The sequence below is a fragment of the Lottia gigantea genome (assembly GCF_000327385.1).
Source record: "Lottia gigantea unplaced genomic scaffold LOTGIsca_49, whole genome shotgun sequence".
Taxonomy (NCBI): Eukaryota; Metazoa; Mollusca; class Gastropoda; family Lottiidae; genus Lottia; species Lottia gigantea.
In genome coordinates, this window is record NW_008709687.1 from 1,341,616 (window position 1) to 1,402,563 (window position 60,948).

Here is a 60,948-nt window from a genome sequence, read left to right on the forward strand (position 1 = left end):
TTTTTCGAATCTACAGTCTGATGTTGTTTCTATAACTTTTAGTATAATGAACTGATGGCGAAAGGAATCGTAAATCAAGATTTGTAGATTAAAGTTTCTAACGTGAGACATCTTGTAGGTTTCAAATTAAGTAGAATTTTCTTAAACGACTGCTTGCAACTGGCTGCATCTTGGAGAATCGAACCAAGTGGTAGATTAAAATGACCTTAATACATTGGCGACTTCAATTGCAGCTCGCAGCTGTCACTAGATGATCATGTTCTACCTTTAACAACAATTAGATCTGGTTGTCGAACTGAACGGTCGAAATCTGCGACTATCCAGATGATGACAGTTGCTAGCAGTCGGTTAGTTTGTTAATATGAGCGTACATTGTAAATTGATGTTTTGGAGTCATACAAGTACGATAGTGATGATGTTGATGGGTGTGTAGTACAATGTTACATTTGTTGTGATTCAAGCACTATTCATAAGACCGTCGATCGAACTGAAACTCATCCTATTTACCAAAACTACCCCAGAGTAGCAACATGTTTCAGGTTCTGTTTTAATGTTTTAATATCAAATTGTCCAAAAGGGATGTCAGAATGTCAACAGAGTTCGCAAGGCAAGTGACCTTGATTCGTTTTTTTGCAAGGCTACTGCTATTCGTAGCAAGGTCAGAGAGCACCGATTGCCCCCTGAAAGAATTCTGACAACCGACCAATTCCATTACTGCAGGTAAACACCATATATCATTGCTTCTCTAGATATATTACAATCAAGTCTGGCGACGAGCCGTTTACATCGCCTCTTCTAGGATCGACATTGGTATTGGCGTTCGGACGACGGCTGTCTGAATTGGGCTTGAAATATTCTTATACTCTTTATAATCCCGTATAGGTTACTAGTTTTGTATCTATTAATAGGTGAGCCTACCGTTTGAAGTATTTGGTAGCGGAAACCGTAGATTAGTAGGTGTGTTCATCCAGGATCTAGTTCTCGACCAATTATATTCCTTGTAACTAATTATGGCGCGAAAATGATCCCGTAATTTTGTGCCGGTCTAGATCTACAAAATTATTGTTAATTGTTGTTGTTTATGGTCGTTAGTCACACCACTGTACATGCGGTGTAACTAAATAACGCAAATGTATTCATATAGACGTACAAAAGCGCAAACTAAGTCAAAACTGCTCCTAGTCTGCTTCACATTGGCCATCGTCATTGGATATAAGACACTGGTTGTTTCTTTTTGGGGGAAGTAGACAGTGTATCCAGTCCTTTTAATCACGAGTTCATTATTGACTCTAAATTCCCTAATGTATCACAAGATATCCGATCTAATGTCTACAGCAATACAACCAATAAGTCTTGGGAAACTCCGATTATTTCGTTATGGCTTAAAGGGATTGTAAAGAGGTTTTCTAAAAATCTTCTGTCTATTGGGGACACTGATAGCATCAATTCCAATTTTCATTCTGACCTTAGATATTGTTAACAACAATCCTTTTTTCAACAAGACGTCTGTAGTTCTTGCAATTCATCTTAAACCAAATGTTTGATGACGTCATTAATCGCAAAACATATTGCAGGAACCTGAAATTTATTGAAATTAAGAATGGGACAAAATGATGTTAACAGTGTCTCCAATACAGATACTAAATTTAGAAAACCTGTAACAATCCCTTTAATGTTACTTGAAATAGCTGTTCAGTGAAATGCCACCTTTGACCAAGGATTTATTCGAAGCAGGCCAATGAAGCAGCCTAATGAAGCAGGCCAATGAAGCAGGCCAGTGAAGCAGACCAGTGTAGCAGGCCAATGAAGCAGACCAATGAAGCAGGCCAGTGAAGCAGCCTAACGAAGCAGACCAGTGAAACAGACCAATGAAGCAGGCCAGTGAAGCAGGCTAAACCACTCGATGTAATATATATCATTCAATGTAGAGTATAAATAGAACATAAAATTGTCATAGATTATATGGAATGTTTTCACGTGTTATGTTTATATCATATATTATAATTAATATAGTTTTATATAGTGTTCAATTAATTATTGTGTTCGTTTCTTGTCCTTATCGGTACATTTAGGTTTAAGGCCACCCAAAAAGTAACTGATGGTCTGCTAAATGGTTGCAAATGGGGAGTAATATTGCCAGTAATTGGAGCTCTGGACTATTGATGTGATATATAAGCGAAGCAAAGAATGGGCCGTATTGCAGTCGGATAAAACGTTTTAATCTTACATGACGTTATTTGCTTGGTTATGTCGAAGAATTTGTGGTCGTTGGTTCTAATCTTAGTCGGCGTTTGAGAGACTGATGGCCTTGAACTCATCATTTCCTCGTTATTGAAGTCGACTAATCTGTAAATGAGTGCGGATAATCTAGGAAAGGCAATGCCAAGAGGTTTGATCAAGGAATGGCTGATAAACGCGAACCTAAATATTGCTTCTTCCTTTTTTTCTTTTTAAAGTGAGCTCACTTGATGTAGGTTTTCAATTCTTGAAAGAATCCTGGCAAATAACCCACAGAAATAATTGATTTCATTACACTTATTAAAGATCTAGTGAAAATTAGAAAAAAAATAATTGAGAAACCTACTAACGGCAGGGTCTATTTACTACGAACTCAATTTTGATGGCTTCTTAATTGATTTCGAGGACTGCAATTTACTTCAATAATATTCTATACCACCAGTAGCTAATGTGACTTTCCGCAGGTGATAGTGATAAATTGTAGTATAAATTTAACAATTGTAGCTATGTGGACTCTCTGAAAGGGGTATCTAGTAAACCAACTTAACTTCCGATTAGTAGCCCGTTACTTCTGTCCAGAATCAGCACCATCTGTAGCTAACAGAGTCAACAAGGCTCAATAAACGAAATACACCCTTTTGCACAAAGCGAGTTACATGTGGTTTTTGCAACACCGAAACTATTACAATACATTGCTACCGTGTTTCACTTAAGTATGCGAAATTTGTATTTGGGACTGAGATAATGAGTATTCATGGTATCATAAGTAGACAATCGGCCCTAAATATATTGCTATATAATATAGCAACGTGGTATCTCAACAGAACAAGGGAGATAACAGTAAAATGAACTTTATATTAATACATCAGACTACAAAAAGTAATAATGGTGATATCAGAATATCTGGGTGATATAATAACAATGATATGCTTCGGTTAATAAAATGTGTGTTATCACATGCATAATCTAGTTCGCTTGTCCAATATATGTTATTAAAATGATAAACAGCACGTTTTAACTAATGTATCATCAGAAAATCTAAAGAATAATATGCTCGAATAATCAGTTCAATGTATGCTATCAAACATGCTACATATCATTTAAAACATACTTATAAACAATATCAGGGCATTGTTAATATACTTAGTTCGTTAATAACACTATGTTACAGAAAATACTATAACAGAAATAGCTAATGATCTCCACAGACTAATCAAAAGTACGGAGTTAGCTAATAACACTGCTTGATATATTACAGCCAACACGTTAAATAACTCTTTGCTAGTTGATTAGAATGCACATCCAGTGGCGATACCATTTGGACCATGCCCTCGTGTCATAAAAAATGAAAAATGTATTCTACTTTCACTTTAAAAATCTTGTTAACTGTATTATCCGTTTCACACATTAGAACATTTTCCAAGGGGAGACTCTGACCCTCTTCGTGACTTATTCCCTCTATAATACGTAAAGGGACAGCAACACCAAAACCCCCACCCCGTCAATAGAATCCTCGCTACGCCACTGTGCACATCTCGACGTTTGGTTTCGTATGTTTGCTTTGGGTTATAAGATTAAAAGGTTTGTTAATAACACTGTGTTATGTATATTGTTGCTATAAACAATTTGACCTTACTGATCAATTTCTACGATGCCTGTAACGTTCTAGTTTCACGTTCACACAGCGCTATAGTCTCCTAACCAACGCCTTGAAACAGTTCCTCACCAAACGTGGTCAGATAATAAGTCCAATACACTATATTAAACGAGATAAATATAAACGGGAAGACTAGACGGGAGATATTATCCATCAACTGGGCACATTCTATTCCCGATACCCGCTTTCTCTGTTTGATCTCTTCGTGAGCGAACCTGATACCTCCTTCCAACATCACCATTGTCTGCAATGTAAGATAAATTACAAAAAATGCCGAGTTGACCAAACAAGTTTCATTCATCTTCACCCTGTTAAGCTATTACGAACTTCGTCTAATGCCTTGATATCATTAGGCATATATCATTTTAGCATATAGTGTATAGCTTCATTGGTAATGATGGGTTTCACTATACAGAAGAATGCCTAAAGGGTGTACGGTGGTTTTTCTGATTTCAGGCAAAGTTACCCATAGATAAGGCCACGTATTCTCGAAACTATCCTAGAGCTGGGATAACCTAAACAAATTGTTAGAAGTTAAGACCCTCGGATATCCGAGGAGCGATAAGATCGTTTCGATGATCATTTTATCAGGATACTACTAAATTATTTAACATTTACCTCTTTCATCAATGCCCCATTATCAACAGGCATCGCTGCAGAGTCTTTCCTTTGTGCCGTCTTGACTTCATCTGGATAGCTGCGTCTACTGATGAAGTTGACAATGGCGAACTCCAGAAGAGCTGCGAAGACGAACAACAGACACGTGGACATCCATATATCTATAGCTTTAGTATAGGAAACACGTGGTAGTGACGCATTGACTCCTGAACTCTGGGTCGTCATGGTCAACACGGTTAAAACACCCAATGAAATTCGTCCGGGAACGGAGGTGACGGTGAGCCAGAATGATATCCAGGAAATGACGACAATGAGTATACTGGGGATGTACATCTGTATGATATAGTAACCTATATTCCTCTCCAGATGAAACAACGCCTCTAGACAGCTGTGGTTACCTACAAAGTTAAAAAAAAAGTATTTTAATGAACAGGCATGGATTTTTGAAAGAAAAACTCATGGTATGTGTTTACTTGCATTACATAACGTTTGAGCTTTACTGCACATCCGACAAATCTGACTCTGGCAAGTTCCTCAGACGTGAAATGCGGATGTGATGGCCCAACCCAGTTCCCCAGCCGTGATAACGAATGTGATAGTCCGACCCAGTTTTCAGACGTGAAAACGGATGTGATAGCCCTATCCATTTCGCCAGGCGTGATATCGGATGTAATAGCCCAACACAGTTCCTCAGACGTGGTAACGGATGTGCTATAGTCGTAGTGATCACATCCGTATTATTATATTTCATAAAATGTTTAGATGTTACTGGAAAAAATGAATGGTATGTTCCAGTGTGGCGGCAAAAGTAACAGCGAACTTTGTGGACTAATTTGGGTATCTAAAGGGAAGTAACTTGTTTCTAAGATTTTAAAATTAAAGGGATTATAAAGCGATTTTCTAATATCAAAGGAACACAAAACATTTGAGGGAAATTGTAATGATGTAAAAATGAGCCATATTGATCCAAATACATCAAAAGATGTTAGAAAACCTTTTTAAGTCTTATTTTCTTAAGTTCTTGAGCAATTAATTAGAATCATAGAGCAACATGGTTTGGTACCTTACCTAATCTAGGATGTGACTTAGCACACTCGCCTACATTGCTGCTGACCACCTCGAACTGTGGAAGTATGATATGATCATTGACAGCTACTGGTGTATCGTTCATAGCCCAGGCCAATATCACGTTATCTTGATCAAATCCAACTGAAAATATAAGTATTAAACACTTATATGAGTTCTAATTATTAAGGTTCACTTACATTATAGCGATTATCAGTTGCGTATGGTTGCAAATAATGAATGTGGTCATGTACTCAGTTGCATGAGAGTTGCGTTCGAAAATTATGACCGCTATTCTTATTCGCAACCTTACGTAAATGTTGATGCTATATATGGTGCGGGGGCATTTTTAATCAAAAAACAAAATTGGATGTAACTTCTAGATTATAATCCTAATCACTTTGACAAAGGTGCAAATCTGGATGTTTTCCTTCCTATGGGACCCTCCACAACCGATTCATAGAAGCCACTTGCAGAGCAAAATGTCACAATTGTAGTAGTAAATATTAGCATTGAACTTACAACTTTCCATCTGAAGAGCGCAGATCTGTTTATCGAAAGGATATTTTCGTAGATTCATGGGACATGACATTGTCAGGGATAATCTGAAATAAACGGAAACAAAAGATATTTTCGTATGGGCTCCAAATACAAAAGTTCGACTAAGTGAAGGCATGTTGATGTACCGCTTTGAATATCGCGAGGCACTAGGAATATGTATCGCGTCTATCACTAATAGAGCTTTACCTGCTAAAGAGAAACACGGTAGTTTCAGACGTTGGTTTAGGATGGTTTTCAGATTCATGCTGATAACGACTACAGCGACTCTCGAAAATGTCCAACCAAGAGTAAAATGATCTTCAGATTGTACAAAGGGTTCACCTACCGAGCATAAAATGTTAGTCTACCATCAGGGTACAATCGTACAACTTTATTTGGTGTCATAATTTTGTGAAACGCCGCCATCTTCTCATTAGGGAAGTATAAATCCGGAAGCCATATTTTCTCCATGTTGCGATTGTCTATCTCGAAAAAGTCTACATCATCAAAATTATAATATAGATCTCGTTGTGTCCAGGAGAGTTCCATCAGAATACTGACCGTATAATCCTGAAAATAAATGTACGTTGCGCTGCGTCTGAAATATATTTGCATATCACCAAAACCAACAAATATCAATTTTTGTTCCCATTTGTAAACTATTCGACTTATCAGATGTGTTGGGATCAAAATGTACAAATTGTAACGAATACCAGTAACTTGATAACAAACGTTTTAAAGCGGAGCCGATTCATTATTTTCTTCAGTACTGATTTGCGTTGCGAGTTATGTCTAGGTAGCAAAAGCTGTCGGGGAGTGGCACTACATCCAGAATGAGTCCCAGATTAACTGACCGAATACTGGATGCATTTTAGAAGTCATTCTATAACAAATTATCAGAACTTTTTTTTTCTATAATTCCAAACATTGATATTGGAATGTATTGACTTACTAGTCTGAGTTTATTTACTGAGTAAAACTTGAATTGACAATTTGTTCTTTCGATTACATTCGAAATGAAAATAAATCGGAGTTTTAAGTCGAACATGTCTGCATCTTCATTGGCTATTGAAACTGGTGATGTAGAATGTATATTATTGTGTTTTTCTATAAAACCTATCTTCATTAGCGTAAAAGCACACAAAATAAAGAGAGCGTAACATATTTCATTTCATTTCTGTTCATTTCTGTTAATGCTCTTTTATTGCCAGGGTCGTAGCCGGACTTGATTGTTCGGAGGGACAAGTAATATATCCAGCAATGGAGTGATGCAAGGGGTCGCTCGTTAGGATTTTTCAAGAATAATCGGGGGCTCATTTGAGTAACAGGACTAAAGACAGAACAATAGGACGTAAAACTCCTAAAATTCCTAATCTTACCATGGCTGCTTCACTGACGGAATCAAAACTATCCACGTATATCTGACATTCTATCGTTGTAGCTAAATCTAAAATTAGAAACATAATCTACTTTCGTTTTTAAAAATAATATTCACTTAGTTATCAGTTGATGGTGTAATATCGTGTAAGTGGCAACTAAGTGCCAATCTCCGTCCTGACAGCAGTACAGATAACATATAATCGGTTAAGTGTATTAAAGATGCAGTCCTGCGCTAGTTTATAGGGTATAGGGTATATCATGCAATATCTACATCATGGCATAGCAGAGCAGAGTTGAAGGGGATACATCCAGAGGCGGAGAAAGGTTTACGTCCGAGAGGGGGCGGGAAATATAAGATGTTCCGAATCTCTAACCTATGAGATTTTTGCCCGAAAAACTTGCTTTCGGGGCTACTGGCTCTGCCACCCTATACATACTGACATGTCGAAAAAAGCAAATAGACTTCGCATTACTAACTAAACCAGTTGCCAGAACAATGTGAAAACATGACGCTTAAACATAAAGTTAAAGATATGTTGGACCTTACCTTCGTCAAAATTCGGAGGAACTCTACTGTCTTTACCATCAAGTTTTCTTAAAACATTGTTTAACATATCCGATCTGAAATAAGATATAAAAAATGATACTTCAAGACTTATAATTTGGAATCTGTTTTTATAGGGTTTTTTATGACTGGTTAATGGACGAAGAGCAAATTAATGGAGGCCGCCATGTTATTGTTAAGCAGCCCGCTCTACGTCACATTCGGTATCGCGATTAACTAATGAAAAATAATTTCAAATACAAATTGAAAATTTGAGCGGTTGAATATCTTTTTTTTAACTATAATAAGGTGTCTAAAAAAATCACACAACAATTTCTTGTTCTTTAATAAACGGTGAAATATAAGAGTAAAAGTGGCCGCTACTTGCTTCCATACACGTTCTATCACACTAATAACTTCAAAGGCTAAGGATAATTCAATTTCGTTATTAAATTATATCTAAGCCATTTTGAAAGAAGAAGTGAATTGAATAGTCGGTATCAGATACAAGACCACCATTGATCTGTGTTATACCAAAACTTTATAGCCGCTTCGGGTCAATTTTGTAATTTACATCAAACGATTGCTGTTTAGGGAATGGTCGATTAGCTCCAGACGAGTTAAATGAAGATTACGTTAACTTAATTATGAAGCTTTAGGCAATTAGCATTATGATGCCCGAGTTAAATTAAAAAGGCGACTTGTAGCTTAAACTTATGTTAATTCTAGAAGAACCAGCCAACTAGAAGCATAAAATACAGGCGTATTGGAGCTTAAACTTTCGTTAACTTAATTATGAAGCTTTAGGCAACTGGTATCACAGAGTTTGAGTTAAATTAAAAAAGCGACTTGGAGCTTAAACTGAAGTTAATTTGGTTAAGAGCAATAGGCAACAAGCAGCATGATGCCTGTGATTGGAGCTTAAAGTGAGGTTATATTGGTTTTGAAGCTTACAGCAGCTAGCAGAATAAAGCCTAGCCTTTGTGTTAATTTCGACTTTTAAGCGATTTACAGCTTAAAATTTTGATAACATTGTTTCCAAAGCTTAAAGTAAAAAATATTTAAGAGCTTAAGGCAAGCTGAAAACTGGTTTGTTCCAACCATTATCTTAAGTACAGAATCTGGTTAATTCATAATTTGAACATAGACGAATATCTACAAGTTTCTGGAATATACTAGTAGGTCAATGAGGAACAATATAGAAATATAATCTGATTATACAATCTATTACTGGCCTTGTGGTTCATAAAACAATACCCAATACAGTTATTATACTGCTGTTTATGAGATTCTTATAATTGATTCCTAGAGCTTGCTGTCATAAAAATTCCTAGGAAAGTTTCACTGTAGCGTTCAGCTTATTGGAACGGTTTAAGTGTAACTAGATATATTTCTAGATTGATAAGTTGATTTTCTCCCTAAGTTTAGAAAGTATATATATATATATATATATATATATATCAAGGGGAATGTAGTTTTACGTCATATTTTTTTTGCCTCCATTAAGTTTCTTGGCTTTAATCGGCATTCTGGTTTTTTTCGTAGGTCGAAAAATCTTTTTGCCCAAATTAATGAAAACTTTATACAAAAATCTAGAGTAATGTGTCCCTTGACTTAACTGTCCGTTCGTTGATTTTTTAACGCCAAAAATATTAAAAATGTTAGCGAGACTTTTTAGTCCATTCTGATTTTTGATAGGTTTAAGAAAACTACTGCACTGATGAACGCCTAATTGTAGAGAAATACGTCTCGTGCCGTTTCAGGTTTCAATTAATAGTTTCGAGTCTTTATGAGGTCAAACACCAAAACTAGTTTAACCTCCTTAATAAAAAGAAAGTAAACTCCGTTCTTAATTTACCCTTTTAAAACTAATTTAGTTTCGTCAAGTAGATACATATGATGTAAATAAAATATTGTCATAATATTGTCAGGTGTTTTTGATAATGAAAGTTTTGCCTGCTGCCCCTTTAACATTGACATTCGTAAGAGAGATCGGTCAAGATAAATATTGGTTATTATGGTTATTGAAATAGTTTTATGGCTACTTTTAATCGATTTATATACTATACGCCATAAAGTTGGAGTAGGAAATAGGTTGTACTCTAAATTGAGAGTTGAGATATCAGTTTAAGCTTTATAATAATCAATAGCATTTTGACAAAATCTTTCACTTATCATTCGATAAATTATCCCTTCTGATCGTGGAAAACTAAGTCGTGTCAGGCACAGACAGTCGTATTAGGCTAATGCCACCGTCCTCGAAAAATGTTCCTCGCTGCACACTAAATGACGTATCCCATTTTCATTAGCCCATTGGGAGCATAAAAATAGGACATAAAACTCTATTCATTTCATGCTATCTCAAGTATAGTTCTTTAAATCTTTGAACACCCATGTTATATGTTTTGGGTGGGTTTTACAACTGAGGCGGATGGAGTGAAAACCCACTTTAATGATAATAAAATACAAATAAAAGACGCATTTATAAAAAAAAAGTGAAAAATGAAGCGTTTAACATTAGTTTGCCTATTCAATTACACTTCTCCATTCATCCTATTTAAGGAGAATGATGAGAGATATCGATTTTGTATAGACTCAGAAGTTTTAAAGTACTGGATAATGAAATGTGCTAGTCATATAGTCGTCCTCAGTCCGTTTTTATACTTATACACATTGTACAAATAGTTATAACCATACTTGATTGATGAAACGGATTTTGGCAGTTATTTGACAATTTCATTAAAGTACACACAATATTTGCTATGTATTGTCTTCGAACAACTAAAGATACATTCTCAACTTCACAGCAAAAGAACGAGCTTTTCCGCACTATGGGGGGAGGCGGGGTCATGAATTTGTATATAGTTAAAACAAATTAAGTCGAGCACTGTCTTGCCTAAGAAACTGTCCTCAAAACGAACAAAGCTTCAATAAGATACAGAGATCAAAGTACCTACGTACGGGTGTGACGCCAGGCATGGCATGCTTACTCTTCTAGACACCTGATATCATTTTTCATAATGAAATACTTTCTCTCTTATGATTGGTATACTTCCTCGTGTGAAAATTTCATTAGCTGTTACCAAAGTTTTGCCAATATGTTGTTTGGATTTCGGGTTTCTTTTTTGTGGTTCAGATTGGTAGTACTTGGTTTATTTTTACACAATCATGACGAACACTGAGATAGAAACTATTCGTAAACAAAGCTCGACATTGATTTATTCTCTTAAAGTCTGTTTGTAAACCAAGTGAAATAATTTGTTTACATGGTCGTCTCTGATTGACATACTAATATAATACCGCGATTTATGATGTGGAATTTATCTATCATGATTGATAAGACTAGCACGGAGTTGTAAATCCCGAGTTATTGATTCAATCAAACTCGGCCATCAACAATATCGCTGTTATTTTTATTCCATCAATGCGCTATCGTAAAACAATCGAGTGCATACAAATTCTATTTTCTTTAAGGTAGTTCTCAGAGTTTGTCAGTTTGTTTTAGCCTTCGTATGCTTGTCGTATCATTTCCTCTTCCTTGCCCGACTTCTAACATCTCTGTAATTCCACAAAATCTTAGCAATAAGAAACGATTTTTCTTGCCTGCTAACATCTTCAAGATGGTCAAGAGATTACGAACTTTGTCGTATACCTTGACTACAATAACTACTGTTCTTGCATCACGTAATTCAGCGAAAACAGCCAATAGGAGCTCTCCACAGACAGAAATTCTTTCTAAATCTGAACAAAGATGAAAGATGTGATTGGTGAATGGGAACAATAAGTTCAGCTCAAGATTGGGCCCATGAAAACAGACAGCACCATTTACATGTAATGTGTTACACGGAAAGATTTGCCAGAACAGCAGAGTAAAATCTAACGTAGGGAATCAAACATGACAACCCTTAGCCTTTATCAATTTTAATTGCGACAATTTCAGGGTTTATATCTAGAAAAGTATAGACAAAAGAAAGAAGTAATTTCAATTTTTTTGGACATAAAGCAATAGGCGAACCCAACATTTCCAAAGTTCATTTTCCCATTCGACCGACTATCGATTGTAACCTCCCTACCCCTAACCCCACCCTCAACTAATGTTTCCATGAAGCGCGACTGATAACGAAACCAGAAGAGAGAGCTATATTCTATATCAGTGTTTCCTAACCTATTTCAGCCTTCACATCCCTGGTTCAACCACATAGACCCGCAAATATTTGTTTATCCACATTTCCAGCATGTGATGATGTGAGGTGCTCTCATGACTCAATATAAAATCTTCTCCTACACCAGTTGGCCACACCCCTGACACTCTAGTCTCACACCCCAGGGGGTGAAAACACTCCAGGTTGGGAACCAGGGTGCTAGATAGTAATCTATGAAACAGAAATAGTCTTGTCAAATTCCACCATAAATAATATTTTATTTCACTAGCTTCTACATCTCATATCGATTGAATCAAATTATATTACATCTGTATTTCTAGTTCTAGCTTTATCTGTATAGACAAAAATCTCGGGTGTTCTTTTATATTTCTTTTTTCTTACTTTGTGATCAATCTATTCGTATTCGTCTATGAAATTTTTAATTCCACCTATCTGTTTATTATTAGATATTTATGTTATATGTCTGCATGTTCGTTATCTCAAAGGTGACGTGCCTAATGATAAAAATAATGATACAGACGAAAGGAAGAAACAACCTTCTTTTACACGGATAACGAATCTGAGACACAAAGAAATAAAATTTTATGTTTTCGTGAATATCGGCGGCGCAAGCCATTGCAAACACGGTGTACTCTATTACGACATTACACAGTCAAGTTCAATATTGCACATGTGCACTTCTCCTTGGGTAAGTGGCGCTTTTACACTATACTGATATTTAGCCGTACCGTACTTGGTCCGGACCATGACCACCTCTCATTGCGGGACTCGGCCCACTTGAAACTATTATGATGCCGGGCACTCTCAACCTGTTTACATTGCCACTTTTTCTTACGAACCGTACTCGGTCCGGACCCTGCCCAAATGATTGGTGGCTGTCTAAACGCGGTATGGATTAGCCGTACCCATTTACAGGTCGATAGGAATAATGAGGAAAGATGACTTATTCAAGGCCATCGACTTTTCACACACCAACAAAGATCAAAACCCACGACCACCATTTGTTAGGCAGAACAAATGACGTATAGATTCCAACGCTCTTACCGGCTGTACTACAGCCGCACCAAAGGAGTAAGCTTATTACTATGGGCTAGTAGATCTAAACGTTTCCCACTTTATACACAGTATGGTGTTGTTCATCTTCTTCATGTCATTAAGAAGCAAGACAGTAGAACGTAAAAATCTGGCAAAATCAAAGATTCAATAATTTCAGCCTTATGGATTCTGTCAAGTCGTAGATTGAATTGATCGCTATGTTGGTTTAGTCAAGCTGAAACGAACGAACCGAGTTGGTAAATCAAGCACACGATTAGTGAATAGATACAATTTGGAATTCGTTTAGCATCAGAGCTTTCAATTAACTTGTTAAACATATACGACTGAGACAACTCATTCTTCATTTCCATTAAAAAATACTATACATTTATCATTCAGTTCTAAATTTGGAAATCTGTAGATTTAGGTCTACCGGAGCATAATCTGAGCAAAATGGAGATGGTTTCTTTTTGTTAGTTTTGATGATTTCTACTCTAGATCTGAAAGAGTACCTCTTTAAATTGCATGTAAGCAGCCATCTGTGATCAAAATCGTTTAAACTAGCTAGCAGAACACTTGATATTATACAGTATTCTGCGGTAGGAAGGGGACTAGATCGAAACATCTGCCTCTATTCCAGCCTGTGATAGCTATTGTGAAAGTCGTAGGCTTACCCCGCCGATAACTGCCAAAACAGCTATAGAGACCGGAATGCAGGCAGTAGTTTCGGACTAGAAGTAATAATGGGACTAGTGCAGATCAAACTATAGCTAACTGGTATGATAGCAGTTTTCTGTGGTCAGGACTGGACTAGAGCATATCAAACTATCAAGCAAGCTAGCAGATTGTAAACAATGACAGCTTTGACACATTACTTACCTTTTCGTAGAGTACGTCTTGACGACACCAGATTGACTTGTTACCGGTGGTGTCGCCACCAGAGTAAGGATCCAGAGAGCATGATATATAACGGCTGCCATCTTGTTTAAAGTGATATAATCATATTGGTTGTTGGTAATTTCAGTGTTTCTGCTAACCTTGTTTCATCCCTGCAGTGGAAATAACATTAAAGTAGCCATGCTAGCCAATATAAGAGATTATGTTTTCTTCCATGGTCTGAAAAGGGAAAAAATTCCAGTCGCTGATGGATATTTTAACAGTTCTTGGCTTGAGTAGACTCCACATAGTTATCAGAGGCTGGAATAAAAGCAGATGTTTTGGGTTAGAAGCTGGATAGACAGTTCAAATTTATACTTAAGCAGTTTTCCATATCACTTCCGGAAAATCTTGAGGTTATGTGGTTACGCTGGTGCAAACGGTCAACCTATCAGGTTCTTCTAACAAAAGAGTCAGTTTCGAGGATTGACGAATGGCGCTGGGGTTAGTTGTACCGGAAGTATGATTTTCATCCCTAAAAGTATTTTGAATAACTCCGGTCAGCGGAGAGTTTGCATGTGATATGTGGAAGTTCCATTTTATATCAGTATATAAAAGTGCGTCCTCAATATCTACATGAATGTATCAGAAATGATGTTTTTTAAATATGTTATCTTCAACATGTTCTACTCTAAAGGTTTCATGTAAATTACATTACCAAGATAAAATATGTGTATATTTTCACCATCAATATTTCAAAGATAGTTTTATTAAATTCACTCTGTCTTAGTTTTCATCGCCTGCTAGTTTTATCTTATCTTTAATATTACTTGTAAATCAAAAAAATTCTATCAACGAAGATAAACTATAATAGTTATATTTGATATATACGCTTCACTCTCCTTGAAGGACTAATTTACAACAAATTTCAAAAGCATGGTGAATTTGGGAATTTATAGTTCCGATTGTCACAAAAGCGAAAAAGTAGATTTCCATTGTTTCGGTGAAATTAAATAAGACCATCAGAATCAAAGAGATACTAGCTATATCCATGCAGTAAACGTGTTCTAACCTTTCATAAGCGATCGAGCAATCTGTGGGTTATTGCAGATGTAAATGGGAAGGGATAATCCAGAAAAGAATGCCAAGATGTTATGTCAAGAGCAGCTGGTATTACATAGCCTTATCAAACCTTATCACAAAAGCGAAAAAAAAGGAAACCTGACATGTTTCAGTGACATCAAAAATCACAATCAGACCTCCCCCCACCCCCAGTCCTGTACCCTCGAGACATTGATATTATAGTAGGATTGTGCTGTGTTATATTTTGGCATTTAAACTTTGAATTTTTCAAAACAAGTACGAACGACCCGAACTGCAAAACGAAACCAAAAATCCAAACAACATATTGGCAATACATTGGTAGCAGTTAATGAACTTTTCACATGAGGAAGTATATTAATCATTAGTGATTCATAATGAAAAGTAGAAGGAAGAAATAATTCACTCTTAGAAATGCCAACGTGGTATTCAAAAGATAATATTGATTTCTAATTGAAATTTCTCTGTGGTTTCTATGTATATGGGAGAGGGGGTATTTAAATTCAAAATTAGATTAAACTTCGTTCTGTTTTTATTATTACTATTTTCAATATAGCCACTTTAGTTAGGGTGTAACGACAGTTCTATTTAATTAACATTTTGACCTAACCTGGTACCTTCCCCGTCACAAGATGGAAATTTAATTGATTAAAGCAGACGTCATCGAGTTGGGTCTAAAGGTTAATATGATGAACGTCCAAGGGAGTTGTCATTAGACCCTAACTGAAGTGCCTGTACTAAAAAAAAACGGAACGAAAGTTGGTCTAATTTTGAGTAGACTAAATTTCGACTGGACACGATTTAAAGAAGAATTTGGTCAGATCAAGGATGAAAAGTGAAGTAACCTGTAGATAAGATACGAAGCGAAACATTTAGATCTGTATTTGAATCATAGTGTTGTAGGTGAGCTATTCTAGTGGAAGAAATGGTACTTTGGGGCATTGGACCTGTGCTGGATTGAAACCTTTAAAGGAATACTACCTCTTAGAATAGATATAAAATTCAAAGTATCAAGCTGGGTCAATAAGAGTAAATATTCATCAGTTGGACTTACCAGTTGCCATGACTAAAAATTAGAATCATTAAGACGATATATCCATTAAACTAAGTAACTATTGATAAACGCTTCTATAAGTAGTATACTTTAAATTTATAAAATAATTATCTTCAGCTTTTTCATTATTAAAATGCAACTACACTTTATCAATTTACACAATCGTTTCTCCGTGTTCACCTACTTCAAACCAACAACTTCCGGTATATTTGGACAACTTTCGGTACAAGACAGAACAGCTGCAATCTTATCTAATTATTTTAACTAATTTATTTATCTCGAAATGTTTATATATACTGAATTACGACAAGATCACTCAATCTAAAGATAACCTCTTCACTATAGAATTCATGGAAAGTTTTTCTCGGCTAATTCTTAAATCGAAATTGATATGAAATATGAAAATTCACTCGTTAAAAAGATGAACTACAAAATTCGTCCATTGAATTCTTTGGGATGGAGCTCACGACCATGAACCTTATAGTTGTTGATTGATGATTGTTGATTGTATGATGCAAATGTACAATTCTAAAGCCTTTTTGCTTTCTGAAGTCTGGATTAAGTTTGATCCGTTTAAGAAATATACATCTTAAAGTGAAACCCTTCCGCAAGTATCGACAGCTTTTACTGCAGAGTGCTAGTGCAGGGTTGTAGATCGCTAGTGGAACACCCTCGGTTTAAGAGGAGACACCAAGTTCAAAAGCACTGGTCAGAGTAAAATATGGAAAACAAATTAGCTACCAGTCTGAATTATCAATTCGTTTCATGATTTAGCTCATTCCACAATTAAATCCCTAACTTCTGAAACAATTTCATAAATAACTGTAAGCCAAAATATTTACCTAACTTTGTGCATTACTTCTAAATGCACAGAAAATCTGTAATAAATCCTCAAGTCAACTTTCCTCTTCTAAAATTTGAATTGGCAACATCAAGTGTTCTCATGTACACAAGTTTTAAATTATTATTACACTGTTATACTTTACAGTATACTTGCTCGTTTACTATAATACATCACTTTCTATGGTTAATCGCTTCCTGATATACTCCAATGCACGAGGTTTCTATATGATAAAATGAAATGCGTTGATTAAAATAATTCCAGTCGATTTCTCCAATGGGATAATATCGCTAACCGGTTAATTTCTTGAAATTGTTACTAGGGTGATCACGCGCTGAGTTTATTGATATATACATAGAAATACTGATACTCATATAGACCTACGATTCTGATGTATATATGATATCATCTTCACAATGTAAAGCTATTACAAACATCGTCTTAGACGTCTTTTACCTTGACTGCAACAGTCATATTTCTTGTGTAACAGATGTTTGTAATCTAATACTAAATTCAACGATTTGATTGGATTGTATGCAAGCCGATACAGCTAACAAGAGGCCTCGACACACAGTCCGTAAACACAGAGTCATGACGTTTTTCTGTCGAGGTCTCTGATTTGCTGTATTCGATGGCGTACGATCCAGTCAAAGCGCTGCATTCCGTGATACAATACAAGTTGTTCCTATTGTAGTCAAGGTATTAGACGCAGTTTGTAATAGCTTGACATTGTGAAGATGATATACACTTAAACATATATATCTACTGGAGCCATACAGGAAATTCATGCAATTTAACTTCTGTGGTTTCTGAATTGATTTTTATTATTTCCTTTCACAAAATTTCTTCGATTCCATTGTTATTGGTTTATGATGTTTTTTTTATGATGTTTGTACTTGTTTAGCTACATATATAGTTAAATAGTTTCCTTTATATCCTCCCAGAAATTCCCCTCTGTGAATTCAAATTTCTAAAATTCCAGACGAGCTTGTTTACTTTATGGACCAGTTTAAGACTGTTTTAAGTAAATATTATAACATTGAACGGCAATAAATCGCTTTCGGTAGTAGAAAGTCAAATTATAGTCTTTTAACTACCGAAAAATTGACTTACAGCTATGTACTTAGCACATACATCCTAAGATCCATTGCCACAGACTGGAACGAGAAAACTATCCAAATGATTGGCTCGCATCGGTAATTCGTGTAAAATGATATCATCAATGATTAAAAAACCCAATCTTGGCGAATCGTCGAAATAAGCTGTTTATTATTCAATTATTCATAGAATTAGGAAAGTTTATTTCCGTACCGGGAGTTTATTGAAATGTATACGGAGTCAGTAGAGTGAATTAACACGACAAGCGGTCCAGAGAAGGTCAAATTCGACCAAAGGCCAAAGTTTGGAATTTGATACTCGCTATTATGTCTTATATAAAGGGAATGAGTTGCCTATATATAACTTTACGTGCTTATTTAAATCCAGTTCCGTTATCCGTATCATTTTTAAGAATTGTTGTTCTTCTGCAATTCCAACAAAACTTTCCGTGTAAATATGAAAATATAACCTCTTTCTAGGCATGGCGCCAAAATATCGTATATATCTGCAGGTTAAAATGTTGATAGCGTCGTAGAAGTGACGAAAGTCAGAACAGTTTTTTTTTATCTAAAGGGAGGTAAGAATTTCTCATAAAGTACATATTTTTAATGAAGAAAAAATGTCCTTTTAGTTTTTTATGTTGCCTGGCGAAAATTCCATAGGAACTATCATGACCTGTTCGATGCATCTTTACAATGTCAAGCTATTACGAACTGCGTCTAATATCCGGATAATCATAGTCTTTTTGGCTGTTTTTGCCAGCGTACAATCCAATCAAATCGCTGTATTTACAAACTTCAAGAAAGGTAGTTATTTCTGTTAAGATACAAGACGTAGTTCCTAATAGCTTCGCCTTGTTAAGATGGTTTGGCGATGAATTCCAGGCTTTGCTTGTGTTTCAGATTCCTCCCTAATTCTTTTTTTTTTTTTTTTTTTTTTTTCTTTTTTTGAGTTATACTGGAATTGCAGGAAACAGTTGGCGGAGTGGAAATCAAAGTGCATAAATGAGCTGTAAGTGGTCAAATTGTCTTCAGTCTCATCAACAATGTAGCGATCAAAGGTAAAACGAAACGAAAAAAGGGAAATTAAATTTTAATAAGAGAAATATGGTAATAAATTTTATTAAACACACTGTAACATTTGAAGAAAGTGAGAAAAAAAAACCCCAAAAAATGTCTTCTATAATATTTTTTAAAATTGCTGATCAATTTTATCGTTTTCGATTCATTAAACTAATTCTTAATTCTGAACGCATCCTTCTAAATTCACTAAACCACGCCAAAATATTTTGAATATCCAAACAAATTAAAAATCCGAACACAACCGTTAGCGTTGTGATCCCTAAAATACTCCCGATGGCCTTAGCGCTCGGCCGAGGATCATCTACACTTATTAACTTCCGGCGAGCCGCAGAAACTTCTTTCGGATCCACAAAAAGTTCTGTTGTAATTTCGTCAAGTTTTTCCTCTAATTGTTTGCTACCGATCTCTAATTGCGGTCCGACCATACACATGCATTTGCACACGGTCTCGATGGTTTCATTATTACCATTCAGGAAACTGGTATTTCCGGTTTGTTGCACCTGCGTACTAGGATTCGATGACGTTGTATCTGAAATTACATTAAACATGAAAATTTTAGGAAGTAGTAATGCAAGGGAAATAACTCTTGTTTAAAATCTATTGAAAGTCAGTGGTGGATGACTGTTGGACTCATTTCAAATCTACGTTATTGATTGTGTCGTCTTGGGAACTTTGTTGTACTGAGTCAGAAAAAAATGTCCTTTTCGGGTGAAAAATCAAATATCAAACACTAACAAAATCATTATATTGAACTTTTGATTGATTAGTGATTCATATTGTATTTTTGACGATGTACAATGGACAATTTCCGAAACGTCTGCTTCTACTCCAGCCTCTGATAGCTATTGTGAAAGTTGTCGGTTGGAGTAGGGTCAGAAAAACTAAAACTAGGCTCTGTTTTATGGGGAAAAAATACTGTGAAAATAGCTGAAATAAAGGCAGATTTTTTGGACTATTTCTGGACTGAATTCACTTAAACTTTGTTTAAATCTTAAAGTCTTGAATATATGTAAATAGTCTTTAGAAGTACTGGAAATGTAAATCGCATAATACCTTCAAAAATATCTCAAACAAGGAATTTTATTGACCTATTTCTATAGATGTCTTTTCTATATATGGCAGCGTCTCAAGAAAAGACGACTTGTCTTTTGAACTTTCAAACTCGGGTAATGTAGGACATAAATTTCGATAGTGAGCTGTGAACACTATTACTGATTAGCTTATCTGAAAATAAATCCCGTTTCTGAGACTAAGGTATGATTGATAGAAGAAATGGTGCAGCTGTCCCTTTAAACAAAACTGTGGTCTAAAAGATCGAATTTGTCAAGTTGAAACTAGATCAAACCGATATCGGACTGAGATATTTCTCTATATCGATATACTCGTTATCAATACGGGGAAGTTTTTTATATTAATAATACCATCAATATTTATGGGGAGAGGTTTGCACGAGCTTGTTGAAATTCCCAAGTAATCTATAATCATTATAGATCATTGCTACTTGGGAGTTGAGCAGACATAATATCACAAAATCAAAATTAAATTTCATTTCAGCAGAATTGCATCTCTCGTTCGAAAATGGTTGTGTGCACTATTACAATTGAGCACCGCATCAAAAACCAAAATAATAGTATTTTACACGAGTTATGACCCATTTTTGGAAATGCCTACATTTTGTTAAGTTCGAAATAAAGAACATGAAGTTTGACTTCCACTTTACGAGGTGTAGTTGCGCGTGAACACCTTCCTGAACACCTGATGTCACTTCGTGTTTGGGCTTGTCAATTCGACACCATTTTTCTAAAATTCCATATATCATTCCATTCGTTATACTTTTTATTGATATACGTACCTTCTTCTGTTGAAGTTGGAACAGTTTCGTCCGATGTAGCATCAGTAGACGGTTGATCTGTGGTTGTCTGTGGATCTGTGGTTGTCTGTGTTTCTGTGGTTGTCGTTTGTTCTGTGGTTGTCTGTGTTTCTGTGGTTGTCTGTGTTTCTGTGGTTGTCTGTGTTTCTGTGGATGTCTGTGGTTTTGTGGTTGTCTGTGGCTCGGTGGATGTTTGTGGTTCCATGGTTGTCTGTGGTTCAGTGGATGTCTGTGGTTCCGTGGTTGTCGTTTGTTCTGTGAATGTATGTGGTTCTGTGGTTGTCGTTTGTTCTGTGGATGTCTGTGGTTCTGTGGTTGTCGTTTGTTCTGTGGATGTCTGTGGTTCAGTGGATGTCTGTGGTTCCGTGGTTGTAGTTTGTTCTGTGGATGTCTGTGGTTCTGTGGTTGTCGTTTGTTCTGTGGATGTCTGTGGTTCAGTGGATGTCTGTGGTTCCGTGGTTGTAGTTTGTTCTGTGGATGTCTGTGGTTCCGTGGTTGTAGTTTGATCTGTGGTTGTCTGTGGTTCTGTGGTTGTCGTTTGTTCTGTGGTTGTCGTTTGTTCTGTGGTTGTCGTTTGTTCTGTGGTTGTCGTTTGTTCCGTGGTTGTCGTTGTCGGAATTGATTTAGTCCCAACTAAAAAATAAAGAAAGATAGATGTGCAAAGGATAAAGTTCATTATCATTACTGTAGAAGAAATGACCTTTCAGAATATCGAGAGATAGGAAGTAGGCGATCAATGTTTCTTTTACTTGAAGAACTTCTTATAAGTACTATGGGTTATGCACTCGGACTGTCCTCACTATTGTGTTAAAATGAAATGAAGACGAACGGTGTCGAGTGTGATGTATGGTTCGGGATTAACGAATCACTGAAAAAGAGAATAGGTGATGTTCTGTTGAGTTGAAAAACATGTAGCAAACAAACTAGGTACAGGTCAGGACATATCGCTTCTTCGTTTTTCTACTGATTCGGTATCACCGCACCGAACATGTAGAGGTAAATATTTCAGATTTGGTATCTAGGTACCACTAGTTTTTCTGACTCTACTCCAGCCGACAACTGTTAAATTAGCAATCAGATACTGGAATAGAAGCAAGTGTTTAGCACTATGGTTATACTTACACACATAGCACGATCTGGTAAACAAATCAATGTTCTGTCCAGTGGTATCAATATACTGAGATGAATCTAGAGCTGTGCTAGGAGTAGATCCAAAATGAAAGTAACACGTGTTTTGGGTTGAGCTAAATGTGAAGCCCCAGCATTCCTCGTTCTTATAACTATAGCTATTACATAGAGCCTCACAGCTCGCTTGATCTGTGTCGGTTTCTACTACATCTGAGGTCATACCCTTACCACTTACTTTAAGAAACTCACAGCTCGCTGTAAAAATGAAAGGGGAGAAATATTAGAGATGTTTCTGCGAGTGCCTAGAAAAATAAAATCTGTCGCGGCATAACCCTTCCCCTGCTCTTTAAAATTTCTTTCTACTTAACATATGGGAAGAATTGCATGTGAGCCCCTATTGACAATACCGTGGTGCCAACTCGAACCCCTCGCATACTGGTGAATGGTCGAATCTGGACGCGAAGAATTGTTAATTTGAACAAAAGTGCTCCAAGAGCTTCGGATCATTCATTCCATTTTAAATAAAGCAAAACATGAGCGACTTATTCTATTTAACGCTCCTTACAAAAGTTGTCCGACGACACGTCTTTCCAACACTCCCTACTGCCACACCCCACGCACCCTTCTTCTCCTGTCCCTCTCAATAATTTGTTATTTTCATGAACAAATTGGGAAAACAAGCCGATAAATAACTACGCTAATATATACTCGAATATATTATTAATATTCCATAACTAATTTGCCTTTCGGAAGGATATATTAACAGTAGTAATTCGCCGGAACTTCCGGGCAGGTAATCCACACTCAATATCCGCTCTTAACAGGTGATCGTTCACGGATAAGGAAATGGGATTTTACACTTGAATCATATGAACAGGTCTGTTGACTAGAATATCGAAATGAAAGTTTTAGGTTTTAGGCTACGATTGTACTTACCATTGGTTGGATGAAATAAAATGATGTTTTACGCCTTACTTTTAAGTACAAAATGAAATGAATGGAGTTTTACGTCCTACTTTTCTGCACCATGTGGGATTAAGATGGGCAACGCCACCGCGGGTACAAGAGAGCTATCATTAATAAAACAGAGGTTTATGTCCAACATTTACAACTTATTGGTAATGAAATAAAATGGAGATTTATGTCAACAGAAGATGTGAAAAGATGATATTACCTATTCTCTCTTGACAAATAAACTGATACTCTGTTGTTTCACTTTTAGCAAACCTGTAAAATGTTAAAACAGAGACAATTAGATCAGAAAATTGTTGCTTGCTTTCAAAAGTACGATAATAATGCCCCACACTTTTTACAACACTAATGATGATATTTCAATTGATTGGAATAACTTGTTTCGTTAATTAAAAATCTTATGTATACATTATATGCAATATCAACATGATCAACAGAATCGCAACACGAACGAACACACAAAGTTGTCAACGATTGGGTCATGAGAACTTTTTCTTATTCACAAACTATGACAAGAAAGATACAGACTATGACAAAGAACATGCACATTATTACAAAGAACATAAAACCTATGGCAAAGAAAATACAAACTATGACAAAGGAAATACAAACTATGACAAAGGAAATACAAACTATAACAAAGAACAAACAAACTGTGACAAAGAACATACAAACTATAACAAAGAACATACAAACTATAAAAAGAACATTAAAATTATGACACGGGAAATACAAACTATGACACGGAAAATAAAACTATGACAAAGAACATACAAACTATGACAAAGAACATACAAACTATGACAAAGAACATTAAAAATGTGACAAGGAACCTACAAATTATGACAAAGAAAATACAAACTATGACAAAGAAAATACAAACTATGACAAAGAATATACAAATTATGACAAAGAACATACAAACTATGACAAAAAATATACAAACTATGACAAAGAACATACAAACTATGACAAATGACAAATAACACTACAAATACAAATTAGTGACTGGGAAAAATTCCTTCAAGTAGAAATTGCATTGTTTGGAAATCGATCTGATTTGATTTTGTATCGATTTCAGCCAAGGGTCAAAACTTCCTGATATTGAAACTCCATAAATTGTCCAATGGCTAGTTTGATTTTACTTCATGAACTTGACTTAATGATGTAGGCCATTGAACGGTTTCAAAGGGATGGTGCCAAATAGAAAAGGTATCATCAACTATCAATAGCAGTGACAAAAACATACCATATACGATGTGTAACTAGCAAGCAGGTTGTGACCCAATAACAGTCAGTGAGCCACCATTGACCAACTAGCCAGCAGATTGTGGTACCATAACATTGAGCAACCATTGATCTTAACTATCGTGACCAACTAGCCAGCAGATTCTGGCACGATAACGTTGTGCCACCATTGATCTTAACTATCGTGACCAACTAGCTAGCAGATTGTGGTACGATAACATTGAGCCACCATTGATCTTAACTATCGTGACCAACTAGCCAGCACATTGTGGCACGATAACATTGAGCAACCATTGATCTTAACTATCGTGACCAACTAGCTAGTAGATTCTGGCACCATAACGTTGTGCCACCATTGATCTTAACTTTCGTGACCAACTAGCTTGCCGATTGTGACAATATAACAGTCAGTGAGCCACCATTGAACTTAACTATCGTGACCAACTAGCTAGCAGATTGTGGCATGATAACATTGAGCCACCATTGATCTTAACTATCGTGACCAACTAGCTAGCAGATTGTGATACGAGTACGATAATATTGAACCACCATTGATCTTAACTATCGTGACCAACTAGCTAGCAGGTTGTGACCCGCTAACAGTCAGTGAGCCACCATTGATCTTAACTATTGTGACCAACTAGACAGCAGATTGTGGCACGATAACATTGAGCAACCATTGATCTTAACTATCGTGACCAACTAGCTAGCAGATTCTGGCACGATAACGTTGTGCCATCATTGATCTTAACTGTCGTGACCAACTAGCTAGCAGGTTGTGACCCGATAACAGTCAGTGAGCCACCATTGATCTTAACTATCGTGACCAACTAGCTAGCAGGCTGTGACCCGATAACAGTCAGTGAGCCACCATTGATCTTAACTATCGTGACCAACTAGCTAGCAGATTGTGGTACGAGTACGATAACATTGAGCCCTCATTGATCTTAACTATCGTGACCAACTAGCTAGCAGATTGTGACACTATAACAGTCAGTGAGCCACCATTGATCTTAACTATCGTGACCAACTAGCTAACAGATTGTGGCACGATAACATTGAGCCACCATTGAACTTAACTAACGTGACCAACTAGCTAGCAGATTATGGCACGATGACATTGAGCCACCATTGATTTCAAATGTAGGAATATGTCACTGAAATTGTGCAAAGAGCTTGTTCAACAAACAAATGAACTGTATCTCGTTTATTCTCACTTGAAACCACGTGATGTCTCTACAAGGGAGATGATAAAAAACCATTTCAAAATCTACCTAGGACCACAGCTTTAATACTCAAGGACATCATAATGCAAATAAGCAATTGTTTTCAGTAACAATGTGAGTAATTGAATAGGTAATGAGAAAATTAGCATATATAACTATCCTTATTGTTATATATCATTGATCGCCAATAATGTTCGATTTTCCTTCAGTAGCCGAATACTTCCCATTTTCTACATCTATACAATGGTCAAGGTATCACGACTTTGTCTGAGTACAGAACTGCATATACAGCTAATAATACACCTCTAGACAGTGCTGACTTTTTTAAAGACTTGACTGCATGTATTCGCTGAAGTACAATCCAACCAAATCGCTGCATTTACGAACTTCCTTGATACAAAAAGGTGGCTATTGCAGTCAAAATAAAAGACTAACTTCGCAACAGCTATACATTGTGAAGATTTTCTACGGGTACAGGTAAAAACACGATGCTTGAGATACCTTGCTTTTTAGATTTGTCGTATTTTTGTCACGAAAACAATATTCTTAAAGCTTTATATTGTGACATGAATATTTCGAAATATGGAATGTAAGTCCGCAGCACTGCCACTTTAATAGACATAATAGTACATAAATAAAACTACTTGTTGAAACTATTTGTAATATGTTAAAGGGAAAGCTTCGCCAATTTTTGGGGCTGATTTGGGTCTTGAAGATAACCGTTTTCAAAAGTACTAGAAATGTGCGAAAATCATAATTCGTAAAAAATATTTCAAAATGAGAATTTCACTTTCTATTTCTATATATGTCTTTCTATTTATGGCAGAATCTCAAGAAAAGACGAGTAGTCATTTTCACTTTTAAACGCGAATAATTTTGGACATACATAGGTTTGAATGCTCATTTTTCGACGGTGAGCTGTGAACATTATTCCTGATTAATGAAATACAGTTTCTAAGATTAAGGTACGATTGGTGTGACTGATAGGGAAGGATATTTTGTTTACCAATCAGACTGCTGGACTGTTTTTTAGCTAAGCTAATCAGTAATTGTTCACAGCTCAGTGTCGAAATTTGAGCCTTCAAATCCATGTGCGTCCAGAATGAATGTTTGAATGTTAAAATGACAACTCGTCAATTTAAGATACTCTATGATATATATGTTTTAGTATATTGCTAGTACTTCTGAAGACCATTTACATATATCCAAGACTAAAATCAACCCCACCCCCAAAAAAAATGGCACACCTATCCTTTAAGAACCTCCTTGCATGTGGCATCCATGGGAACAAGTTGACTGTAATTTATTGATGTTTCACTACGGAAGAATGACGTTCACGTACCTATTCAGCATTTCCCTTGTACTGTCAAAACAAATGTCGTTGTTGAATTAATACATAAACAATATATCTTAGATACAATATATTTCTTAGTCTTGGTGCATTCATGCCGATCTAACATCTATCCTTTGGGAAAACCGTTCACTTTATTAACTGAAATTCTCTTGACAATAAGATTGGAAAGAAATGGTGTTCGATGTTACACTATTCTGGTCGATTTTCAACCTCCAAGAGATGAATTTCTTATCATTCAAAATGTAGGATATAGGAGTTTTACGTCCATCTTTTCTACTCCTCTTGGATAAGATTATTATTGGAAATTGAGTAGTTGAATTGCAAACGGAGAGTTATTTATCTTCTCGCCCTGATGGATGTGAACTCTCTAAAAGGGGGTGCCAAATTGACAAACCTTGTCCAGCAGTGTTAGCATGTGTTCCGGGTGCGTGAGCATGTAGTCCCCGCTAGCGAAACTCGGTCACAATAATTATTTAAGTGCAGCTTAAGTTTAATAAAGTTTTATTTATATTTGTTTTCGACTTTAATAGATCAAGCTAGAACGACGCCTTCAGATGCATTAAAGGGATTGTATAGAGGTTTTCTAATTTTTGATTGTACACTAATGGCATCAATTTGCACCATTCCAATTTTCAATCCGACGTCTTTGGTTCCTGCAATTTAACTAATACTACGTGTTTTGGGACACTATTTGCGAAATATGCTTTATCACATTCGCGATTAGTGACGTCATTAAACACTTATCTTTAGTGGCATTGCAGGAACGATAATGACGACGGGCAACACCATGCAGTGTGTGCCATGAGGAAAATTTTGCGGGGACAGCCTGCCCTTTTTCGATTTCAAACTGTCGAGGGATCTTAAACGTGCACAGCCTGTAGCATACGGGGGTTGAACAAAAGATCAATCCGTTAACATTTTACATTATTGTATTCGGTGCGTATAGCTCGATATTTTATATTAAATAAAGGTTAATGGGCGAAAGTAACTTAATAAGTTCAATAATATCGCAATTCAAGGATCGAATTACTTCAAGCCATTAGGTGACATATAATACAGATTAAACAAACAATAACATCTACTCAGGCACGTGCACTATTATAGGTCATGTGAGATCAAATCACGTGACATATAATACAAAAATAGACAAGCTTTCAAAACCATGACACTTCCGTTAAAGGTATACTACCGTTTTTCCATAATTACGTAGAGTAAAGGTACTAATACTAATGCTCAGTCTTAAATATATGTAAATAGTCTTCAGAAGTATACGAAATGTACGAAAATCGCATAATTCCTTCAAAAATATCTTAAACTAGGAATTTCTTTTCCTATTTCTATACATGTCTTTTCTATATTGACTCAAGAACGACTGGTCTTTTAACCTTCAAGCGCGGATAATTCTGGACACATATTGATTTGAAGACTAAGATTTCGACGGTGAGCTGTTTCTAAGACTCGTGTTTTCTTGAGACTCTGCCATAAAAATAGAAATTTAATTTCCTAGTATTTTAGAAGGAATTATGCCATTTCCGTTTATTTTTATTATTTATTATTTATATATATTCAAGATCCAAATCAACCCCCGAAACTGGCCAAAATGGCCCATTTAACATATTTCGAAAACCATTTATTTTATTGAACAAAAGACGAACACTCCTTTCTTCCATAACTACCTTTTTAAGGCATACTTACCAATCGTATGAAGACGTGCGCATAGCTATAGTACCGGAAGAAGCTGAACTTCCACTATAAAATGCTCTAGTTTCACCACTGTCCCACGTCGAATCCTTCAGTCCTATCCACAGATACTCTGCTGTGCTAAAATTAGAAAAAGCTATTGTTTAAAACTAAAAGCTGTTCTTAATGAACTATTTGATATTTTTTCAGAATGGAAACGAAACGAAACGAAACGAAACGAAACGAAATGAAACGAAACTTACGGTGTCCATTTACCAGATGTTATTTGCCCTTCTATAGAATCTTGTATAATACGGTCAAGATACACCAGGTTTCCACCAGCTTCCTTACAAACATCTGATGCTTTGGCCCGAGTTAGATCTCCATCGTACAAATAGATAAGAGCTCGAGGTCTTGAAACTGTGGCCAAATTATGTCTCTCAACAGCCGTCGCTACAAAATAAATAATTACCGAAGATTAAGAAGTAAATGACTGACTAGACACTATTTCTTTTACCGCACCCAAGTTGATGAAACTGTTCGCAATATGTGTTTGGGACGGAGAAACAAATTTATTTTGGGGTGTAACTTTAGAGCCCATAGTTAGCACTTTGCTGAAATCCAAAGTCCCCCCCCCCCCCCCCCCCCTGTGAAAATTCTTGGTACCCGCCCACATCTAAACTATCGATACCCCACCCCGACCTGAACTACCCCTTATATTTACCTGATGTAGCGGTGGACTCACAGGTTGATGTGGGTTCCTGGGGATTAGCTTGAATCAAACTTTTATAATCTGTGTCGTACACACCTGAAATATTCAAAAAGTAAAAAAAGGTAGAATAAATAGTAATAGAAACTATACAAGTCAGATCTATATTGTATTCAAGGGTAGAATAAATAGTAATAGAAACTATACAAGTCAGATCTATATTGTATTCAAGGGTAGAATAAATAGTAATAGAAACTATACAAGTCAGACCTATATTGTATTCAAGGGTAGAATGAATAGTAATAGAAACTATACAAGTCAGACCTATATTGTATTCAAGGGTAGAATAAATAGTAATAGAAACTATACAAGTCAGATCTATATTGTACTCAAGGGTAGAATAAATAGTAATAGAAACTATACAAGTCAGACCTATATTGTATTCAAGGGTAGAATAAATAGTAATAGAAACTATACAAGTCAGACCTATATTGTATTCAAGGGTGAATAAATAGTAATAGAAACTATACAAGTCAGACCTATATTGTGTTCAAGGGTAGAATAAATAGTAATAGAAACTATACAAGTCAGACCTATATTGTATTCAAGGGTAGAATGAATAGTAATAGAAACTATACAAGTCAGATCTATATTGTATTCAAGGGTAGAATGAATAGTAATAGAAACTATACAAGTCAGATCTATATTGTATTCAAGGGTAGAATGAATAGTAATAGAAACTATACAAGTCAGACCTATATTGTATTCAAGGGTAGAATGAATAGTAATAGAAACTATACAAGTCAGATCTATATTGTATTCAAGGGTAGAATGAATAGTAATAGAAACTATACAAGTCAGACCTATATTGTATTCAAGGGTAGAATGAATAGTAATAGAAACTATACAAGTCAGATCTATATTGTATTCAAGGGTAGAATAAATAGTAATAGAAACTATACAAGTCAGATCTATATTGTATTCAAGGGTAGAATAAATAGTAATAGAAACTATACAAGTCAAATAAATAGTAATAGAAACTATACAAGTCAGACCTATATTGTATTCAAGGGTAGAATAAATAGTAATAGAAACTATACAAGTCAGACCTATATTGTATTCAAGGGTAGAATAAATAGTAATAGAAACTATACAAGTCAGACCTATATTGTGTTCAAGGGTAGAATAAATAGTAATAGAAACTATACAAGTCAGACCTATATTGTATTCAAGGGTAGAATGAATAGTAATAGAAACTATACAAGTCAGACCTATATTGTGTTCAAGGGTAGAATAAATAGTAATAGAAACTATACAAGTCAGACCTATATTGTATTCAAGGGTAGAATGAATAGTAATAGAAACTATACAAGTCAGACCTATATTGTATTCAAGGGTAGAATAAATAGTAATAGAAACTATACAAGTCAGATCTATATTGTGTTCATAAAAAATAATGATCACGTTCGTATTTAGAATCCTAACCGGAGATGTAAAGATATATTGTCAGGCAAACAATGATTTAAAGGAAATTCATGAAAAATAATCCTGAGAATTTTTATGTCTGTAACTATAAAAAAGTCTTTCAATTCTATTTAGAAAATATTATCTATTAAATCAGTTGGTTTCCATCGTCTAAATTCACTAACTAAACATGTTATAACGTTTTCCTCCATAGCGAATTTAAAATCATTCTTACCATACTCCGAAATGTAGAGTTCCAAATATTTAGTACTGCGTAAATTAAAGATTACAGAGTCAACGAAATCTCGTCTTTACAATATCAAGCTATTACGAACTTCGTCTTATACCTTGACTGCAATAGCCAGATTTCTTGTATCACGGAAGTTTGTAGGATTTGATTGGATTGCACGCTAGCAAATACAGCCAATCAGAGGCCTAGACAGAAAGTCTGTGAACATAATACAGCCGTTCTGTCGGTGGCTCTTAATGGCGTAGAATTCACTCAAATCACTGTATTATATCTTACAGATGTTGTACGTAATATTGCCTGACCTCTGAATCCCTCGAGACGACGTCCTATTTGTTTCATAAAGAAAGACTAATCCCAGGATGGATGTGTCATGTCTTTCAATTTACACGCTACCAAAGCATGAATAACGATTTATACACAGAACACGTATGTTGCTGGGATTGTATACAGAGTAAAAGTGCGAATAGACGATGTACGGTATCCGGTTCGTTGTGCGATGTGGGATTATCGACACAGTGTCCAGACCGTCGTGTGTTCACTTCTTCTATTTTCTACTGCATCGATAATTACGCATCGTACTCCGCATCGGACATCGTACATCGTCTATTCGCGGCTTTAGGAGGCAAATATACAAGGTTCAAAAAGTTAATACACGCGGTACGGGTCCGGACATGGTCCAACTGTATCGATAATCCCGCACCGTACCTGGTATATTCGCGGCTTTATTGTGATAAAACAGTCTTGATAATCGTATCGAAAGTATAACTCATCTCTCTAAAAAGACTAAAATTAATTTTGTATAAAATGTCTTTTCCATCAAAAAAACACAATACGAAGCACTAGTCAATAAAAATATACATGAAAATAATCATTTAAAAAAAAAATCCGGAGTAAAGGGTGTATGATTTTGATCCACTCTCCGATAACTTCTTTTTCATAACTCTTTTTTTCCAAAGGAATGAAAGCTTAGCCTGTTCTCAGCAAGTTTCAAGTTGCCCCGAACTCATTAGTAAAGCTTTGATTATCTTGCTTGACGAGTAAGTTTTTGGTTAATTAAGACTGTTCTTTTATCTTTTTATTAATCAGTTCTTTTAATTAGTTGTTACTTTGTATCGCTTATAGAATAAAAAATCTATAAATTCTTGTGAATTTCCCCCAAAGCGAATTCACATACGTTTTCGTCATACTCCTTCAGACATATTTCATAATAAGTATTTATAAAAGATATATTATTGATCATTGGATGAGACAATTTGTCAGCTCAAAGCCATAATAACACTCAAAATAAAACAATAACAAATAGACTAAGACTTTAGAATATAATTATATCGTTGAGTATTCGATCTATTCCTCGAACTAGTGCATTTAAGCAAATCTATTTATCAACTTAAAGGGTCTGTTGCGCCATTCTGTGCGGTTGATTTGGGTTTTGAATAAATGTAAATAGTCTTCAGAAGAACAAGAGATGAACGATATGATAATCACATAATTCCTTCAAAAATACCAAAAAACTAGGAATTTCACTTTCTATTGCTTCGTGTGTCTTATACAAGGTGGAGTCTCAAGAAAAGACGAGTCGTCATTTAAGATTTCAAAAGCTAAAATTCTGGACACACATGGATTTGAAGGCTCAAATTTGAACGGTGAAGGTGAACAATATTCCTGATTAGCTTAGCTAAAAAATCCGCACGATCTTTTTTTTAGATAGAAATAGATAACAATATCGCTAATATCGCTTATTCATAATACTATTATCTATTATTGCCTGGTATATTGACATGCTAATTACCATTTGTCTTTAACCGATCATTCGTAGTCATTCAACTCTTACAACTGGAAAACTTCATTACAAATTGATGACACATACCGAGTTCAACACAATTCATTGCCCTAAGGGCAAATGGTATAATGGAAATGTGACTTAAGGGTGGTAATGTCATACTCCATTTAACATCCCGGGTAAGAAAACAACAGTATGGCAACACAAATAACATCGTTACTAAAACACCAATCCCCAAGACGCCAACTAGAACACCTTGAGTCATCATAACGTGTAAACAAATAGTTTCAATAAACTATATCAAGGCATAGTGGTTAATGGTAAATGCCTCAGGCCAAATCTGACAATAAAAGAAATTTTGTAAAATCAAAAACTATAACTATAATATCCGATAATATGATTCATTATTTGATATCTGCAGTAAAGATGGCTACCGTTTGATGTCTATCGAAATCGTTGCTATGATTTTCCCTCATAGAGAACGACCCCGTCTAATATCAAATGATGGCTATGTCATGGTCACGTCATGATTATTAAGGTGAGGATAGATTTACGTTTACCGTATACAGCCTTCAGTGTCCATGTAGAGGATTTAGAGGATTACCTACAGATATAGTAGAAAAATGATCCGAATGCAACAGATGTGTTGCGGACACGATGTCAGACATAGTATATTTGCAATCACAGAGAATAAACGCCCTTAAACCTATTCCTGTTCGGAATCCGTACATCGTCAATTTGTACTTTTAAGTAGGGAAGGTGTTTGAAGTTACGACTAGTGCTTTCGGAAGTTGCTTCCTCTGATCTATGAAACTACCAATATACTGAATAGGTCACCTGTACCTTGTCACAACTATAAATCGATCTATGAGATATGGAAGGCAAACCGGAACGTCGGAAATTATACAAAGGATATCAGAGCAGAGTCAATACATCACAGGAAGATCTCAATATTTATTCTACACGTTTCACAAAACATTGATTTCATTGTTTCTATCTTACATCAGGCGATTACCTATTTACTCGGATATCCGGACTTCGATCTCGGTTTCGTATATTTCTCTGGATATTTAAAGGTATCGTTCCTTTTAGGATGACCACACAATTGAAATTATGGCCAATATGAGTCTCTGTTCATCATTGGATTTACCTGGTGTCAAAACTATACGACAGAGTCACTCTGAAAGCCAATGATACCAAAAAGTTAACTAATTATCCATTAAACTAAGTAATTTTGAAACGCCCGTTCTTCAATAATTACTTGTTTTAATGTTTATATCGTTTTTGATATAAATTCTATTGTTTAGTCATGGTACTTGGTTAATTCCAACTAATGAATATATACTCTTATTGACCAAGTTTGAGACTTTAGATTTCATATCCAGTCTAAGAGGTAGTGTTCCTTTAACATGAGATCGACACAAGTTTCAACGAGTTTCATTAATACAAGTCAAGAAGCATGACTTTGGAAACGCGTAGCTCTAAAAAGTTGGAATGATTAGGCCCATCAAGATATAGGGAGAGAGTGTCATCTTTTTCAAAACTGATACAAAAACAGTGATTACCCACCAGGCCATCAGTGCTAATAATATTAATTCTCTTTTAGAAAGAAATTCTTTTATTATCAAGACAGAAAAATGCGCATTGTTTTACACAATTTGCTCGACAACAAATTCGAATATTTTCCGTCAATATTTAGTTAGATAAATTCTCGACCAATCAAAATGAGTGACAGAAATATAGGTCTACTACTCTTCGTGACCTTCCAGAGTTGATGATGCCACTGGCTATATTTACCTGAACTCTTCTGACAGGCGGTGTCAATCAATTGGCCGATTTTCTGTTTTATTCTTTTCAATTCTTATGTTTGATTCTTCATTGATATTTTATTAGAAATTGTTTTATAAGGGCTAATATTTAATATTTAATATGATGTTATTGGCTTCCCAATCAATGATAGCGGTGATCATATTAAAGGGACAGATACGCCATCTATTTGACCTTAGTCTCAGAGACGTGAATTCTTTTAGCTAAGCTAATCAGTGGTTGTGTTTACAGCTCACCATCCAAATTAAGCCCTCACATCCACGTATGTCCACCAGTATTATCCGCGTTTGAAAGTTAAAATGACGACTCGTCTTTTCTTGTGTGATTTTCGTTCATTTCTAGTAATTCTGAAGACTATTTACATATATTCAAGACCCAAGTCAACCCCCATAATGGCAAATCTGTCCCTTTTGAAGCACTTTAAAGGGACTATTAATTAAGCAATTCTTGACGTACAAAACTAACTGTAAGGGTTAGTATGCTAGCTTTTTTACATTCATACATTCATTCAGTCATTCAGTCATTCAGTCATTCAGTCATTCAGTCATTCAGTCATTCATTCATTCATTCATTCAGTCATTCATTCAGTCATCCATCCTTTTATTTATTCAATCATAAATTCATTCATACAACCATTCATCCGTCCTTTTGTCCTTCGTCAGAGAACTTCTGAATTATATTTTACCTATTGTTAAGGAATGATTAACTTCCTATATATCACACTGAATGCTTGCTGAGGAAAGCCTGTTTGCATTGTATTGATAAATCTAATAGAATTCTCCCTAGATATGATTTTATTTGTATAATGAAATAACACTATTATACAACAAAAACCGAACATAATGATCTGTGTGAACTGTCATGTCGCGTTGACATACGATGTCCTGGAGTGGAAATGTTCTTGATATTCATATGAATAGTGAATTGAAGCAAGAAATTACAGCAAACTTTACGATAAAGGAAATTACCATTTGCGCTACGATTGCTACGTTTCGAAGCGTGACCTGAACGCTTTAGAAGCCTTTTGGGACGTATTTTGATAGACTTTGACTATTAGACTAGGTACCAAGGTGACTGAAATTTTGTGGAAGGCTTGTAAACAACAGCAGAGGTTTTTAAACGGGGTCCAGAGGCACCTCTCGGGGTAGGGTGAATTTTGGAATGAGGAGGAATTAAGGGTGAATTTATTCCCAAAGACGAGAACTTTATGAATAGAAAATATATCAAATTAGCACAAGGTTCTCACTGAACACAGGTCTTTATATAGCCATTACGGAGGTTGCGAAGCACTGATGCACAGCAAATAACCTGTAGGATATAATTACCACATTAATTTTCTTATCATCTTCCACTTCGATTTTGGTTAATGGTGAAGACTACGGTGGTTTGTTTAGGACATGTTTCAAACAACCTATCTATGACTTAATTCTACTTATTTTTCTTTATTGTTTGTTGCATTATCATTTTTGTTTACTATTGTTTTATTTTTGTTTGCTGAATTACCATTTAATGTTACTAATTAAATCTTAATTCAGGAAACAAAAATAGAAAATATTAAACAAAAATGATGAATCGGCAAATAAAAATAAAAATTTAAACATGTCCTACACAAACCACCGTAGAAGACCTTTACATGTCTTTTAAGTCTTATGTATTTTGTTTTATTGGCACGGCGTAATTATATACCCAATACCTATTTTACAAGTGCAAACGTGGGATGATTTTAACAGTGTTGTGTAGAAGCTTGAAGTTAATCATTAATGGTTCTCATTCAAAGTTCATATTGAATACCCCTTGGGGCAAATTCATTCTTTCTGTAGCATTGTGTGATAACAAATCATTTCATCGACACTTCCATAATGGGTAAATATTTCAGACTGTTATTTTGTTTGAAAGCCTACTGATGTAAGCTGATCTTTTAAAGGCATAGTAAAAAAATTCTACAATGAATGATATATGCATTATTACATGGGGTGGTTAAACCTGGCATGTTTCACCGAACAGCTATTTCAAGTAACATCAAAGGGATTGTTAAGATGTTTTTTTTTTATTTTGTATGTGTATAGGGGACACTGATAGCATCAATTTGCACCATTCCAATTTTAAATCAGACCTCTGTGGTTCCTAAATTCTACCGAAAACTAAGTGTTTGATGACGTCATTATAATTGAGTAATGTAATCTGTAATTTAAGTAATGCAGTGATCTAACACAATATGTTGTTCACTTACCTATATAACAGCGCTTCATATACAATTCTCCACTACCGGTAGAGGAATATTTGTTTTCAAAGAAAAACGCTGAGCCGGAAGTGAAAAATAGCTCACATCTTGATGAAGCTGTTTCAAAGCTTATTGCCCAGCATTCCGGGGTTAACGTGAACTTTAAACAGGCGTCTTTGCATTCAGTAAGTGTTTTTCCGGTGTACACTTTGCTTGAATCTCCACCCGTCACGCCTCGTTTACCATCAATTCGATCAAACGTACATGGCCCTGTAAACAATTTCAAAATGTGTATGACGGAATGTAGTTCTTTGAATATTCTAGTAGAATACAAAGCAGTGTTAGAATGGTTGAATAAATTGCGTTTTACGTCCTACTTTTCTGCACAATGTGGGCTAATGAAGACGGGTTATGCCATGCAGGGTGCAATGTTGGAGAAGTTGAAAACTTTTCAAGGTAAAAACATCGGACAAGGAAAAAAACAAGATACAATGTGTGCACTGTTCATGTCATCTTTAGGACATTAAGCTGTTATGAATTGCGTCTAATACCTTGACTGCAATAGACATCTGTCTTGTATCGCAGAGATTTGCATAAGCAGCGATTTTATTGGATTGTATGCTGGCGAATATAAACATTAGCTCTCGTATGAAAGACTGTAAACAAACTGGTGTAACCCTTGTCCTTGTCAATCCAATCAAATCGCTACATTTACAAACTTTCCCAGTAAAAGAAAGGTGGCTACTGCAGTCAAGGTATGAGACACAGTTTGTAAAAGCTTGAAGATGTGTGTCAGCTTTAAACTGGTATTGTTCCAGCATAAAGTTTAATGAATAAATATTGTTTAATTCAGTTAACAAAACAAACAATGAGTTCAGCTTACCGCCTGTTTTTTGACACGCCATTTTCTTGGAATTTGAACATCCAGACGTTTTTAATTTCAATTCATTGGAAACTAAAACTAGACAGGAACAGAAGTTCTGATTTGGTTGGGCTGGTTCACCAATATCCCAGAATTTGTCTGTATTGGCAGACGATGAGGTTGTACAGGCTTCTAGCCACTGATATGGGTATCTAGAATTGTCGGCTGTGTTTTTCGTACTTATGAGGCCTGTCCAGTAGCCATTAGAATCACTAAAAAAATTCAAAGGTGACAATAATTAATTTGAACTTTGATCTATTTTTGTTTCCCATTTGGCGAAGAGATAAATACTTGCTGTCAAAATTTCTTAATGGTGTTGCTGGTTTGGACGTCTCTTCAACAACCGAAATCATTACATAAGTCTGCAGTTTTTCACTTCAATAGATAATAGGATAAGAAGCTTAGGTTATAAATGCTCATGATGTCACGTGATTTCCATCCCAGCGAATCATCACGCTACTACGCGTGTTTTTTTAATTAATATGAACACACACCCTCACACCCCACACACTCTCTAACCTTGTGAATATCATTCGAAGCTGTTTGTATGAAGTGAGCCATTTCGAAGATTTGTTTATCAGTTTTAACGACGATGCCATGAACGACATGTTTTTGGGATAATATAGAAATAATGAAGGTACTTACAATTGTCCATCCCATACATTTCCTGTCTGTGCGAATCTTTTCATGGCAGCGACTTGATCTGGATCAATAAGCGAGATCATCTGTCCCCCAAAAGTATCTTTACAATATTTTCTGTTCATTTCCCAGCTGGCAAAGGTTGAGAACAAAGTTATTTCAACAGATTTTCGACTCTCCACTAAATCTAGATATGAAAGGAAATTAAGTGTTAGGTATGAGGGGTTGAAAGCCGACACCGGGCAGACTCTCAGAAGTACATGCACAGGCATCAGAATTTGTCTTACCTTGAACCCCACAGCACCAACCAGACGACAACCCCACTCGCTACCAACTGAGCTATTCCACTGCTTAGTGTTAGAATGTTACGAGAGTAATATTCCCGTAAAAATCACGGGTCTAGGTCAACAAGTTATATATTTCTTGTTAAATTTAGTTCAAAGAATAATGGAAAAAATGGATATATAATCTGTCGTTACGTTCTATTTCCCTGCAACCGTTTGAGTTAAATGAGAAGGGGAAGGTCAACGCCCTGCAGTGTACAATGGGGGAAATATTGCCAGACAGTGGCATTAGCCTACACTTGAGTCTTGAATATATGTAAATAGTCGTCAGAAGCACTAAAAATAAGAATTTCTTGTCCTATTACTACAGATGTCTTTTCTATACATGGCAGTGTCTTAACGACTCGTCTTTTTAACCTTCAATCGCGGACACACGTGGATTGGAAGGCTCCAATTTCAAAGGTAAGCTGTGAACATTATTACTTATTATTTAAGTAAAATAATGCACGTTTCTGAAACCAAGGTCCCTTTAATGTGCAACGCCTGTAGCACACAGGATATTTGTCCATGTCACATTCGAACGACTAGACGCTTATTTTTTCTTTTCGCTTCTTTAACCTGTTCGCTGACTGGGTTGAAAAAATTCAAAACGATCAAGTATCTGACTCAATTAATTAAAGGGACAAGTGCCATTGTTTTACCTATCGTATCTTAGTCTCAGAAACGGGATTTTTTTTAGATAAGTCAATCAGTAATAGTGTTGATAGTTCGCCGTCAACATTGGAGCCTTCAAATCCATGTGCGTCATAATTATCCACGTTTGAAAGTTAAAATGACGACTCGTCTTTTCTCGAGACTGTGGCATATATAGGAAAGACCTATAAAGAAATAGAAAGTGAAATTCCTAGTTTAAAAATAGTTTTAGAGACACTGCCAAATATAGAAGAAGACATTGATGGAAGAAATAGAAAAAGAGATTCCATAGTTTGAGATATTTTCTAAGGAATTATGCGTTTTTCGTACATTTCTAGTATTTCTCAAGACTACTTTCATAATATATTCAAGACTCGAACCAACCATGCATTGCTCCATTTAATATTTCTACGACTCTATCCCTTTTTTTAACAATTAATTACCAATGCAATAATCGCTTCCGTCATTGACCTTACAATCGATCTTAAAGAGTTCTTCAAACTATCGATTAGTTAACTGTCAATCAATTGATTGATTGGGAGGTATTTAAAACCAATTGACATATTGAAAAGGGCTGGAAACACGTGTAAATGAGTTAATAATAATTACAGTGTTGTTAAAGTACTGGTATAACAACATGTTACATAGCAATTGATCATTATATCATCGATTTTAATGGTATATGGTTGTCGAATTGTGACATTTACAGGCTTAATTTGCCGGATAATTTACTTCACTGAGTTTTGAAAACAAACTTTTTCATTTTCATTAATTTAATAAATTCATAAATAAACATTACTATTTTGTTTAAATACCATTTTTTATACTTAATATCATTTACGAAAACCAATTTTTTTTATACTTTTTAATGTTATAAGCTTTCGGTTTTCGCAGTTATTGCCCTTGACTTAGTAGAAACGCGTCAAATTTGGCTTGTAGGCACAATAGAGACTAGAGGTTTTATCCGATTTTGAAGAAACTTGTACTGTCGAGTTCAAAATTGGTAATAATCAGGCCACGTATTCTCAAAACGATCCTAGTGCTAGGTTCTTATCTTCTAACATTGATTCTAGGACATCCTAGCACTAAGATCGTTTCGAGTATACCAGGCCAGGTGAAGATTTTGGGTAAATGAAATCCTACTTACCAAAAATTGAAGACAAGATTAATATATGTACATATAATCCGCGTAAACACATCCTTAGGTCATGGCGTGATTCCAATTACTCTCTGCTGTGATTTACTGTCGCTCAATTTAAAATAAGTGTCCTGTTATGACTTGTTTTTTACTTGTTCACTTCAGTTTAGGAAGTCCACTTGTTCACTTCAGTTTAGGAAGTCCTCTCGTTCACTTCAGTTTAGGAAGTCCTCTCATTCACTTCAGTCTAAGATGCCCTCTCGTTCACTTCAGTTTAGGAAGTCCTCTCGTTCACTTCAGTTTAGATGTCCAATTGTTGACACCAGTTGTCAAAAATATCACATTGGTTTTAATTCCAAGAAGTCTCAATGTTGACTCGAGTTGCAAGAAGTCCGACAGTTGCCTTCTTGACTGCAATTGTCAACCTTCGATATTAGAAGTCTTACGGTTGACTGCAGTTATCACATACAATCGGAAGTGCCAATATTGACTGAAGTTGCTTGAAGTCTAATTGTTGACACCAGCTGTCAAATATATGACATTGGTATTAATCACAAGAAGTCTCAATGTTGACTCGAGTTGCAAGAAGTCCGATTTTCCACAATCCCCTTCTTGACTGCAGTTGTCAACCTTCGATGTAAGAAGTCTTGCAAAGTACAGTCGGAAGTACAAATATTGTCCAATTGTCGACACCAGTTGACTAAAATATGACATTGGTTTTAAGTTGAAGTTGCAAAATGTCCGACAGTTCTCTTGATCACTACAGTTGTCAACCTTCGATGTTAGTTAGAAGTCTTACGGTTGACTACAGTTATTTCATTAGAAATCCAACCTGTCGATTCGCATAAATAATTGTCACTTGTATTAAGTGCAAACACATGTATTGACTCTATTTGCATGTATTGCCAATTGACTGCTCACTAAGTCAAATTCGTAAGCTCGTCAAATGATAGAAACTTACATTCTAAACACACCAGCTAGAAGTCTCTGGGTTTTAGAAATATTCACTAGTTCTTGAATCAAATATCCAAGAGCACGCACAATCCACAGAAATTATCGACTCCTACTGGCAACAATCTTCTGTCTAAGGTTAAACTGTGAATTTTTTTGGAAATTATCTCGTTGATCCAATTTACTTAAAAAGTCGGAAGTCAACTTGTTTTTGATTTGTGGACTCTACTTGGTTGACGTCGGAGATATAGGCTACTTTTTGACAGAATCTGACCTTCGTTGAACGTATATACTTATTGAAATAAGTTTACTTAGTTGACTTTAACACGTCAAGTCATATATTAGAGAGTTAACCTCTATTTTCAAACCTAACTGTCCTGATGAGGACTTTATATCCGTAACACGTGTCGGTTACAATATTCACTGGTTCAGAAAATAAAACATCCCAAATATAGACTTATAATTGTCTTATGCGAAATCCAAACTCCAAAGAAATATGTACCCGAGTATATACATCTTGCTTGTTGCAATGAAAAATTTAGACTATCAAAACTGATTTCAAGCTGATATTTCAATTCATTTAAGAATTTTTGATTAAATTAGATTTTCCCTCGAAAATATAGAGCAATATCATTTTGACAACAGAGTTAAGCCTTCGGTTTTAGTAACTTGTTACAACCTAACCTAACAAGTAAGTAATGAAATCACTTGTGCTCGGTTTTAAATCAGTCCATACTATATCAACAGTAGGACTATCAATGATTTTGTTTAAAGGTATACTACCCCTAATATGATCAAAAATTTAAATTTTTAAGCTCGGTCATTGTTCATCCCTAAACTTACATGGTGTGATAACTATACAACAGAATCCCTCTCTATAATCCAATAAATCTATAAAATTAAGTAATAATTCATTGAAATTAGTCATTTTGAAGCGTGTTTCCATAATTATTTAGTTTAATGGATATATCGTGTTATATAGAGATTCTATTCTATAGTCATGGCACCTGGTAAATGTAGTGTAACTGGTGAATATATACAATTGTTAACCAAGTTCGAGAATTTAATGTTCATTATGTTCATTCTTAGAGGTAGTATTCGTTAAAGATGTGGGCGTCTAAGATTTTGCTTCACCAACATATATAAGTGCTACTAATTACCCGCATCAATGATGAAATTGAAAATCTGACTTCAGGTTCGCATACGATTGAAAAGAAATCAAACAATGATTTGGGTTCGAATCTTCCACAAGGCTAGAAAAATTAATGCTATAGTGCTTCCGGAAGATCGGAGTCGGCTTTTAACCACTATCTAACACCGACATGAAACAACGCGTGTCTTGAATGATTTATCTAAGATTTAACTATCTTTTGTTTAATTTGATCAATTATTTTGCGCAATAACTTCACAAGCTTTTCAAATATAGACATTGTTTTTAAAAATAATTTCCGATATTACTAACTAACCTTATTTTCTAAGATGTAACGATAATTTCACGCAAGAGTTGTTGCGTTTGTAGATTCGTTGGTTCAAGCATCCTCAACCAAATAGTATGCTAGGTACATATCTATTGGCATCTTGAACCACACTTTCACAATTAAAAGCTATTACAAACTCCGTCTAATACCTCGACTACAATGGTCAATTTTTTCATATAACGGAAGTTTGTAAATTTTGATCCCCAACTAGAGCACATAGTCTCGATTGAATTTGGTTTGTTCTCAAGATAACAATTCACTTGTTGTCTTGATCAATATTTGTTACTTCATCATTTTTGATGTTTTGTGTGGAAGTAATCTATTTTACAATAACATTGATATATTTCATTTATTTTTTATGATATTTCTTATACTAGGGTCTTTTAGCTTGACATTCAACCAGCAGATTAGTGTTCTATTTTCAGGACGGTCTGTAACGCAGTAGGTTAGAGGTTTGCAATTTCCTCATGACTTCATTTCCACGGTTACGTCTAATAAACGATAGTTGTTGGTTCGTCGGGGTCGTCGGGTTAAAGCTCGTGACCTTGATTAAGTTCTTTTCATTATTCTAGTGGACCCAGCTGTAAATGGGTGTGGATAATCTAAGAAAGATCAATCTATGCTGAGATATTTGGTGAAAAACCAGCTGGTAGATATAATCAACACGAATCTTAGTTATTATTCTTGTGATAATAGTTGTTTGTTTCTTTCTTTCTTTTTACATAAGAGTGCTTTAGCTTGACTTTCAGCAACCTATAAAAAGTATTCAAGTATTTAGGCATAAATCACAGTCCGCTATTGTGAAGGGCTTGTGAACTGAACTGAACTGAGGAACTAGAGTTTTACGTCTATACCATGTGTCATATGTATTTGATAGGTTTTGTAAAAGGGCAGTGACAAGTGGAAAGGGTATAGATAGAGGTCTATAAATTTGCAACTGATGGGATTAAATCCCTTTACCTTTAAACTTGATTAGTCTACAATTAGCCATAAGTACCTTAGGGCATTCAGCTCTATTCATTATCCAAATAATTAGACATGAATGAAACAAGACGATAGAAATTAATTTCATGATACCTGTACACTTTTTAATATGACAATTTTACACCCTCTTCGTCTACAATTAGTGTAATTGACATATCCAAAAAGATTAGACGAATTTTTGCCTTTAAAGAGCATTTTTCTAATCAACGATTGAATATAGTGCCATGCCATTGTTTATTGTTTTCTTGATGAAAACCAAGATTTTAATTCCCTGGGCACATTTCTATTTACTAACTACTTGCTATTTCAAATTACTTAATGAACTAACTAATTTAGACATCACTTGAACACAGCCTTCAATTGATTTTTTTTTTTTTTTTTGAAAAAATTAATTTAGAGGAGCAAGCCATTATCATTTTAATCTTATGTGTTTAGTCGCTTGGTTGGCAGATGAGTTAGTTAGTTAGTGCAGTTCAACTTCAAAGTTTTGGCGACGGAAAATGGTTAAGCGTGTTAAGATCGCCCTAAGCGTTTTATAATGCCCCCGCCACACCGGACAGACGTTCTTACTGCAACGGAATATTGGCTCAAATTTGTTCTGTTCTAAAATGCGTCGGAGACGCAATGAAATCGATAAGGTCGTTTTAACATGTCACCGAAGGTACAAAAGCACATTACGGGCGTGGCAAAGTCGCTGCAAAAATAGGTTACGATTCCCATGGCAACTTCTTGGCGCCCTCGAGTTTCTGACAAGACACTCCTACGCTTTGACGTTCACTTTGGGCTCCAGAGCGCATATTCAGCTTCCATTGGATTTCCATAGCGATTACCTCGCATATTCACACTATTTATCAACTTCCAACAGTCCAATAAACCTTTACAAACCTCAGAAGGGAATGTCCATTTAGTCTTAAGGATTATTTCACAAACGGTCTACCGTGAAAGTTCTACTAGCACAGATTGCAGCAGATTGCAACAGATTGCAACAGATTTAGCTTTACGGAAACTGCCGAGGATTGCCGAATGTAAGTTTCATTATACATTTGAAACGAGATGTAACAATGCTCTATCTATGTAACTAAAGAAATGAAAGCCTATATATACTAAACGTTGAGCCTTATCAAGGGTTTTCCAAGGTGTTATATTAAGACCGTATATAAATATTGTTGCTATCAACGATATTTCAGTTCAATGCAAGTTTACTGTACCCATGTATACATAAAGTTTTTAAGGATAACACATACTTCACACTTTGATATACATCACGTCAGGGTCGGTCGGTGTTGCAACGAATTGTCGTCTGCTAGCCAATCTTCAAGGTAAGTAAAGATCAGTCGGGTTTAAAAACATGGATGGAAATGTTTCATTTTAATGTTTATCAAATTGTTATTTTTTGGTGGTTTTTGTCATCATTTTGCCGGATACTTCACACTCCATCCACGCTCTAACGAGATTCTTCTTAAAGTCATGTTCAGTCGAATTTTTACCTTAAGAAAGGCGTCCTGGCTATGCTGCTGATGGCAGCTAAGGTCGACCCTATATTAGAATAACAAGTTTTAAACTGGGACTGGATGCCGGTGTTATTGGATCTTTACAGTCGACAGGAGCGAATGGCTCATGTACAGTAATTGTTCACCTACTGGCAACTTTGATCAACTGGGAAGCAAGCCAAGATACAAATTTTGGTCGAATTACAACATGACCGACTGATGACAACTGTGATTTTCGATTCTTGTTCCAATTCTCCCAGTTGCTGCCAGTTGAATCCAGGCCAACCCCTCCCCCCTCCCCGAAAAAATTAATTGCCCCTTAAAAATTCAGACAACCGACCTATTCTATTACTGCAATTAAACACTTTTGCCCCTCCGAACAATTAAGTCTGGCTACGGGTCAGTTGAAAACCCAGATGCTCTTAAACCATGCGGCACCAAGTCCATTCCACCTGACCAACCCACCCCACCCTCTCACACGAATGCCGATCTGAGCTTCCTTTGTATAATGTCAAAAGCTCGATTACCTATCAACCCGGTAGTAAAGCGGACGAGATAACTGTCCACAATTTTATCGAATACGTGACAAAAGATCACTTTACTGAAAATTTTTAATAAAATCGTGATGCAAGATTTAAAGTAAATAGTGCCACTTGATTATGAGTGTGACCCTTGACCCTTGCAAACAGAAAACTCCTTAGTCCTTTTAATGTTCAAAGACCCTACAAATCAGAAATTTACGTTTTTCCAAGAATGACGGATTTTCCCAAAATTAATAAGGTTAATTTCGTTGAAATCGTAATATATTTCCAATTAAAATTTTGTTAGAGAAAGGGACGGGAGAGGGGATGTGGCTACAGTATTTTTGATGCAGGACAACACCAAATTAGTTTTACCTGCGTAGAATCTTACAGAGAGATGACAAACCAAATCGTAGAGTGGCAGCATACTAATTATTAAGTAGCCCAAAACTGGCCAAAACTAACACCAAAAACAATTTACTCTTATATAAAAGTTAGTGTAATTTATAACCGAAATACTTCCTCATGTGAAAAGTTCAAAGGCTCTTGCCGGTGTTTCGTCGGTGTGTTGTTTGTATTTCGGGTTCAGTTTTGCTGTTCGGGTCGGGCTGTTGTACTAGGTTTATTTATTGAACAATTGCAACACATTTCCGACTGAAGATGTCCGTTTTGGCCAACACTACCACAGAGGTCTGAAAATAATTAACACTTATCTAGTGTAAAAGTTAGTGTAATCTATTATTGATTTGATCAACTCGAATAGGCTATTTATTATTTGGAATTGCAGCATATATTTCTGACTGAAGGAGACCCATTTTGACCAACACCATCACAGAGACTTGCATATAATTTACACTAGTGTAAAAGTTAGTGTAATTTGTTAGTGTTTGGCTTAGATTGAACAATATAACGTAGGCTGCTATTCTGTATTTGGAAATGCAGCTTATTTGACAACAATTATCCAAAACGAACTATCTGACATAACCATCACCTGTATTTAAAACCAGTTTACACTAGCGTAAAGTAAGTGTAATGTATGAGTTTTCGTGTTAAATTGAACATTTTGTATAGGCTATTCTTTTTTCTTGAGTAGCAGCACTAAAGAAGCCCATTTTTTCCAACGCTATTCAAGAGACTTGCAAATATTTTAGACTAGTGTAAAAGTTAGTGTAAAATTGAGTGTAATTGGGTTAGATTGAATATGTATAGGCTATTGTTTGATTTGTTAGATAAGAATGTTTTTATTTGTGACAAAAAATATCGTCGTGACATTAACTTGTTTTACATCCTGTTTGGCTCACATAGTAGATTAGATATCGAGGCGTGGTCAGACGGCGAGAGGGGGTAATAAAAGAGGAGTATAGGACAGGACGGATGGTGGAAAATGGGGTGGGGGGTTATCAGAGGGGGATATGAGTCACCATTTTCGATCATTATGGTATTATAATTTGTGCAAGTGGCCATTGATCGGTTGTCCTGTCCTACTCAGATCCTGTCTACCGACGGGCCTGTCGCCGAACCTCTTGGCATCGATTTTACAACTTAGGTTCTGAAAATTCTATTCTTTATAGACCTGTATTGATTTTTACAAGGATAACATTTCATGTTTTTTGAAGATTCTGTCTACCATCTGGCCTTTGATTAAATCTCTTGGTATTGATTTTACAAATATAAGAACTTAAGTTCTCTGGGTCCTTTCTTCCTACAGATGGACAGTAACCGAACCTCTTGGCAGTGACTTTACAAGTATATCGTTCATGACGATCCTTTCTACCAGTAATCCTTAGCCACACATCTTGGCATTGATCTTTAAAGCATGTCTAATCCCTTAGCACTTTAGCACTCATTTAGATTTTACCTTATTGTAGACAAGCCAGGCGTCGTGTTGTCATTCTGAAAAGTGTTAAGGATATTAAGTTTTTAACCAGACAGTAAGCAGCTTTAGAAAAAGGGTCAAGGCCAACGATTTTTTTTTCAGTAGGCTTTTACATTAATATATGATTACAAAGGTAGAATGATTTTCTTATATAGGTCTATAACCTGCAATAAGAACACCTGTGATGTAAATACACAACATACAGTAATCAAACAACTATTGACACGTTAAACTTAAACTTGGTTAAAATAAGCCATTGTTCATCAGTGGACTTACCTGGTGTCAAAACTATACAACAGAATCTCTCTTTAATCAAATAAATCCATAACACTTAGTAATAATTCATTAAAAATGGGTTGCCTTATTTTCATTATTGAAAATGAAAATGCTAAATAGAAAGTAGAGGTGTTCTAATGTCTTGGAAAAATGCCAGTTTGTCTCACATGTCCATAATTAATTCATAAATAGCTAAATGATAAGAGAATTACAAGCAGAATTCCAATGAGTGACCGATCAAGAAAGGTTTGTTGTTTATCTAGAATGTACATACATGGAGATTTATCATTGGTTAAAACTCTTCTTTATATGCAATAAGAACATAATGATATGATTAAGAATACATGGCAATTCATTAGAAACACCAATTAATTATAGTTTGCTTAATTTGACAAATAAGGAAACACATCTTTAAACTAAGTAATTTTTAATCATGCTTAAAAGCGTGTTTCAATAATTATTTAATTTAATGCATATAACTGGTTGAGACTTTAAATTGTATGTCCATTCTAAGATTGCAAGGTTATGTCATTTTAAAGGGACAGCTTGATTAAGCAAGTTGGAAACTTTATATGCTCAACTTTATGAAACTATACACCAAAATCTAAAGAAATGTGTCCTTTAATTTATCTGAAAGTTGTAATTAAAAGTATCCTGTCGTTAATTTTAGAACTCCAAGACTAATTAAAATGTTTACGTAAATATTTTAACTATGTTTTTCAGTTTGTGTTGGAAAATTAATGTACGGAGTAAGAAAATTAAATGCTAAATTGTAGAGAAATGTGTCTCCTACTTATTCTAGAGCCCCGGTTCCCAATCTGGGGTACCCCCCCCCCCCCCTACCTGGGGGTGTGGGACTCGGGTGTCAGGGGTGTGACCAACTGGTGTAGGAGAAGAATTTATTTTGATTTGAGAGAGCTCCTCACATCATGACATGCTGGGAATGCGGTTGAAACAAATTTTTTGGGGTGTGTATGTACTATGTAGAAATATTTATACAGGACCTAAAAAATCATGTTGTTACTCAGAGTTTCACGCTATGCGATCTTCACACAACAGACCTATTTTCAGCATGTGTCCCTACAGAAGTAGACAAGTAAAACTTATTCTTATGTTTACCTTTTTAAGTGTCAAATTAAGCAAACTATTTGATTAATTGCTGTTTCTAATGAATTATCTTGTATTCTTAATCATATCATTATGTTCTTATTGCATATAATTAAGAGTTTCAACCAATCATAAATATCCATGTATGTACAGTTTGGATAAACAGAAAAAGACTTTTTGACCTTTCTTGATTGGTCACTCATTAGAATTCTGCTGGTAATTCTCTTCTAATTTAGCTATTAATGAATTAATTATGGACATGGGAGACAAACTTGTATATAAGTATTAGCATTTTGATTTTCATAAATAAAAATAAGGGAACCCATCTTTAAAGACAACGATTGTTGAAAAACGTTTGCTTATTGACATTAATGATGGAAAACTTCTAGGTAAGACATAGGTTACATCGTTTGGTTTTATTTTTGTATGTAAGTAAAGTAGGTAAAGATGCGCCAATGAACTTTCGAGGACTCTGGGGAATTTCCCTAAATTTGAAAAAAATCTGTTATCGACTGTGATCTATTTTTAGATTATGACGTTAGTAGGTAAAACCTATGTACCTGCATATTGTTATTTCATGTTGTGCCTTCAAAGGAATTATAAAGAGACTATAAGTTATTAAGTTATTATGTGTATTGGAGACACTGATAGCATCAATGTGCACCATTCAAATTTTGAGTCAGACGTCTGTGGTTCCTGAAATTCCATTTAAACTAAAGCAGGAACCATAGACGTCTTATTGAAAATTAGAATCATGCAAGTTGATTCTATGAGTATACACATACAAATTTAGAATACCTCTTTACAATCCCTTTAAAGGGGCAAAATTAAATGTAAAATATTCGTGGTTAAGAAGTGTGCGAAAGAGGCAGTGGTATAAAATGTATTTAATATAATACGCTAGCAGTCAGTCAAATGTCAAGTCATTGATATATTCTGAATTAAATTAGTTTTCACTTATTAGAAAATTTAGCCAATGCTGATTGGATAAAGAAGTGGGTTAGCTTCCATGTAGGTAAAAGGGAAAATCCCTAGTTTTATTAAATCTATTTATAACTTATGATAAACCTATGTAAATTATGTTATTTGATAAGTATGTTGATAACCCCATTTTTACGTTATTCAATAGATCAAAAGATATGCGTGGTTCAAGGATACGGATTGAATTAGACTTTAAAATATGCCTGCACCTTGAAGGAATATACTACCTCTTAGAATGGACATAGAATTTAAAATCTCGGTGTATATATTAATTCGCCAATCATTGATCGCACTACGTTTGATGTAGGATGTCAATTAAATATAATCCACTTCTGCAAAATCATTTATTGTTTCGAGTTTTGCAATTCTTGACCAATCAAAAGAAGTGGCAGGAATATCAGTCATTAGATGAACAAAGAAACTTTGTTTAAAGGGGCAGATTCGTCATTTTCGTCATATACATGACCGAATCTCAAAAAATAACGAGTCGTCATTTTAAGTTTCAAACGCGGATAATTCTGAACACACATGGATTTGAAGGCTCAAATTTCGACGATGGGCTGTGAACACTATTACTGATCATCTTAGCTAAAAAAAAAAATCCATTCAAAACGGATGGCAAACCTGTCCCTTTAAAAAAACTAGCATGTAAAAGTATGAAAGTAGGTAAGGATGCGTCATTGAACTTTTCACTCAGATCCTGCACCTTCCTCAACTTTTCGGGATTCTAGGGAATTTCCCTAAAACTTGAAAGAATCTGTTTTCGACAAAGATCTATTTTTAGATTCTGACTTGTGTTGGTAAAACCTTTGTACCTTCCATTATATTGTAAATTTAGTTTAATAACACAATTATACTCAAAGGAGGGTGACATGACTTTTCAAATTACACTAGACATGACCGTTAAAATTGCAATAGACATTACCTTTCAAATTGTTATGGTTGTTTATTCATAAAATATTATAGTACGACGATCGTAAGGAAATAATTTAATTGAAGCTATTGAAACTGAGTATTATAATCTTGTTAGCAGCGTTTCAACACTTTACATTAAAACAATATTTACATGACGTTACTGCACCAAATAATATCAATTAATACAATACATTTACACCATAACATGGATTGAGAAACAGTTTACATTGTCATTATCAGTTTATATAGTATACTACTCTCGAGTTTTATTGTACACAATGTTTCTACAGTTTACATTGTCATTATCAGTTTATCTGGTATAATACTCTAGAGGTTTAATTGTTCACAACGTATCTGCAATTTACATTGTCATCATCGACTTTCAACCTCTTTACCACTAGCCTAAAATAAAGACTTTTATATAAATATTTCGAAATGCACACTTTTGTTTCGACACATAGCGCCATGGAATAATAACATTGTGTTGTTTTGTCTTTTCAGATTGGTTTGAGGTCAAAGCATGGATGATGGATGTTTGTAACAGCCTATGATTTGCGCCGGAGCAAATTTTGCACCACTTTGACGAATTGTACTTAATGAAATCGGGAGAGGAATATATGATAAACTTTCTGATGGTTTGTGCAGTAATAACATCGAATGTTCGTATTTAAAGACAACCAGGATGTTTCTATACGCTCTTGCATTACAAACCTAAACATACCATCGACATTTAAACTTAATACCTCTGCCTAACCTTATGACGAAAGAATTCGCCAACGACACCGACCCCACAGCCCCAGTTATCGAACGTCATAACCCTTCTTCAATGATAAGCTATAAGGTCGGAGAGCTTGTCATTGCTTTCACTGTCATCGCATCCACCTGTTTCTTGATCTTAATCATATACATCTTTTATAAACTATGCTTCCGGAAACTTAAGCTGTGGGCCTCAAGGTCAAATTCGAGGCTAGATTTGTGGACTTATGATAGGGAGGCCGTACAGAGATGGCGAGATGAAATCCAATCGAACCAACCATATCCGCTTGCCATTGGCAGAGATCTCGTGAATTTGCAAACAAGCAGCCACTTCCGCCCAGCCTCTTTCCGTACAAATGAAGACGTTCGCACCAGCAGTCGATTATCTAGAGTTTCTAATGTTCTGCGAGAAGGAAGATGGAACAGGAGACCGAGCTCCGCGCGGACCAGCTCCCACATTTATTCCGTTCAAAATGAGGATCTTCCAATGCCTTATGTAGGGCATATCCCGGCGTCGACTCGTCTGAATGCAAGTGTCGGACAATGTCCTTCAAAAGACCTCTATGGTCCATATCACCAACCCCGCTTTTGCATGGATCACAAAAATCATCGCTGGAACAATGACTATCGTGATTGGGAAGAAGAAGTTCCGCTAGGGGTCGATAATCCATTATTTGATGAATATGATGAAACTCCGAGAAAACTGTTAACACCAATCGAACGCAGCCAAATTCTTGAAGTGGATGGAAAATTGATTGTGTACATCACACGCGAAGTAGATTCCAAAGGCGCCATTTTGATTTTGGACAATATGGGAATATCTTTATCAGTTCCAGCTGGTGCTGTCGCCGATCATCAGAAACAACTGATAATTCTAGCTTTAAATTGGGATCTTTCAGATAATCCGTTCATGGAAAACCGCCAGGCTCTAGTTAGTCCAGTAGTTTATTGTGGACCACATGGAGTTAAGCTAAGATCCCCTGCATTACTGAGGTATAAACATTGTGCGTTCGATTCTCGAGATATTCAGATTATGGAGAGTGAAACTGAGCTGACCGGTAATAAACAATGGGAGGTGTATTGTCAAGCGGTTGAAGACGAACGAAAATGTAAAGTGACTCAAGACGAGTGCCAAATTTTAATCGACCATTTCACTCTGTTCACATCCATACAGACACCTCAAAATGGCGACGGTCACAAATGGCTTCAAATCGCCGTGTTTTCTTCACCTCTGAAGCCAGGGATCGAACATTATTCTCTACGAGTGTATTTTCTTAACAAGACGCCTTGTGCTCTTCAATGGGCGAAACACAACGAGGCTCAGTTCGAAGGGGAATTGGTTTGCCCTGAAAAAGTCTTCCTACTGAAAGGCAACAGGGAAGACGCCATATTGGAACTTCTGTATCTATCTCATGATTGGGAAAGCGTAAACCAAACACAAAACGAACACGTCAAATTTCAAAAGATTTGGCATGGAATGTGTCCACGTGCTGAATTCTGTTTCCATAGAGATTTGGCAGGGAATGTTCCGAAAGAAATAAACCTAAATTTTGCAGTGTTTCAAAAATCGGGTGAAAACGAGGCTGATAAGATAGTGATTCAAATGGCGGAGACGACAGGAAAAAGATTTACTCCATTGTGTCAAACAAATCAAAATGGCTTCCAAGAGGTCAAAGTTCGCGTAATTCGTCCTAGTTCGGGAAAGATGAACCGGCGTCCTGAATCGGGAAACAGTGACCAAATGTCCGTGACTGTCCGACGAGGGGGACAACCGGTAGATGGGAGTAACGTAATGGACGTGGAGATTAACCCCGGACAGCTGTGCGTGGAAGAATACCTTAATTCATCCTTACGCCTAGAAGATGTACGTCCACACATCAAAACAAAAATTCCATTGGAAACCAAACGACAATTAGTTTTACTTTTGGCGCCAATTAAACAAATTGGCAGTGATTGGCGCGATTTCGCTGCTGCTTTGGGTTTCGATTGCATTCCATTTTTACAAACTTTATCGTGTCCAACAACAGCGCTTTTGGAGTTTTTTGAAACCCAACCGGCCTCATTGATGGTACTTCATGATATTTTCTTGAAGATCGATCGAAAAGACGCCGCATCTGTCATTGCAGGTATAATTGGAACGGTGCCAAAGAGAATGTGTGAACATTCAGAGTCAGATTCTGACATTAATTATTAAGATTGTCTCTTATTGCTGGGATATTATCGTCGTCTTATAAAATAGATGGCATCGTGGTTCTCTTTATCCAAATATCTTTCTTTGAGGAAGTGAATTTTAACAAAATCAAAACGACCTTTTCCATACGAAAGTGTTGCTCGTACTATAATATGTTCACGAATATTTACAAAACAAATCGTTAAATTGACTTTGCAGAAGTGTTTTCATTGGCTGTGATATGAATTTTTATTTCCAAGATCTAATTTTACTAATTTTACCGGCTAGAGTGTAACAAGGTAAAAAATGTGGTTCCTAAGGGCTAATTTTAAAAAAAAACACAACCAGACTATTACTAAAAATTCACAAAAACCACAATTGAGGTGACCTATATTGTGACCGATATTGAAAAACTCATAAATTCGATTGGTTATCATTTTTCAAGTTGATTTTGATAAAGATTGTATATTTTTTATGTTTTAATCTAATTTGTTAATATTTATTTAAGCGGTGAACGATGGACCCACTGCTGTTATGGTGATATGACAGTTATATGTTTATTACCATGACCAATGTATTCATTTAGGCAATGAACGATGGACCCACTGCAGTTACGGTGATATGAATACATTGGGCAAGGTGCCAAATTGAATGAGCTGTCGAAGGCATCTTTAGTCAAATTTTCGATTATTGCCCATGACTTAGTAAAAACGCATCAAAATTTGTTGGCGATAGAGGTGACAGTTTATGTCAGAATTTTATTAAATAATGTGTGTTTGTTTAAATCAACAATATCTTGCATAAATTAGTGGTATGATTTGACACAGATAGGTGACCGCCCTTGATATACTGAAAATGTATCAGAGCAGTGGGCGTTTCTGGCAAGGCAACCATTTTTTTTTACATATGGTATCCCGCATTTTTGTCTGGCGGTCCGTGGACTTGGCTTAACTGGGCCTGTTCAGTGTACCGCCACTGGCGCCGCCACTGATATTCAGGCAACGTTTTTTAAAAAAAAAAAAGTGGGGGCGAATATCACTTGTATAGAATTGTCTTCATTAGTCCATTCTAGTACACAATAATAAGAAATAAAACTTCATTTCTTTTCATATTTTTGTCTAGGCATTGGAATTAAAATTAATTGGAATGGATTGGAATTTGTTTTTCAATGATGACAATAAAAAATTGTTACAAAAAAACTTCTGTTACTGGAATACAATAAGTCTATATATTTTAAATAGCTTTTATTTAAGATGTTTTTTATTAATTTGTTTGTTGATTCTATCTTAAATTAACGTGAATAGTGCAATACTTCATTTGATCTTTGGCTTATTACCACGATAGCAGTACAAGCTGCAGAAAACTCGTATTAGGGTGCATTCTACAAGAGGACAACAAAAGTGTGTGTGTGTGGGGGGGGGGGGGGGGGTAAAAAGGGCTTAGATCCTGCATTCAAAAGAGTATTATTACATCATTCACTATCAAAACATGCATAAATTTTGGACCAATGGTCCTAGTCCCCCTGCCTCCACTACCCCGCGCCTGAAGAGTCACCATTACACGATAGTTTGGTATGTTCTAGCGCCATCAGCTAGCATGATGGACATGATAGTTTCCTATCCGCTTATCCAATTCTGACCACACAAAACTACCATAGTGGGTAACAATATGCTAGCTATAGTTGAACATGATAGTTTGGTGTGTTCTTGTCCCTTTCTGACCACAGAAAACACCTTTCATTGTGCTAACCTAGTCGCCAGTTCTGGTTTACGGAAAACTATCGTTTTGTCAATTTGCTAGCTAGTTTGACACGATAGTTTGGTATGTTATATTGCCCCAACCAATTCGCAAGTCATTCTGTCACGATAGTTTGGTATGTCTTATCTAATCTTCTATCAATTTGCTAGCTAGTTTGACAGGATAGTTTGATATGTTTTCTTTAATCTTCTATCAATTTGCTAGCTAGTTTGACAGGATAGTTTGGTGTGAAAAAAATTAAACAGAAAGGATAGGTAAAACCATAATTTTATTAATATGAGAAAGTTTCCCTATTTCACAAATATTCAATGTCATTTTCAAAGTGTATGTTATTTTCAAAGTGTATGTTATTTTCAAAGTGTATGTTATTTTCAAAGTGTGTCATTTTCAAAGTGTATGTTATTTTCAAAGTGTATGTTATTTTCAAAGTGTATGTTATTTTCAAAGTGTATGTTATTTTCAAAGTGTGTCATTTTCAAAGTGTATGTTATTTTCAAAGTGTGTGTTATTTTCAAAGTGTATGTTATTTTCAAAGTGTATGTTATTTTTAAAGTGTGTCATTTTCAAAGTGTATGTTATTTTCAAAGTGTATGTTATTTTCAAAGTGAAAGTTATTTTCAAAGTGTGTCATTTTCAAAGTGTATGTTATTTTCAAAGTGTGTCATTTTCAAAGTGTATGTTATTTTCAAAGTGTGTCATTTTCAAAGTGTATCTTATTTTCAAAGTGTGTCATTTTCAAAGTGTATGTTATTTTCAAAGTGTATGTTATTTTCAAAGTGTATGTCATTTTCAAAGTGTATGTTATTTTCAAAGAAAAATATGGTTTGACAATTACATTTAAAATAAATAAAAATTAAATTTACAATTGAGGACTGAAAATTGGCCTCTGTAAAATATAATCTTCAAGGGATGCAATACCTTAATCATATATTAATTAATAATATCTATAAATATATAATTAGTAAGCAAATTGATTATGATAAATTCTTAAGATATACACTCCTAAAATATATGTATGGTTATCAAAATGCAAAAAAAGACTTGCAAAGTACATTTGGTATAATAATATAAAAACTTGATGGAAAGATTTTCTGAATCACTCAACCTGTGTTAAACCAGCACTGATTATACTTAAACATCCGTTTTGGTTATAGTTTCTTTACACTTGATAACATAAACAGATCATTTTGTTAGAGATGAAGCAGGCATACAGGACTTTGGATTTTAATTCTAATAAGTGATACACATAGCTAAAAAATGTTAAAGATGAAGAAAGTGGACATTTTGCTGCCTAATCCAATTTTTATTCTTGAAAATAAGGCACTCGATTTCCTGATAAATATTCAAAATATACAAAACAATTTAACAATTTAAAATCAAAGGTCTGTTTCACCTAAATTTTACTCAGGTAGTTTTAGTTCTCCAGTCGTGTGATTGGTCAATCATCATTAAATACAATTATAGACGTTATTTCATTGGCCAACACAAATTATACTGTCTTTAAATCAAAAAATAAGTTATTGTGTAACAGGCCGAGATCTAGATTTTAAAAGCTAAATAAAGATTTATTGGATTATAGAGAGATTCTGTAGTATAGTTATGACACCAGATAAGCCCACTGAAGATCAAAAACTCTTTATAGCCAAGTTTAAAAATTTGAAATTATTGGGTCATTCTAAGAGGTAGTATAAAGTCATAAAAATCGGTAACAAATCAAGATTTAATTATTTTAGTCAAAAAAAAAAAACTTAATTATATTAATTATATGCAATATAATATTGGTAAATAAGAAATTTGAATATATATATTAATATACCATGTATCTACCTATACTAATAAAGTTTTATTTTTTACTTTTAAAAGTAATTCATTCTACAGTCATTCTGAGGCTATCAGTACTTTTTAGATACTCCATTTCAATGAATTTTAATTCACACAAAGAAAAGTGAAGAGGATGGTCAATGAAAGAAATAAAAAGGTAAGGCACTATTTTAGATTATTTTACAAATTTCTACAAAACACTGCTGGAATTTTAATTTTATCAATATTTTATTGAGATCTCTTTGAAGCTACTATCTGAAAACAATAGTTATGGCAAGGTATATATCAAAATGAATTAATATATCAGATTATCAAATTAGTTAATTAAAGGGGCAGTATGCTCATTTTTCATTACCAAAAACATTGTAAATCATACCTTAAGGTATTTCTAAAGTATGCTATTTATATCTATGTATTTTCGTGATCAAACTGAATTTGTTTTAAAAGGGTTAATTAAAAACTGAGAGTACTAATTGTTAATTAAGCAGTTTGACCTAGTCTGGTGTTTGGCTTTATAATGTCTGGATATTATTAGTTAAAACTTTTAGAATAAGTAGGAGACATATTTCTCTACAATTAAGAGTTTATATTGCTTAAATCCATACAGTAGTTTTCTGATAAAAAAAATTACCTTTAAAAGCTTTTTTAATTTAGTTTTGGTATTTTAAGATTTTGTTTTGTTTAAATTTAAGATATGTTCTTTAGAATTTGGTGTATAGTTTTCACAAATTTAAGCACACAAAAATCAACCAACAGAAAAAAACAGAATGCTAATTTCAGCGGAAATCAAGAGAATGTAAGTTTCAATTACTATTTATCCTAACCAAAAACAAAACAAACTTCTTATAATGCCACATTATAGTAGGGTGTATATAAACAGTCCAGTTATCAATAACAGATGAAATGTAAAAGGGGAGAAAACTCTTGCTGAATTACTAATGATCAGCTCAGCTCTATTCAATGCTACTTTATCATTAGGGTTCCCAATCTTGGCATCAAACCATAAATGCATACATGATTCTGTATCTGCAACCACTTTCCACGAATAGTTCCACACGATTTCACAAAAGTTTGTGGAATTGGAAAATATGTCTGAAAATTTTTTACATGAGGATCCAACAGGGCATCTATTTTGACCTGAAAAAGAGTAAGAATAGAAGTTTTAGCTGTAAAACAAGTCTTGAAATCAAATGATGTCCTTTGCATGTATATGTCAATCAAATGAGGGTCATGGATTCTGATCTATGTCAGCAAGTTAAAAAGTCGTTTTCTCCTTTTTTTTTCTCTGTCGACCAAGATATACATTGATCAATAATCTACAAAAGAAAATTGGCAAGAGATTTGGCAAAGGATCAGCTGATAGAAAGGATCTAAGAGCACTTGTTGTTATCCAATTAAATTCTTTCTTTTTTTTCAACAGACATTTTGTTCCTCGCTTAAGTGATAGATACAAACTAACACGAACTCTGAGATACAAACTCTGAGATACAAACTCTGAGATTCAAACTCTGAGATACAATCTCTGAGATACAATCTCTGAGATACAATCTCTGAGATACAATCTCTGAGATACAATCTCTGAGATACAAACTCTGAGATTCAAACTCTGAGATTCAAACACTAACTCTAGGATACAACCTCAGATACAAACTCAGAGATACAAACTTTAAGCTACAAACTCTGAGATACAAACCCGTGGTCCAGTTAAAATTTTTTCCCCAATTATCAGTACAAGTCAAGTCATTTTTACAATCTTCCCACCAGTTGGTACAGTCCACTTGACATAAAGGTACATGCATAAACTTTTCATTTCTAATCTTCATCTTTACCTGAAATTCATATTTTGGTAAAGTCAAGGACAATAACTCATGTTTCATTTCCTGCTCTATATTTCAAACTTCACTAATAAATTAATTGCTGAACAAGCAACAAGGCTTTTATAATCTTGTTGGCAAACTTCCAAAGAGTTATTTATAATCTGCTTGCACCCACTATGGCTGTGAAAAAATACAGTGCTAGTTGAAATAATATGTAATTTACTTACAGGTTGTAGCCATGGGCCAGTGTTTGGAGAACATTCATAAAAACACAGATCTTGTAAAAAATGAGATCGACAGTTGGCGGAGAGATCTCCACAGTGGTTCCAGTTGAAGTTGTACCACGAGTCAGATATGTGCATCTGTTTTGTTATTTGTTCGGTACAACAAGATCGTTTCTTCCATGGACTACACTATAAAGAAATAGTACCCAGTCACAACATAATTTCTCAACTAAAATGTAAATAATAGGCTTTTATCAGTCCAGCTAGAAAATTAACTTGGATAAAGCCCAGAGAAATATTGTTTGTAATAAAATGAAGTTTTGAAAAGCAGTGTACAGTCTTTGTTAAGGTGCCTATTGTGTACAATAAAAGGGAGATTTTGAAAATCAGTGTACAGTCTTTGTTAAGGTGCCTATTATGTACAATAAAAGGGAGGTTTTGAAAAGCAGTGTACAGTCTTTGTTAAGGTGCCTATTGTGTACAATAAAAGGGAGATTTTGAAAAGCAGTGTACAGTCTTTGTTAAGGTGCCTATTGTGTACAATAAAAGGGAGATTTTGAAAAGCAGTGTACAGTCTTTGATAAGGTGCCTATTGTGAAAAATTGAGTTAATGAGAGTAGTGGCATTTCATCACAAACTTACGAAGCTAAACAGATCTGCCTCTGGACCAGGTTTTTTTTTATGATGTTGACCATCTAAGCAAGTATCAGTATATTCTTCTACAGACATTCTTTGTACAGTAGATACATACTCCAATACAGACAGCACTGGTAAAATATATACCAACTTCATATTCATACTAACTCAAATACTGAAATATACCAGTTATAATAGATATTAATTATATAACCTATATGATGTCATCATCAGTAACAACTGTATTTAGAATATTTTAATCTTAAAGGTGATATTCCACAACGAATTTTTCAATTTCGTAATATTTGGGTCTGGACCACATTATTACATTAAAACTAGGTGTTTGATGGTGTCATTAACTGGATAGGGCCTTATGTTATAAAGCATATTTCGCAATAAGTGATGTCATTAAACACTTAGTGTAAGTGGAATGGCAGGAACCATCTGACATAAAATTGAAATAGTGCAAATTGATGTTATCAATGTCCCC

General features: G+C 35.2%; 6 protein-coding genes across 6 annotated transcripts; 2 read left to right on the forward strand and 4 right to left on the reverse strand.

The window, feature by feature from the left end:
• Positions 1–3,935: 3,935 nt before the first annotated feature.
• LOTGIDRAFT_125321 (hypothetical protein) lies at positions 3,936–7,581 on the reverse strand (the record flags this gene model as incomplete). The annotated part of the gene is made up of 6 exons (XM_009061616.1): positions 3,936–4,139; positions 4,514–4,911; positions 5,582–5,722; positions 6,101–6,183; positions 6,465–6,688; positions 7,498–7,581. 6 exons carry the CDS (start codon positions 7,579–7,581, stop codon positions 3,936–3,938), a joined length of 1,134 nt encoding a protein of 377 aa, XP_009059864.1.
• A 13,624-nt stretch (positions 7,582–21,205) lies between these two features.
• On the forward strand, positions 21,206–21,745 carry LOTGIDRAFT_53028 (hypothetical protein; the record flags this gene model as incomplete). The annotated part of the gene is made up of 1 exon (XM_009061504.1): positions 21,206–21,745. A coding segment is annotated over one exon (540 nt), but the record flags the coding sequence as incomplete, so codon positions are not given.
• Positions 21,746–23,761: 2,016 nt separating this feature from the next.
• LOTGIDRAFT_125228 (hypothetical protein) lies at positions 23,762–24,248 on the reverse strand (the record flags this gene model as incomplete). The annotated part of the gene is made up of 2 exons (XM_009061617.1): positions 23,762–23,957; positions 24,100–24,248. Coding segments are annotated over 2 exons (345 nt in total), but the record flags the coding sequence as incomplete, so codon positions are not given.
• A 5,717-nt stretch (positions 24,249–29,965) lies between these two features.
• Positions 29,966–30,553, reverse strand: LOTGIDRAFT_125140 (hypothetical protein; the record flags this gene model as incomplete). The annotated part of the gene is made up of 1 exon (XM_009061618.1): positions 29,966–30,553. A coding segment is annotated over one exon (588 nt), but the record flags the coding sequence as incomplete, so codon positions are not given.
• Positions 30,554–52,033: 21,480 nt separating this feature from the next.
• On the forward strand, positions 52,034–54,226 carry LOTGIDRAFT_165101 (hypothetical protein; the record flags this gene model as incomplete). The annotated part of the gene is made up of 1 exon (XM_009061619.1): positions 52,034–54,226. One exon carries the CDS (start codon positions 52,034–52,036, stop codon positions 54,224–54,226), a length of 2,193 nt encoding a protein of 730 aa, XP_009059867.1.
• A 4,411-nt stretch (positions 54,227–58,637) lies between these two features.
• On the reverse strand, positions 58,638–60,551 carry LOTGIDRAFT_125346 (hypothetical protein; the record flags this gene model as incomplete). The annotated part of the gene is made up of 4 exons (XM_009061620.1): positions 58,638–58,918; positions 59,475–59,610; positions 59,826–60,011; positions 60,465–60,551. The coding sequence occupies 4 exons, from the start codon at positions 60,549–60,551 to the stop codon at positions 58,638–58,640; spliced, it is 690 nt and encodes a 229-aa protein (XP_009059868.1).
• Between the last annotated feature and the right edge of the window lie 397 nt (positions 60,552–60,948).